Here is a 60113-nt window from a genome sequence, read left to right on the forward strand (position 1 = left end):
GGTGAGTTGGCAGGATCAGTTTTGCCATACACATTGGTATCGTATTAAATCAAATCGATACCACACTAAGATTACTCAAACAATATCGATACCCACGCTTAGACTAGGCTAGACCATGATTCAATTATGGAATCTAGATCTATCAAATTCAATGACAACTCGAAATGAAGTTTAAATAATATTGTAATATAACTCAGATACCTTTGCAAACATAATCTTAGTAAGGTTATCTAGACGATTGTATAGTCGAGATGCATAGTCTAGAGAGTCCAGAGCTCAGAGTCAGTTCAAATAAAACTATTTAACTAAAATGCTTCTCAATTTTTAAAGTATGTCCGTTGTGAACATTTTTGTAAATATTTTTTTTTGCAATATTTTATTTTTTTTTTATTATAGTTCTTCCCGGACAAGCATCATCCAGTTGAATCGAACCCGAATCCGAATCGAATGCCCAAGATAATAGTCGCCCATAAGAAGAATGTACTGAAGATGTTGCTGCTGTCATAAATGATTATCAGCATCAATACAACCCATAAATCGGTTGCTCATTGAGTCTTTTCGTAAAGATTCCAAGACCAAGACCAAGACATTTTCAATGTCTAGCCTTTCCTTTGTCACCTCAAGCCCCTTGGCCTCTGCGGCCAGCTCTTGCTCCTTGCAGCGGAATTCTGCCTTCTTCATTCTAAAGTACCTTATGCGCTCATCATAGTTATCGCCCTCGACGCCGCTCGTCGTCCTCCTCCCCCACCATGAACATCCGTTGGCGTTGTGGCTGTTGCCTGCGGCGCAGGCTCAGTAAGAGAAAAAAAGAGTGGTACATACCCATCCTATTAGGAAATACTATAGGCCAATTTGTACAATGAAGTTATGTATATGCATTAAATTATTCTTGAAAACTTTAGGATTTGTTAACGTCGAATAATCATGAATTTAAAATAAATTGTGAAGTAATGGGCACCTGATATTACTTATTGCTTAATTTGGGTATAACATTGCTCCAGAAGCTGTTACAAGTCTGTTCCTATCTTTTGTTAACTCTGTCTACCTTTTTTTATTTGTGTGGCACGGTGGCTTACTAGGTAATTATACTTCGTAATTATATATTGAATGCATAATCTTCTTAGCAGGTCTATCGGTTGATAGCCCATCCCGTCTGTTCCTATCTTAACTCTGTATTATAACTTTGTGCCGGCAGGAAATGTATGTAACAGGTCTGTCCGAGAGCTATAATTTGTTTGGACAGCATTTGTTATGTTTGCACCCAGATCAAGTTTGTTTCAAATTTTCGCCTTTCACACTTCCGCCCCCTCAAATCAAAAAATCTTCATAGCTCTATCTCTTATAGTCTCTGAGATCTAGGTGTTCATACGGACAGACGGACAGACACACGGACGGAGAGACGGACATGGCTAGATCGTCTCGTCTGTTGACGCTGATCAAGAATATATATACTTTATAGGGTAGGAGATATCTCGTTCTATCTGTTACATACATTTCCTGCCGGCACAAAGTTATAATACCCTTCTACCCTATGGGTAGCGGGTATAAAAATCGAATAACAAGCGTAATTTTAAAGCTAGAGTTACAAATTTTGGTATATACAATAATAACTATAGTGGTTATGATCCCTGAATTTGGTTGCGATCAGATAAAAATTGTGAAAGTTATTAAAGAAATACTTTTGTATGGGCAAAAACGCCCACTTACTAGGGGTGTTAGTTGCTTTGGCTGACAATGTGGTATATTGTGCCGTCTATGGTACATTTAGAATGCGATCCTATATCGATATACCAAATATATCATTTGGTATATTTTTAGTATTTTCGGTATATTTTGAAAATAATACCGCAATATTTTGCCTTTATTAAAAATGGGTAGCGGGTATCTCACAGTCGAGCACACTCGACTGTAACTTTCTTACTTGTTTATTTGTGTGGCACGGTGGCTTACTAGGTGACGAAAGACCCGCCCCACTTTCCCTGAGCTGTAGTCGACGATGTAGGCAGAGTACGCCTCCAGTTTGCTGCCCACTTAACGTGTTTGTCCCAATGTTTGTATCTTGATTTTCATTTCATTATATTTCCTTTAATTTTTAATTTAATAATTTGTTATTGAACATATTAGTGTATTTATTTCCCTCAAATTTTATCATCTGCAAATCTCTATATAGTTTTTTTTGCTGTACCAGCAGAATTTACAGATTATCCCACACATGCTGAATATACTTTTGTGGTATCGGGTAGAAGAGAGCTCAATCATATTCTGAGCACACGAGGGCAAAACGTAAATGCGTGCAAAGTAAATTTTGCATTTAATTAGGAGCGAGTGTAAAGCAATGCCAGAAACATAGAAACAAGCTGAGAAATAATAACAAAAAGGAAAGGGAAAAGAGATGGAGATGGAAAAAAATATTTTTGCCGCTTGAGGGAAATGGGAAAATCACTTAAAATTCATGACATGGCTGGTAACTCAAGTCGAAGTCGCGAGGCCTAACACTTAAGTGTAGGCACATTGTTGAAGGCCCAAAGCGAGTGCGAATACGAATGTGAATGCGAATGCGAGTGTGAGTGTGAGTGTTTTGATCATAAATTAGCACTACGCGCCACTCTCGACGAGGACTCTTGCAGGAAAACCTCGGCCTTTTATTTATGTGGAACCGGGCCTTAAGATTGCCACATAAGAGTGTCTTGGCTATGTGTGTTTGTGTGCGTAATAAACGAGTCTGGGTTGGCAACAACTTGTAAATGTATCTCTGTTGCTGTTCGCTTTCCACATCCACATCCACATTCACATCCACATCCGGCTCTTGCTTGGCTCGGTTCATTTTCATGCCTTTTCTTTGTGTGCGCTCGCTTTTACGGCCTGAGCGTTTCTTACAGCTTCGCTTTATGCTCCAATTATAAGCAGACAGCGCTCAAGCGTATCCTGTTCAAACAAGTACCGCAGTTCATGCAAGACCACAGCATTGGATTGGATTGGTTTGGCCTGGATTGGATTGAGGATGGCAAGGAATGGGATTGGATTGTATTGGAGTCTTGTCCAACTTCAACTCCGATGCTCTTGCTCTACCCGTTTTCTGTGTTCTGTTTGCGGTTTACTGTTACTTTGCTGATTTTGTTTGCTTATTTCCGCTAAATTAATGGCGTCCACTGCTGACACTTCCGCTACACTCACACACACACACACACACACAGACTTATTGTAGTTCTCATTGTGGCTCCATTGCTGGCAAGTGGCTGCGTTTAATGAAGTTGTGGTTAGTTGACGTCGCTGCTCTTCACCCGCTGCGCACTTCGCATACACCGGCCAGCTGTTATTACTCCTCATACCTCCCCTTTCATTTGTCCCGCTCTCTCCCCCACTACCATTTCAACCCGGTTGTTAATCAGCCTTCTGCCATTATCCTTTTACACGCGCCTCTGATTATGAACATCATTAGTTACTGCTCGCTGATTCTGTGCTGCCGCATCGAAGATTTATGACTGTGCAACAGTGCCTCCCATTTACCGCCACCACACACACACACACACAGTATCAAGCTGTAGTTACAGTTAATTTGACATGCATAATTGTGGGTGCGGCTAATACTTAGTGTGTCGTTATAGCCAACTTCTTGTGTCTTTCACTTTATTTACACAACTCTCAGTGGCCACACGTGGCGATAAGCACCTCCAACAGGTTGTAATGACACCCGAAATTAGCTCATAAACTGTGTAACCTCTTTAATCATGACTCACAACTTACGCTGTGTGTGACACTGATGAACAAAATGCGAATTAAATAACAGACCGCTTTCGCTTAGAATGCGTTTACTTGACAAGTAATTCCTTCAAATGCATTAATCACAAATCTTCTGTAAATTCAAAATAGAGATTTGTGCAAAATATTGCTTTGTTGTCAAACTTCCAAGTCATTGCTAGTAGATAATCACCAGTTGGCAACGGAAGTCGTAATAGATCAGGCCGCAGATAAAAGCCCTCAATTATTTGTTCGCCCTATAAAATAAATAAAGAAATACAAATAAAAAATAAGAATCATTTTATAAAAAAAAATAGGAACAATGAAGAAAAAATAAGAAAGATAGGAGGAAAGTAAGATAGAAAAAATGAAAACTAGCTAGAATAAATAAAGGAATGAAAGAAAGTAAGAATGAAAGAAAGAGCGAAATAAAAAAAGATCAAATCAAATAAATAAAAACAGAAATGAAGAAATGAAGAAAAAAAAAATAGAAAAAAATGGTGGAATGAGTGAAATACAATGTCTGCAAGATAAAAAGAATGAAATAATACAAAAAAGAAGGAATGAATGAGAGAGAAAGAAAGGAGGAACGAAGGCAGTAGAGAAATAAAGAAAGAATTAAAGAATTAAAAATTATAAAAAAATACAAAAAATGAAGAAAAAAAAAGAAAGAATGAAGGGAAAGAAGGAAATGAATAATGGATAGAAATAATGAATGAAGAAATGAGGAAAAAAGAAAGAAACAATGAAGAAGGAAATAAAGAATAAATGAAGGAATGAAAGAATGAAATAAATAATGGAAGAAAAGAAGAACGAAAGCAAAAAGGAAATGAAGAAATATGACAATAAATAAATATAGAAATTAAGAGATTAAAAATACATAAATGAAGAAATAAATAAAAAAAGAATCAAATATGTTAAACAAAAGAAAATAAATAAATGAATACAAAAAAAGAAATAGATAAATCAAATCAAATATTGGAAATTATGAAAAGAAAATATATCTCACCATATAGGGGCATGTGTGATTGATATTAGTAAACTCCTTAAATAGATTATAGACGAGGATAGCGAATGGATTGTACGACTTTTTCACAAATCGACAGGCATCCACGGCCGTCTTAATAAGCCAAGGCTTGTAGCCATTGGCCTTCTTGAACATTTGAACTTCAACCAAAATATTACTGCACGGATGTTGAACAGTTATGTTGAAATTGAAGACAGTCTTATTACGGCTGAGTGCATGCAATCGACATTTATTGATGACAACCCACGTTTTATTCCAGCTCTCACACACCGCGTTGGTAAACTTGAACTCTACAGCTTCCTGTTTGAAGAGAATGTATTTCATTTGTCAGCTATAAAGTTTATTAAACTTACATTCCAGCTCAGCATGTGAGCCATGCAAATAAGAAAAATTCCAAAGACAAACGCGAGTCTTCCTTTCATGCTGGTTAACTATACTAAAACTAAACTTTTAAATCAATGAATATTACAAATTAATATAAAAAATACTATTTAAATCACCTCCCAAAATGATTTGAGATCAACCACGCATAACATTCAGCTTAATTAAAAACGTGGAAATAATTATTTCAAACTTTTACTAAGCACATGTAAATGAAATTTAATTTCACTTTACGTCGATACGTGTTGCTGTCGTTATGAAATTTGAAGGCTCATTAGGTAACCACTCTGACAGACAGTCGGACAATCGAATGCGTAATCGTAATAACATGTCAATTATAAAGTTACAAACATACAAATTAATGTATGTTGATGAACAATGCAAATATTGAAGAATTAATCAAGCTTGAAACTTAAACAAACTTAAAGTTTGGTAAATTCAGTTAGGTAACACATGTATCTGAATTTTGGCTTAGATCGAGAGCTGGATAACAACTGGCAGCAATTTGTAGAGCAATAACTTTATATCGTTTTATGTGCTTGAGGCCTAATGCCAGCCAAGTTGCAAGTTGTTAGTGTTGTACCTCGAAAAAAAAACTTCAGTTGACCCCATTTGGACATTTGGCATCTCCCCCGCTTGCCACTCGCCTACTTCTGGCCATTTCGTGCAGTCAATTGAAGCCAACTGTGACTGGCTACGCAACGTGTCGCTTAATTGATAACGACGTCAACAAAATCGACGCAATTCGAACACAGCAACGGCAACAACGACAAGAACAATAATAAAGGGGACAACAACAGGGGCAAGAGCAGCAACCGGAAGGACAATCAAAAGAACGACAGCAGCATCCCGAGGAAGAGAAAGAGGATGACGAGGAGCAAAAACGTTGTTCGGCTGCAAAATCGAGCAAGTAAAAATTGTTTTCAAGTAGAGCAACCACTGGACATCAAAAACATGCACATGACCAAAACAATATGGCGACCGAAAAAGCCTACATATGCCTCTTGAAATCTCTCTCTTTCTCTCTTTCTCTCTTTCTCTCTTTCTCTCTCTCTCTCTCTCTTTCTCGCTCGGTGCTCGTTGAATGCTTTGGCGAAACCGGAAGTAGCAAGCACGAAAACTCACACGACCCTCTCGAGAGTCGAGGCGGTTATGTTTCCCATGAGAACGTTTCGATGTTTTTTTAACAGCAACAATTTTCCAAACAATTATTACAATTTGTATGCTTCGATTTTGCCCCCCCAAATGGCAGTTGTCCTTTTGTCTGAGTTTGTGTGTGTGTCTGTAAAATAGGACTTTAATTGGTCGTGGTAGTCAAAGGTTAACTGTGAACTTTCGATTGCCTCAATTTTCGTAACACTTGAGGGCAATTGGCTTAAATGGCCAGTTGAATTTATTTCATTCCAAAGAGCCAAGAACAACAATAAATATTCTATCAATCAATTTTACTGTTTAAGCAAACAATCCATGACTTCTGGGCAAGACAATATTTAACCGCCTTTAAGTTGTATTTGTTTTTCTTTAATAAATTTACATATTAGACATACAAACTATTTCAAGGAATGTGCATACTCAGTATAGATTTATTTACAGAAATTTAAAATTAATTATACAAAAATCATTCCGAAAAAAAACATACAAATTTTATCACACTTTTATCACATTTTTCTGCTTTCACGAAACTTTTTAACTCACATTTTTGGCATCACACTTTTGGCATATTTTTAATATGCAAATTCACATTATTCAGCCACCGTTTCTCTTTATATAGTGTATTTTTGCATAAGGCTTCTTTTCAATGGGATATAAATTCAGAATTTTAATTTGGTGGACTAAAAGTGTTGGCTGGCTTATCAATCTTTGCGTTATTGATGTCTGTCATATTATTCACATGCTCAACAACGAAATGTGAAAGGATTATTAATTTGTGCAGTCTTCAGCATTGTTCCATAAAATCAATAGTTAATATTTATTTAAATACATTCAATAATAATAAATAAAGAAGGTGAAGTACGATTATTAAAATAATGCTGCCTTTGACTGAAAGAGGACTTTAATTTTTCACGAATTAATAGTGGAAAGTGGAATGAATTCAATATTTCTCGAATTAATATTACAAAAAAAAATAAATAAATGGAAAGTGAATTGAAATTTTTCTCGAGTTAATATTAAAAACAAAACCAAAAAAAAAAAATGGAAAGTGCCAATTATAGTTTCTGTTTTCTTTTTTTTTTGTGCTGGGTATTTGGTTGTCGTTGCCTTTTGTCAGAATGATTTTTATACGCTTTTATATATGGCCGTTCGTATCTTGTTTGCTTTTATGCTTTTTGGCGTCAAAATTTTATGAATTCGGAAAAAGTATTGGATATGAAGTTGCGAAAAATCTACAGAGCCTTTCGCCTGTTCAATGTGTGTGGACGATAATAGCAGAAAAACGAGAACTTGTTGATGTATTTGAACGATATTTTACCACAGGCTCTGAAAATTTATGCTTTTAATTGGTTTGGTCAAGCGGAAATTTCCAAAAGAGCCCTTAATACTGATGTCTGTATTTGTGTGTGTGTGCCTGTGTGTGTGTGTGTGTGCATGTGCATTTTATGTATAATGTTCTGCTGCTCTTTGGTGGTGTATTGTAATATGCTTTTGATTTCTTTTTGCCGAGTCTGTTTTTATTTCTTCTTTATGCAATATTGTATTTTACTTGCGTTTTAATAATTGATCATCTCGTGCAGTTCTATTGATTGCGTTGTTCTAGTGGAAAAAACACATTGTGAACGAAACAAGAGAGAGAGCTTCTCCTCTGGCTTGTGAACGCAAACAATTTTTGGGGGAAAAGCCATTGAGTTTGCTGAAAAAGTTTTCATTGTATTGCTTTTTATTAATATTTGCATTAAAATTGCACAATAAAACGAATAAATTCTGTACAAAAATTGGTTGTTTGTTTTGACTGAAAATCAATTTGTTTTGCTGCTCAATTATATTTCATTTAAAAGTTATCAACTGTTATTGTGAAAAAATATAATAAATTATTCTGTGTTTTTTTGTTTTATGGCTTTCACCTTGCCAATTAAAAGAATATGAAGTGCATTGTATTTCTTTTGAAGAGTAGAGTATGCTCAATCGGAATTAACTGCATATCTTGTATGTCAGCATAATATTTAATATTGTACTCTTCAAAAGAATACCGGAAATCAGTGATCGGAAATAAAGTTGAAGATATGAAAATCCAATTAATAATTTTTATTATACTCTCATACAAAGCTACAAGCACACATTGCGTATACGCCATGGGTGTTAATGCCTTTTCATGAATCTTATTCTGCTCTTTTGGATTTTATTACAAAAGCGCGCTCCGTTCCCAATGACTATGAAAAGTGTTATTTCTAATGAATGTGTGAGTGTGAGGGAAACTCGGTTAGGAGGAGTGTCTGTGTGTGTGTGAACACAAAGCTGTAAAGCAACAATGACGAAGACAAAGGAGCAGCATGGAACCATAAAAGCGTGATGACAAAGGCATAAACAGTTAACAAAAATACATAATGTGGCAACACATTTCCACACACACACACTCACACACACATATAACTCTGGAGTTGGAATCGAAGTAGCAAACAATGCCAAAAATGTTGCCGCACCAATTACCAATTTTGCATTTTGCATGATGGAAGTAGAAAAGCCACAAAAAAGCTAGAGAAAAGATTGCACAATGAATTGGAAATGGGTTCTGGGCATAGTAAACATGTCTAGCCTCAAAATGCATTTGCAAAATGCACAGCCAGACTTTGACTGTGGTCAGACTTTATGCAAATTCCAAGTATGAAACAAAATGTAAAGCAATTTCAATGTTTCGAAAGAAAAGTGAAGAATTTGTCTATCGAAATCTGTTTTAATTATTATTTATTTTCCGTATTTTTACAATGTGTGCTTTTGGAATTGAATTTTGTTTTACACTTATTTTTTGGGATTGTTTTTACATACATATATTTAATTGAACATTGCCTTTGTCGATTTTTTCATTTGGGCAATTGTCGAATAGAATCATGTCAAGGCAGACAAATAAAAACTTTTAAACATATATATATATATATATATATATATATATATATATATATATATATTGCAACAAGAGCAATAAAAGTCCTGCTGTGCACAGTATCTCCTCCCTCTGCAGTTAAAAAAAAATTGGAAAAACAGCATATAAATAAATGCCGAATGCCGGGGTATTAAAGTTTTTATATGTGCATTTATAGTCTCTCTCGTATGTGTGTGGGTGCTTTTGAGTGTGTCTGTGTGTGTACGTGAAGGACTTCAAAAGAGCTTTAATGCGCATCGACTTGTTAGCGCCCACGCTTCAGTAATACTTTGACTCCTTTTCCTCCCTTCCTGCCAACTATCGTTGAATGTGCGTCAAAAGCGTTTGCTTCATGCTGTGTGGGTGTTCTTAAAAATAAATTGTAAATTTAATTTATCCTCCTGCTGAATAAAAAAAAACAACAACAATAATACACACGAGCACACTCCCTTGGGAAAAAGATCAATTGTCATTTGATTGAGCACAAACAAAGTTGCGACCAAGGGGCAAGATATTTGGAATGCCAAAGGAATTAGTCATTGGATCGAATAGTTAAATGGAATCTGTAATGCCTTCACTTTAGTTTGAGAAAACGCTTTAAACAGAAGTATTATGCCGTAACGCAAAAAGTAAGGGATCCTTCTGCTTTCCATCATTAAAATTCCAATCATGCTTCTTGTGCTTTCAAGTTTGCAGTTTCAGCTTCAGCATAAATATGGATTGAAAAAGTTGCCATGTTATTGTGCATATGTACGGAAAAAGGTAGATTGCAACCCGGTTGGGTTGGATTAGATGGATCCACCACATTTTAGTGGCCTCATGTGGACCATCTTGGGACCAAATGTGGTCAGGCACTGAAGGTCGTTAGCAGTATTTGTGGCCATATGTGTCTTATTAGAGGTGTTTCTGTGCGGAATACCAGCTGTGATGTTAGCCGATGTGAAGTGTTGCCCAAATATGTTGTGAATTTACCCCAAACACATCTGTTTCCCAAACTCATTCAATAAAGTGAGATTCTTCGCTTGAATTTAAACAAATTAGTGCAACGCTTTAAATAATTTTAATTAAACTTCGACGTACTTTTTATTGCACTGTTTCCATGACAGCTTTTGTTGCCAAGCTCCTCTAACCACTCCTTTCGGTGTTTGCAATTTGATGACTGCAATTTTCGAGCTGACGAGTTTCCACATTCGCGTGAAGCGAATAAAATTAGCGGAAAAGCTTTGACTGTGGTTATAATAATTGTCTGTTTATTGCATTTTGTGTGGGTGCAAATGGATTTCATCCATTTATTTAATATATTCAATCATTATGAATGGATTGACATGATTTGAGGTTTTTTCTTTTTATATAATGATATGGATTTTTTTACCCACTACTTATAGGATAGAATAGTATTATAACATTGTGGCGGCAGAAATGTATATAACAGACAGAAAGACGCATCCTCGACCTCATACAGTATATACATATACTTGTATTCCTGATCAGCGTCAACAGTCGAGACGATATAGCCACGACCGTCTGTCTGTCTGTTACTCACTTGTTATGTTTGTACGCATATCAAGTTTATTTAAAATCAAGTTTATTTAAAACTACACAGAGAGAAAAAATTTAGATTGAAAACATTTTGATTTAATATTTTTTCGATCTTAAAAAGAACAATCTTGAAATAACACTTTTAGATTGAAACAATCTTAAATCAAGTTTTTTGTGCATTTTAAGATTAAAAACATCTTATTTTAAGATAAAAATCTTGATTTAAGACCGTTTTATTTGGAAAGAAGATTGATATGAATTATAATCTAGAATTTCAAGATTTGCGATTTCTGAATGCGATGAGGTTAAGAAGAAATTCTTTAGTATGGAAAACACGCCTATTGCAATTGAGTGTTAACTGATTTGGGTGACAATCTACGGTATATTGACTTGGTATTCTTCAATAATAATACCGCACTATGTTGGTCTTAACTGTCGCTCTTTAACTTGTTTATTATTATTTTTTATATTGCACATTAGCGGGAATTATGTCATGGAAGAAATTGAGCACAATTTTAATGTTTATTAGATTCTAAAATAATAATAGAAACGTTCGGAGAGGCGATAAATAAAAAATATATATTCATTAAATGCATTAGCAGGATGTCAAACGAAGCGATGACAAGTTCATGTTGCAGAATGTGTGGCATGAAAATATAAAGCAGAGGCAGAGTCATTGTGGTTTGGCGATGAGCGCCAATGTGCAACGCTATCTGTATCGATGTCAGCAATTGCTGGTCGATTTTTTGGGGAGGTTTGGCGGCGTTGTTGAGCCTGCCACTTGCCAATAGACGGACTGATTGATGGCCTGGCAGCGACTCATATATCAAATCAACATGTAAATGCGTAGACAAGCCGAGCAGACTGGAAACTAGAGAGGAAACTAGAGAAAGAATGGGAATCTGGAGGGAGAGAGACTAGCAGACTAACAGACTGGCAGACGGTTTTGGCCACACGCAAGCAATTTAAAAAGCCATTTGTCTGCATAATGTGGAAAGATCTGAACCATGGGTGGCCACGGGGCGTAACCCAGTTGCTTTTTTTTCCACTCAGATTTCTGTGCAAGATAGTGGAAATATTCTCGCTGATTCCAAAATAAAACATGGCCTAGGACACGCCACATAACAAGAAGAAGGCAAACGATTCCGACTGTCCGACTAACCAGTTGGCCTTCAGGCTGCGTGTGAAATAACTTCATTTCCGCTTGGCCCGCCCTGGTCACAGGACGCAGGACTCAGGACGCTGGTCTCTGTTCACATGCGTGTAACTATGCTTGTATGTGGGCGTGTGGTCGGTTGTTCAACTGCGCGTTAAAAATTCAATTTACACAATTTTGAACGCAATTAAATTGGAGCCGTGGCTCCTCTATCGCCTCGCCTCAAGGCACCCGAATACACAACCCCTAGTAGTTCAAGGCGCACACATCGCGTTTCCTGCCCACTTTTTATGCGTTCACATTTCACATGAGCAGTGTGTGGAGCCAGAGAGAGGGGAGAGCGGGTGGTCACAACTTTTATGTTCATATTTTATGCATTAAGTACTCTATTAAATTTTGTTTTTTTTCGCCATTTCTGTTGCTGCTAGAGACACTAGCATTATAGCACTATGCATCTAACCAGCTTGTACCAGTTATGTTGGATGACCCTCTGAGATTCTGGTGAAGCTTGTTTATTGTGCGGTTTCCGCACAAATTTATAGGGTGCTTGACATGCGGCTTTTATCGCCAAAGCCGCGAATGTGGGATATTTATATGATTTTGATGATACACTGCCCAAATGCAGGATGAAATCAGCTGAACACTCCTCAAGACGACAACGAGAAACAGCATGTTAAATACTAACTTAACAAGAAATGTATAATAAGTGCGAAACTTAATTATGAAATAAATGCATAGTATATATAAATAAATATTAGCTTTGTTCATAAATTGTGCATATGTTTAAAGACAAATATTTAATTATCTTTATTTTTTAAAAAGAGTTAAGACTAAGAATTTGTTACTTAATCTCATCTTTATTGTTCCCATCATATTTAAAACTTGAATTTAAGTGGTTGATATTATCAGTATAATTCAATTTAAAAAAATAAATAAATATTTTTATTGTACATAATATATACATATATTCAAATTATTAACTTACATATTTTACAATAATTGTGCTATTTACATTTACACAAAATGATTTTTTCTTAATAGCATTTAATTCAATGTTTATTTGTTGTTACTACTTCCAATTAACATGAAAAAAACTCTGATTTCACATATCAATTTTACAAATCTAAGCTGAGCATTAAATGAAATAAGAATCAATATTAATAAAATATGATAATAAAATAGCATTTAAAAAAAAAAATACAAAATATACAAAAATAATTGGTTACGGTAATAGCGAAGTCTGCAAGTATTCTTATGCTACAAAAAAAGTATGAAAATTACCATTCTAATCAACATTATATATAGTAAATTTTGTATTTCGAATTTGACATTGAATATATTATAGTTCACAATTAAAATAATGAAACTTCATTTTCCTATGAAAACTGGATAATATAGTCTTTAGCAGACGATATTGATTTCAATATTTCCATTCACAAAATAAGCTTCTTGTAAACACTTTTATTTTTTTATAGGGTATATAAAGGCTATGCAGTGCTAGCTAGGACAATAGTTGTTCGTTGTTGGCATTGTTTGCTTTATGAGTACAATGCTTTTGATGACCTCACATGACACACAAAATGGCAAGGCAATGTAACGGAAATCGGCTTAAAATTTACTCGGAACTGGCAAGCTCACAAACACATACATACATTTGTATGTATGTATGTATGCACATACAGACGCTGTATATAGACGCAGTGTGATGCCGACAACGCGTGCGTGATTTATGGTCATGCAGCCTTTAGGGGGTGTGGGAATGCTGCAGGCAAACACTTTTTGAAGTCGCCCGAAATCAAAGAAGAGCCACAAGAAAGAGCCAGAGGAAGAGGCAGAGTCAGAGTCAGAGGCACTGCCATGGGGCATGTCGACTTATGCAACTAATGCAACTGAGCGTCGTCGTTGCCGTCGCGGACCAAGTGGAAAAAAGTTATTTACGGCAAACTTCCGGCTTGTGGTACAAGCGCAGAGAGCAGAGCAGAGGAAAATGGCAACGGGTTTTTGGTTTGAGTGTAGCTTTTCAGCCTACCTGCCGCAGTTTTTAAATCATTTTTCCTACATTTTTTTTATTGTGTTTTTCGGGGGTATTTGCGTTGCTCCGGAACAAGGTTTAAGGCAGGCTGGTGGCAGGCAGCAAATGTTGCATTGTGGCATGAACGACAATGGTGTCGCGTTATTTGCAAATTATGTTACTTTAGTCAACTCGAATAAATCTTGAGAAAAGTGCGCGCTCTCTCTTTCTCTATATATATTTCTCTTTCTCTCACACACTCACACAAATCAGAGGCAAATTAGTTGCTGCCTCGCAAACGCTTGGCTCCCCTGGCAGCTCTAGGAAAAACTTGTTGAGTTGCAAGTTTGCAGCGCTCTTGGGCTGGAGTATGCGAGTATATGACCAAAACTTGCCGCTAATGAGTAAATGTGGCAAAAGTTTAAATTAATTTTTGCCGAAATGTGTTTGCAAGCAAACCCAGCACGAGGAATTTTCAATTTCCTTTATGGCCCGCCCGGCCACAATCTCTTCTTCTCTCTAATTATATTTTCGACATTTGCTGACCCCGCCCACATTTTGGCTTTTACGATCCGGCCATCCATCTTGCCACAAAGAAAGCCATGTACGCATAAACCTTGCCACCTCATCTCAGTTTACAGGTCGAAGGTGACCGATGATGTTATTAAAAATAGCAGTAAATTCAATTCACCATCTCGTTGACAATCCTCTGAGGAATTTCATCTCTGAGGTCATCAGCATCATCAGACTCAAGACGAGTTTCTTTTGTCCAATGTTTTTTAAATGCCATAAAAATAAGGAATTGCTGTTGTGTATAAAATGAACAAAGTTGAATTTAGGCAATTGTGAGTTGATTTAAATCCTAAATTTACTTGCTAACAAAAATAAGGTTTAATTTCAAAATACAAACACAAAAGTAGAGTTTCTTTCTTATATTAATTTTAAAGTTATTTTGAATTAGTTTATTCTTAAGTTGAACTAAATATCAGAAAAAAATTGTGAGATACAATTAAAATATTTCATTTGGATTGATTGTTCGATAACAATTATAATTTGTGTTGTTTTGCATTGATTTAGCTTCAACTTAACAAGAGCATAACTATTCTATTTAGAATGCAAGCATAACAGATTGTTATAAGCAAATTATTCAAGCATTGAAGTCAATCTGTGAAACAAGTATTAATTTGGAAATAATAGTGTCTTGATTTGGAAATCCATTTTCACTTAACCAAATGCCTAAGTGCAACTCAATTAGTAAATTCGGCAGCACACTTAAAGGAGTTTAATTCAATGGAGTCGAAATTTGAACCAAGCAATGCTTCGAAATTGCACTTCAAATAATGATATGGCAGTAAGTTAATTCTCTTTGCTATATACTGAATATGGCAACTGAAATTTGGGGTGGCACACCTGATGGAATATTGATTGACTTGAAGCGACTGCTAGCTCAACACTAAGGATATTGATGGCAAACTGTTGATAAACTTATTTAAGCATAATTGAATATTAATTCGTACGCTTCGATAGCCATTACGTTATATTGAACAATTGGGTTTCCTTACATACCTTAAGCATTCTGCTTTATGTGGCAAAATGTCTCAAGCATGTGTGTTCGGAGTGAGCTGCCATTTTGTTTATGTTGCGCATTTCCCATTTCCGGGTGTGTATGTGTGTGTGTTTGTATGGAGGGGGGGAGGCGAGCTAAAGGAGCACTCGTAGTTCATGCTTCGCTGTGCCGTCTTAGCTGTCAATCACAACTGCTTGACAAATTGCTTTTGGACCCAACTGACGTGTTGACAGCAGTCCAACAGCCATTGGCGTCGCCTCACGACTCGATTCACGACTCGTTGCGCTGCTTGACACATTTTGGACGCGACATGTCTTAAGAATTGCATTTAGTAGCAGCTCGGCTTCGAAAAATGTTCCTTGATTTGATGGCCTTACCAGTGTTGCATAAGCTCATCCACTCCATCGTTGCTCTGCTCTGCATTCTCAATTCGTTTGCGTAGAAAAACTTTTACTCAAAACACTTGCGGGACACATTTTCACATTTTCAGTTTTCCAGTTGAGAAAGTGCGCGCAAACACTCGACCTGAAGTAAAGGAGAAGAGAAACGAACGAAATTGTTTGACTTGAAGTTTAATGTCACACAAAAGCCAGGTGAAAGTGCATTTGTGGGTTTCATATCAAAATAGTGCCAGCGACTAGAGACATAGTTAGAAAATTACTTTGACTCACTTCCATTGAGAACGGAAGCGGGGCAAGTGCTGCTCTATACATACATACATACATACATGCATATACATACATATATTCCCTTAGGATATTTCTCAGTTTTAACTAAACTGTGCGACGTTGGCATTCTCGAGCACCGCTGTTGCCCAACTTAAATGTGTCGCTCACTTTGCCTTTTGTTTCCCCACGAAAGGAGTTCAAGGACCAGTTACAGCTGCTGCTGCTGCTGCTGCTGCTTATGCTAGATATTCCATACTCGTTTATCCTACTTTTACGAAAGCCAGCAACCTCTTTGTGGGCCACGACATTTAATACAAATGCGGCAGTCCCCAAACACATTTGCAGAAAAGCGTATTTAAATTGTTAAGGAAACCAACGAACAGCTTCAAAATGTCTATAACTTTTACATTACTTTAAGCTGCACATTAGCAGAGTTAAATTGTATTCTTTTAAAATATGATTTATTTTTTAATAAACTTAGAAATTTAAAAAAATAAATATTTCCAATAATAACAGTTGAAATATTTTTATCACATTTAAAATTAATTCCTACTTAACCCATATTTAAAATTGATCTCTATTCGCTTTATGCTACAAATAAAAAGAGTTAAATGGTATTCTATTGAAATATGATTTAAATACGTTCCCATTATAATTATTCATATTTTAAATAAAATTTGGAATTATAAAAAAAAGAATGCATGCAATAATAATTTAAATATTATTATATAATATTTGTTGAATATTTTTTTATTCAATTCAAATTTTTCTCTAATCGCTTAAGTATTACTTGACATATTTTAAAAAGACGTCAAGAAAAAATCAAAGTGATTTCAAGCATAATTAATCACTTTAAAACTATCACTCGAGTATTATTGTTTTTGTTGCTTGATTAAGCAATTTTAATTTTTGCTTATTTATTAATTTCTTTTCTTAAATAAATCTTAAGAAGAAAATAAGCTGCTTAAATGTTTATTTACTATTTGTAAGCCATTTATAATTTTATAAGTTACAAAAAATATATCTGTACAATATATACTCGTAATAAAATTTTAACTTCACATTACTTAAGCATGGGGTATTGCATTTATTTTATTACTTATTTAAATGTATATTCAATTCATTTTTAGTCTTAATATGAATTTTAATTTTGAAAATTATTTTTATTTTTTTTAATTTTTTTTTTATTTTGTGAATATGGAAGTATAGCTTCATAACTTAAAAAAGCATGTGTAATAAATAATTGTCTTTAATTAGACTTTATTTATGTTCCTATTTATTGCATCGAGCTCTGTTCTACTTGTATTAATGTCCTGTTGTTTCAACTTAATCTTCTTGGTAAACTTCTGGCGCGAGCTCAACTGATAGACTGTTTATTGAAGCGCTCTAATATGATTATGTGTCTTGGGTAATGGCTTTATAAAAGTGCCCGGAAATGTGCTCGAGCAACGTGTCGTCCATGCTATGCATGCATATATACATCACAAGACGACATTATATCATTTTCATGCAAACTCGTACTTGCTTACCATACATACATATATAAATACATATATACATAGATACATAGATACATATGTAGTATGTGCTTGTGGATGGAACCGATGAGCCGTGAGGAAAGTCGGGTCACAAGCGGACCTGGGCGGACTCATCAGACTGACGCCAGGCCGTCTGGCGAGGAGTGTGACATAATGTGATAAATGATGATTTTATAATCGTTTGCATGACACACACGTATGCATGGCACAAGTATTTAAGGCTCTATCCAGGAGCAGTGGATGAAAGAGGAAGAGACGGTTTGGTTTTCGGCCATCCTCTGCGCCTGTCAGTCAGCTGTAATAACTAGCCTTGGGCTGAGCCACTTTGCATGTATATAGTAGTATAGTACATGCTTCGTAGATATTTTGGGCTTAGCCATGACCGGGCTGAGAACCCTTTTACTTGCTCACTTTCATTTACGCTTTTAATTTCAAAATTGTCCAGCTTTCCTCTCCTGCTTTCCTAGGCTCCAATCTATAGAATTGTATTTCCTGTGCCCTGTGTATCTCTGTGTGTGTGTGTTTATGGAAATGATAAATTATCGTTTGTCTACTTTTTGATGCAATATGATGTCCTTGTTGTCTCCGGCTGCTGCTCTCTCGATTCAGGATCAGGATACTGGGTTCTGGGTTCTCCCATCTCTGTGTCTGTGTCTGTGACTGTCATTGGCCTCAGCCTCAGCCTCTGCTTGCCCCAATTTTTTGATTAATTGAATTTCACTTTAAGACAAATAGAAGTTTTCATTTTGTCCTGGCAGGCAGACACAACAGTTTGTTATGACACTTTTGTGTGGATGTATTTATATACAAAATTCGAAATTGAATTATTACCAGGCAAATGCGAGTTTAATTTCATTTTGATATTGTAAATAGGCAATGACTCTCAGATTATTTCAACTAAACTATTATGTACCAGACTTGAAACTAATAGTTAACAAGGGTCGAATTGATGAGCAAACTAATTGAAAATCTCATTTATTGACAATCAACACTTGGTGATTAGTGAGAGAAAGAAACGCTTAACAAACTGTACGTAATTTAATTAATTCAAGTATTCACATGTTATTTATTTTGCTTTTACTGTGACTAAAATGAGATTTTAATCCTAGTTATAAATTAGTATTGCAATTTATTGTGTTGTATTATTTTGGGTTTTGGTTATGAGGTGTGGAATCATTCTTCATCCCTGCGTATTGATGAAGCCCTAGTCAACGATGAGCAAGAAGTTCGAATGAACAGATCTAGTTTAAGACATTGTCATCTTCTGCTTCATTTGAACTAAGCGAGTGAGAATCTGCGATACCGTATTTAAACTAAGTGCGATTCAATTATGCAAATGCTTTAACCAAAATCGCATCAAGCGAACTGATGTTTATGGGTGTAAAAGTAAACAAAATTAGGCAGGAAGATAAAGAATATCAAAGGCAATAGAAACAAATTAAAGGATAATAATAAATTTAATAAATTATGCGGACTCTGAGTCATCAATCGACTTTATTTATTTTCGTTTTACATCATTTTAAGCAACTCGCACTACACAGATCATATTTCCATACACGGTGATCAAATTAATCGTCTTTGCGATTTGCTTTAAATATTTCCTCTTATTTTTGTTTTTTAATTTTCTATGTGGAATAATCAGTTGATTTCCGTCGATAGTGGGCTTTGTTCGATAAATATACCAAAATACTAACTAAAATACGGCCACATTTTCAGATCATGATCAATGATGCAGCTCCATTAGTCGTCTTTCTCTCACACACGGCCCCTTATAGAATGATGATGGAAGACAAAATGATTGAGCTTGGACTTAAAGGCGGTGTAGAGTCGCGTCGATATTTCATTACTTTTAATTAAAACCTAAAATGTATAAATACATAAACATAAATAAGAACCCCACTTTATTAGTACTTCAAAATCCGGATTTGGAATAATATAATGTGAAATATCTCAATATATTTAAGTAAATGTTTCAGTTGATGGTTTTGTAATCAATTCAACGAACGAATAATAAAATCCGTGCATAAATGTAAATAGATATAAGTAAAGTATTTATCAAATACTTTGAATTTTAATAATATCGAACAAAATGTAATCGCTGCTAAGTTTTATAGACAAACGCATCAGGCTGAGATTGACAGTAGCTGTAAAAATATGTAATGAGTTTCGAAACTGTTTCACATCGTAGTAAAAGCCATCATAACAGCAAATTGAAATCAAGTCTTGAAGCTAACTGCACATAATGTCAATCAATGTCCACGAAAATAGCATCAGCAACAGCTTCGGCATCAGCATCAATATCAACATCGTCTTCGTCTTCGACATTAACATTTCCATTGCAGGCGTCGCGAACCGTCGTCAACGTCGATGCATTAAAGTGCATTTTAAAATAGTGTAATAAATATTTACTTAGAGGAGGATGTGGTGCTATTTCTCTCCCTCCATCCCTCCTTGCTCCTTACTGCTCTGCCATTTGATTGCCAAGAGCCCATATCGTAATTGCAGATAAACTTTATGCCATTAACCTTAGCGTGCTGTCTAGTTGCCTGTCTACGGGCAAACTGCAAAGTGCTTTTGAAACATTTCATGATAAGCATTTGCAAACGTGTCCACAACCGCATCTTACTCTTCTTCCTCCCCCTCTCATAGTGTGTGTGTGTGTATGTGTGCTGCATCGAGCTGTACTTTTTGTGTCCTGCCCCAACAACAACCCTTCATTTGTGGCACATGTGGGTAGAAGTTGGTGTTGAGTGAAGCAAATAATATGCAGAATATTGCACAACGTTCGTCTCTCGTTTCCCTCGCCACGACTCTTTGCACTCTGGATGAGGCATCTTCGTTTGCGATTTCCCTCATTAAATTTCTGCACAAGCATCAGTAAAATGCATTAAACTCCGAGAATGTCGTAAAAATTAATATGAACGTTATCTGTGGGGGAGAATCCAACCAGCTCTCGATACATTCAAAGAACGAAGAGGAGACTATAAATTCTCGTATCAAAAATGGTTTTTCCTTACCAAGCAGAGTCAGTTTATTCAAAAGGGAGGAGTTAGCTATTCATTTCTGGACAGAGGGAAATGCTAGTTGCTTTGCCACAACTCTATCTTACTGTAATGAATCCTATTTGTATTCAGTATCTTAATCGTATCTAAGGGGGAACACGTCATGTAGAAATGTGAGAGTGTTGGTCTTTAGGTAAATTGTTTAGTTTTATTTAACCAACAATTATTGCACAACCAACAATAGTCAATAATACAAATGTTAACGAACCAAATAAATCAAATTACGATAAAAACAAGTAAAAATGCTCTAGTTGGGTTCAGCTACAAAATACTCTATTCTTCAGGTGTTTAAATGAATTACAACCGAATAAAGTTGGTGAAGTTTACAATTACAATTTTAATTGGTGTTCAAATTTAAATAAAAATAAATTAATCTGTTCACTAAATAGAGGATCCGTTGTAGCGAATTAAAGTGAATAGTTTCACACAGATTCGGTGAAATAACATTGTTTAAAAGATCATCATCAATATAAATACTTTCGAGAGTCAAATCTGTATCATAAATTTCAATACGCCTTATTTCCCAATCAGAATAGGGTATAAAAATCAACGAACAGCCGAAGAAAAAAGTGGAATAAAAACTCGTAATAAATTCCTAAACAAATAAAACATAAATGACAATCACTTACACATTCTCCACCTATCATCTGGCTATTATACAAATTGGACAACAATGCGTGAAAACCCATTGATTGCAATAAATAATTATACTACCTAAATAAAGCATTGAAAAACATGTAGAAACAAAGCAGTGTATGAATCCACCAGGCCATAAATAAATATAACAATAAATAATCATATTGACCACAATAAATATAAATATAAAGCCAAATTCAATGAAATCACAACACAAATGCCACGCCCACTGACCTGGCTAAAAAGGGGCCGAAAGACCTCAAACTAACAATTGTGAGGGGGAAAAAATAATGGAGAAAGTCAACAATTGTCATTGTCGGACTTGTGGACTGGCAATAAATTATATTATTAGTATATTGTACATGGAAAAACCTGTGGAAAACTATTTGTAATATAATCGACTATCGCTCTATCTCTTTCTATTTTACTATCTCTATCTCACTTTGTCTTGTGGTCCTGTGCGTGCGTATTTGTTACAACTATTGTCAACATAAATAAAATTAAATGTGCGTTGCTGGTGAAAGTGGCGTTGTCAAGGAGGAAAAACCAGACACACAAACACACACACACACACACACTCTCACACCTCAGACACACTCACATGCAAGGCAGCTGTCAGTGGCTGTCAAAGTGACCATTTCATTTAATACAAAAGCAGAGTCCGCTCGTTTTTGCTCTCGACAAGTGGAAATTAAACACAATCTTCACACGCAAGTCTCCATTTAGATCTGACTGCCTCCTCCTCCTCCTCTTCCACCTCCTTCACTTTTTTTGACCTCAGTGGATTTGCCTGATCATTGAGACAAACACACAAGCTGAGGGAACGAATTCGAATTCGTAACTGGTCCTCTGAGAATCTCGCCAAATCGCCATAAGGCAGCTCCACTTGCCCATATCCATTTATGTGTCTGGCATTATTCGCATTGGGCTTTGCTTATTTTGTATATTTGCTTTGTCACCTTCATTTAATTCGTAGTTTGCGGTTTTCCCTTTTGTGCAGCCCTTTCAAAGAATACACATAATCGTTACCAAGATTTTTACACTCTAACAAAAAAAGGTGTCAGAACAACTAGCATAACATTGTAGTGTAGTGTTCTGTTGTTTCGTACAATCAACTATTTTTTACTCTTTCCTAATTATATTAAATTATGTAGCAATTAATTAAATATGCTCTTTGAATGGCTGACATTTTTTTTACCATTTCTATTTTATATGCAAAAAAGTAAGGTAATATTAATTTTGATTAAATTAAATTTAATGTATTGAATTTGTTTATTAATGCATATTTAATAATGTAACAATTTAAACTTGTTTCGATACCTTAGCCACCAATAATTTGTGTTTATAATTTATTCCAGTTAACTTTTAAAACAGTTCAGCTATAAGAAGATGAACTATTTTTAACTTTTGAAAAATGTTTACAAATATGTACAACAGATTATTACAACTTTATTGACAATCTGGTATATTTTGTACTCCATGATATACTTTTAACGCAGTTCAATATCGATATACCAAATATATGTTGTGGTATATTTTTAGTATATTTGTAGAAAATGTTTTTTAATAATGTTCTATTATTATACATTATTATAATGCTCTCGTGACTTGTTTAGTATTACTTTTAATATATTAAAAAAAAAGCTTTTGCTGTATTGCCTGTTAACTAAGCTACACTTTCTCGCAGTGTATTCAATCAGATTGAATTGCTGTGTCTGCTTTGTCTCTGCAAACACACACTGGCACACAAACTCACACACACACGCGCGCATACACTAATAGACGCACTAAGAGACGAGGACATAGAAAGAGAAATACAAATACAAATGGCCTTGACATTTCTTATGCTTATCGCTGTCACTGCAGGCGTTGAAATTGTAATTTGTGTAATCTCAGGTGGCCAACGACGAACACTCCGAGTGTGAGGCGGACAAAGCGACAACTCCACTCTGAGTGTGTGTGTGTGTTAGGGTTGTGGCATGACTCTATTCGAAAAGGGGAGAAGGGGTGTGTAAGTGCAATGGGATGTGGGAGAAGCACTTAATCCGCGTGGCAGCTGCTGCTGCGTCTGCGTCTGTCGCGTGTTTTTCCCTAATTAACAGCAAAAATAATGCTAATCCGATGAGGAAGGCGGATTGCATGAAACAAGTCCACTTGATGTGTATATTGTATTAAAATTAATTAATTTATTTATTTCATAATATATAAATTACATTTAGAGTGCCTCCTTATTTCAAAGTACGAATCAACTTTGTTCCACTAATTCCTTTCTGCTGTACTCTTCCGGGTGCATATGTGTGCGGGTGGGTGTGTGTGTGTGAGTGTCGGTGTTGGTGTGTGTTGGTGCTAATTGCCAGATGTTTACATGTGGCGTGTGTTGCTGAAGCCACCATGACCCGCCTGGGAGGCGCCCTTGTTGAAGCCCATCTGCAGGTTCAGCTCACCCTCGTGAGCACGCAGCTGCTCCTCGGTGAACGTGCGCTCGTTCTTGTCCGACATCTTGGGGCCCAGAGAGGGGCCGGTGAACTCGGGGTGCTTTTGTGTCTGTGGAAGGCGAAACGAACTCGAATGTATTTCACAACTCTCAAGTGGTCAGTGAAGAGGTGCACTTACAATGCGGCCCAAGGCGTACAGCGACAGGGTGACTTGTGGAATATTGCGACGCTCGAAGAGATCGGCGGTCTGGAAGATCTCCTCCTCGGGGACACCGTACTTCTTGACGGCAGCCTGGAAGCGCTGAATGTTCTCCATCAGCTGGAAGTTTGTGCCGCGCTCTTGGATCTTCTTCACCGAGCCGGGAGCCAGCTTGTTGGCCAGCTTGCACAGCCAGATGCCGTCCTTAAGGATATCCTCATACTGACCGCTGGGCACCTTCTCGCCGATCACGGCAAAGATCCAGTTAAGGACTTCCTGTTCTTGTTCCTTGTTGCGTGGCTGCAAGGAGAATGAAACATTAAAATACTGAAACACGATATCATCAACTAAGTGCTAAACAAATCAATTTGCTGTAATTGTAGACAATTTGGTAAACATTTCGATTGCCCGGTCTAGTCTCTCTATTGTCTAAAAATAAACAGAGAAATCTCACAGTTTGCCCGCCTACAGCCGAAAGTCAACAGCTTGGAGGCTTAATTTGTGTTTTTCACTCGATGAATGTGCTCAAAGTCACAAGCAAATAGCTAGACTCGAGGACTTCAAGCCTCCCTCCTCGCCACCCAGGTCACATTACGGTTTCCCCTGAAGTAAATTGCGTTAAAGCTCAGTAAGCTAACCCACTTCAAATGCCGGGGAAAAATGCGTTGTACGTCAGGGGCGAAGGGAGGGGAGAAGCAGAGGAAAAAGAACAAATGAAAGTACATTAATTTTCCAATTAATTAATTTCGATTTTAATAGCTGGGTCCGTGAGAAGCTCAACTACGATAGAGCCGCGGTCAGACGTCCGCCGTCCGATGTCCGATGTCCGACAGGCGTCGCAATTTATGTGACAGTTGACAGTGAAAGCCGCTAACTGTTTAATTGAAATTTACTTTTTGCAGTCTGCGCTGTGTTCTTGACTCGAGCTTAATTTGCGCCCATTAAAAGGAAATAAATCAAGGCAGCTAGAAAAATTCATTGTTTGCATACAACACATGAAACACGAAACACGAAATTAAAGCACTTCAATATGCTGTTCAATTCCCAGAAGAAAATCTAATTAAGCAAACTCGTATTGCTAATTAAATTCAATGCAGCTAATGCATTAGTTACATACATATATTTCAAAATCTAGTGCTAATGAGGCGTATACGCAACGTTATTGTGCATACATTGTGAATAATGACTACCGGTCAGTGTTTTTGCATATAAGAATTATAATTGAAATCTCATGAGCGCAACATTCATTAATATTTTGCCTAGTTAAGCTAATTTATTGCGCTTTGTGGTCTTTTTCCACATCCATAGTATATTTGATTTGTGGCCATGTGAAATAAATTTGAATACATTTTTGGAAAAACCGCATTCGCATGGTACAACATTTTAAATATGTATTAACGAAAAAAATATATATGGTATTTGAATATTACAAAGTGAGATTTATATTTTCCTTTCACTTTTTCCCATTTGATTTTCTTGTTTTCTCGCAATTATGACAATTTATGCAGCTGACAGTTGTATTGCCATCCATTATATATTTATATTTATTATTTTTATATATTTATTTATGTATGCTATGCAGTAGGGTCGACTTTTCATCTCCAGCAAACGGCACGCTTAAATGGCAGCCAATGAAGCGAAGGCATTTTAATGAATTGCGCGTCAATTTGCATTTGCAATGGATTCGATTTTAATTTTATGTATTTCCCTGAATAAGAGTGCCAATAACTGCATTTACAATTTACCATTTACCATTTACCATTTGTGAATGCAATCTGCCCTTTGGTTGTCGTTTTGCTTTTATTTTTAATTGAATAAACCAATAAAAACAACAGTTGTTTTCGCTGCTCGCACAACTGTTTTCGTTAACGTCCAGCGATAGATCCAGCTATCATCCACAGCGAACATTGTTTATTGCCGATATCTCTGCCCTTTGGGCTTATTTGATTAATTGCTTTCCCACCTGATATACGCCGCCTCTACTATGTATATATGCATTTCGAATGTTCTTCGTTTGTTTTTATTGAACTTTAAAATACAATTTACAACTATCTAGCCGACAACTTGGTAGGAGTTAATCACCCAGAGATGACGCGACAATCGACTACTTCAGAGAACCGCAAGCAGTTGATATTATTTATTCGATTCAATTAAAATCTTTAATATATTAAATACGTATTTTTATGTGCTATCTGTTCTGTGTCTTTTCTTCTTGCTTATTAAATATATATATATTAATATTTATTTATTTTGGATATTCTTGGATTATTTTAATGGAACTAATCGACAACTTGAACACAAGCAGATGAAATTATAAAAGTTAAAAAAGAATGATATTAGTAAAAAAGGAGTCTAACTCTTTAATGTGCTACAGGGTTTGAAAGTTAAGTACCATTTAATTAAATTATTTTTAACATTCCCTTTCTATATTTACTTCGGATGTTCTTTTTTTATTGCATTTTAATACAGAATTTACATCTGGATAAGAATTAATAGTCTAGGGATGAGTCGACTACTACAGAGAGTAACAAGGTGTTCATATAATTAATTTTATATAATTAAAAAGTTTTAAATTTCTAAGATTTGCAACCGTTTATTACTTTATATATTCTGGATTGAAATGAAATATAATTCGAGTAAATGTGTTCATAAATATTTCTCTTAATATTCTTGGTTCTTTCGAAATCGAAATTGAAAATACAATTTACAACTATTAAGTATTAAATTTAATAAGAGTTAATCTTTTAGGAATGATGTGATAATTGAATACTTCTAAGTACCTAAACCAGTTGAATTTATTTCTTCTATTGAGTTCGAATCTTTTCCTGCAATGATTGCATTTTAAATACTAAATATATATGTTTTCATTTTCTACATTCACTTTCTATATTTCCTTGTAAATTATATACTTATAAATTTATTAGTTTTGAATATTCTTTAATTAGTTCAATAGATGTAATCGCTAAGTTCAAAACACCATAAGCAGCTTATATAATTTATTCAATACATATATTCCCATTTAATACTTTTTTTTATTATTTACACTCCCTTGCAGTATTGCTTATCTCTTTACTTTTGTATTTTATTAATTTTTTATATGCATTTGGCATGGCCTGTGCATTGGCCTTCCTGGTCGACAACATCATAATTTCGTTTGGCTACACGGACAGCCATGACCTTCAAATAACCCTCAATTTGTGTGTTCGCTGGCGCCCCGCATTATTTAGCTTACAGTTTTCATCTTTTTTTTGTTCAGCTGTTTTTTTTTTCAGCTGTTCGCCTTTTCCGGCCGAGCGCATAAATAAAAATATTCATTTGAACATAAAGATAAACGTTCATTTTTGCGCGCTTTTTTCTTGACTTTATTTTGCTTTTTGTCGAGGGCCAAGAAAAAAGTGTTGGGCGTTTGTTTTGTTCCTGCAGCTTTTGTTGTTGTCGCTGTTGCTGTTGTTATTATTTCAATTTGTCATTTGGACTGCTGCCAATTGGCGGTCGTCGGCCAGCATTATTAACCAGCAAATGAAATGAAAATGTGCAAGCGGCGCCCACACGACTAAGAACACCGCCCATTCAACAGGAGCAATTTAAAGATGGGTACAGTATAGCAAGGAGAATGCCGAAGTTTGACCATAAGTTTTTCGTTTTTATGTTTATTATAACACATTTTGCGCTTTAATGTCTCTACTGACGTGAATGCAACAATGCATAAAAGTCGACACATTTAATTGAATTTTTATACCCGCTACCCATGGGGTAGAAGGGAAATATAATTTCGTGCCTGCAGGAACGAACAGAAATAGTGGGGAGAATACTAAAAATGAACAAATATGTTCAAAATAATAATAGTAATAGATATAGTAAAAACAATTTTAAGAAATACTTTTGTATGGCAAGAAACTCCTACTGAAAATCTAGTATTTTGAATGTAGTGCAATAATCTGTATATATATACCGAAAATATACCACAAAAATACCAAAATATACCAAAGGATTTATTTGGTATATCGGCAAAGTATGTACACTATAGTATATTTTGAATGTAGTACAGTATAGATATACTAAATATATTACTCGGCGTGTTTTGGTATTTTTGCGGTATATTTTTGGTATATTTGTAGATTATGCTTCACCCGATTGTAGTTCTCTTTATTGCCCTAAGTCTCAAATCTCTTAACTTGAATGTTATGAAATAAATAAAATTAGTTTATTCACTTCTATCTTGAAATAATGTTTAAAGACATTTCGCATTTGTTTACGAAGGCAACATAAAATTGTTATGTTTTTGTTTGTGCCATTTTATGGGTTTTGTATCGTTGCCAAAAAATTGGCAGCTGCCAGTGAATAATTTTGCAGCAACGTATCTGATAGATTAACTATCAACAATAGTTGATGTACAGACTATAAACAAACGAAACTTTACAGGTTAAATATTCAGGAATATGTATGTCTCTTGGTAAAATTATAATTTAGTGCCAAAGTAAATAAATGCAAATTAAAAAATGTTCGGTTAATTGAAACGGAATTCGAACATATTTTTTAAACACCATGTCTACATTTGTTTGCAATATAAGTGAAGAGTGAACAAAGCTATGTATGTATATTTATGCGATTCTAGGTCAACTTTTATTGGCCTTTATTATTTTTACCAATAAATTGTCATACAAATGAATTATTTGTTTAATTATTTAATGCTGTCACCATTGGACAATTGCACATTGAAATATTTGCATGAACAGTTTGTAGGTGCAATTTTGTCACTCCAGAATTGGGGTTAACATAAAACATAGTAAAACACAAAGAGAAGTATGAAATGGAGCACGAAAATGGCGAAAAGTGCTCGACAATTTATGCATGAAAATAATGAATATATATAAATGTTGTATTCAGAAATATTTAAATGTATCCGTGATGAGTGATATCCAGAGAGGGACCGTGGCTCACATCGATCCACTCTGACAGCTTGAAATTTATGGCATGTGAATGGTAAGTGTAACAGACCTGAGGACTGGGGGGATTTGGTGCCAGAGCCCAGGGCCAAAGTGTCAACAAAGTGATTTTTATTTTAATTTACAAAAGCGAAAAAAAAAACACAGAGGCACAAATACGATATACAAGAATGAAATATGGCACGCCAGCTGTCCAGAGTGGGCGTGGAGACTCGTTCAACTGTGCCAGAAATATTATATGTACTCGCATACAATATACACACACACACACACACACTTGGCCAGCATTTGTGTGTGCGGCCACGGGGCGTATGATGGTTATGTGTCTCTATACACATATGAAATTATGCAGGACGCCGCCCTTCCGTTTTTATACTGATAATTGACTATTTAAATATTTAATTAATTAAGCATTTTTAATTAAATCACAAAACATTGAACTTTGTAATTAAATGTTTTGAGCCATAATTGCTTATTGAATTGAAACATCAATTTACTTAATCATATCAGCTAGTATGATGTAAAATTAACTCAATATAATTTATAGAACTTTTGATACCCTACAATACTTAATACTAAAACAAATTAATGTGATCAGTTAACATCTTCTGATTTCATTCGTATATTCAGAAAACCAGTGTAAGAAACACTTATGATTCAAGATAGGGTAAGTCTTAGTTCATCATTTGGTTTTACTGCACAATTATTAACAATAAATTTCTTATGATGTTGCATTATTATTGGTTGTGGTTGTTCGTGAGTTCGTGACTGTAAAAGTGCTTTTATTAAACACTTTTCAATTTATTTTCAATTTATTGTGAAAGCAAATCTCAAATTTTTTTTAATTTTTCGGTCATTATATCATTTAAAATTGAATGAGTATAAAAATTATGTAAATTAATCAATAATCGCAAATCAAATCTATTTTAATAAATTATAGCACAAATTTCTTTTGTTTAACATAATTACACTGATCTGTATCAATCCATTTATAACCTGAAATACTGCCAACATTTTTATTCAAAGTATAATTCTTTGTTTGAATATTTGATTTTCTTTAAAAAATTGATCAATTTTGTCCTGATTTTTGTTATTTTTTGCCTTTAAGTCGAAAATCAAAATTTAAGCACTTAAATATTTTCCATAATTACACTCTAAAATATTTCACTTTTTAAACAATTTCATTGAATTTAATGTTTGAAATTATTTCCATAATTTACAGATGCTGATGAAGGATTATGATAATTCCGTTAAAAAAACACTTACAGCCATTTTTATGATTGGAATCTAAAATGCAAAAGAATCTGCTGAGCTGTGCGCGTCTTTAGCGAACAAAATATAATTTTCAACTGACGCAAATTGCTGAAACAGTTTTCCATTTATCCTAAGAGCCCAAAGATAATTTACGAAAATGCTCGAAAATGTTTTAGGTTAGACTAATGCCGCAGCCAGCGTCAGCGTCAGCGCCGACGTCAACGTCAACGTCAGCGGTAACGCCGACGGCGACAGCGACGCCAACGTTAAATGCGAACAAACGCAGACTCGCCAGTTTTTGTGAATGCTAAAATCGCCAGAAATAAAACCAATGTAGGCAGACAGGCAAACAATTTTTAGATATGAACAGCGGAAGCTATATGCACATGACGTCACGGTGACATTAACAACACCAAGAATTCTAAAAAGAACTAAAATCGAATTGAGGGTAAAAAAAAAACGAAACGAAATTAAAGTGTATCTCTCTTTCTCTTCTATCTGGCATAAGTGTGCCTTGTTCAAGTGCCAGAACACGCAAAATATTTGCTTCCCTTTCGCTTTTCAACAATTTGTCAGTGCCTCGAGCACAAATTTCTATTTGATAGATACATTTCAGTGATTGCAAAGATATTTTGTGTGGGGGTTCGCAATTAGATGCCAAGTTCACTTGCATATCTAACGTGCTATAATAAATTGAATTTGCCCATAAAATGTGCAATGATTTAATATAGAAGAGAGACACAAAACCAAAAAAACAGGCAGACAAATATTAAATGCATTCGACATTAAATTATTTGCATCAGCTAGTTTTATAAATTAATTTATAGTTTCAATATTAACCTAACACTTTTGATTGTAATTCGTTTAATTATTATTTATGATAGTTGTTGAAAATTGCAGTATGCATTACATATTGGAAATTGTATAGAAAGAGCCACAATGATATGTATTCAATTTATAAATATCTGTTATTTATATATCAGAACTTATATTAACATTAAAGTAAATAGAGTGAATTCCTCTGAAGCTAGTTAGTGCTGTGATCTAACAGTGAGTGACAGCAATAAAGAAAACGTATAAAATCAAAGTACTAACGTATTTCAATATTTATTTTACTTGTCTAGTTATTTAACATCTATAAAATAAAAGTGTATTGAAAAATTGACATCATCAAGAAATTATTTGTTTTCTTTGGACTTGATTAATGTGCATATTTTCAACACTTGCAGCTAATTTTGTAAATGACGTTGACGTTGACTTTGAATTGATTCTTTTTCTCGGTTTTTTCCCACAATGTCATTTGCCAAAAAAATTCGCTAATTTGTTTTCAGCTTATGGTGAATTTATTTCAAATACTTGTGCTCATATCTGTTCACGCTTCATTTCAAGCAAATTGACGCGCCACATGAAGGTCACACAGAATGAAATTGTAATTTCAATTAAAAGTTTTATGACATTCAAAAATGCCAACTTTCCGCAAACAATTTCGCTAAAAGCACAAACACGACCTCCACCTCCAATGGCACATCGAAGAGTACAAAAGCGCGAAGCAAGGTACTGAAAAGTTTGTCATTCCTTTTGTTTATTTGAAACTAATTAAATTATCTAGCAAAACATTTTGATCAAGTTCAAGTTGAAGTGCTCGCTGCCACTGAAAATATTTCTCAAATATCTTCGCAAAATAAATGTAAACAAAAGCATCTGGAGGCGCGTTCATTTCTTTTCACACCTGAGGCTCATAAATTTTAGCACCTCTGACGTTTGTTTTCATTCGCTGCTTTCGGTTGGGGGTCAATGCTATGGCCTCTTTAATAGTCGGAAGTTAACAAAAAAGAAACAGAATTTTAATAGGAAAGTAAACAATCTACTTTAGTAAAAAAATAAAGATGAGTATTTCGAAAATATGCCATATTTTTGATTAAAAATCTACATAATATTTTAACAAACTCAATGAAAATTCAGAAAAAATAACATTGAGAAATTTGTATTTATTTGAGATGAAAAAATAACACAAATTTATGGACAAATGAACTTTACAATGAACTGTGATAAATTTAACATATTGCTTTTTCCACAGTTTCCAAATTTTCAATGAAAATACAAAAAGGATTTTGGGAAAAATAACAAAAAAATAAACACACCTACACACACATGTATACTATATGTTTTCATAGAACTTTTTCGGCAAACAGCTGCCAAGGCTGCAATCAAAATTAATTGAGCGACTCAGAGCTCAGTGCCAGCTCATATAAATGTATATAGAATATATATGTACATATGTGTGTGGGGCATGTTTTTGTGTATGTCAAAGTGAAGGCGTTGGCGTGGGCGTGGGCGTCCACACATCGACCTAGAAAAAACATCGCACTCTGACAAGTGGCGGCGGAGCATCTGCATGTTTATTTGGTAAGAGTCGAGTAGAGCATCAGCATCATTTGTGTAAAAAGCATCAGATTTATGAGAGCATAATAGGCAACACATCTAATTGTATACCCTTTCAAATTTATAAAACATTTTCATTTAATACACATTCTTTTCTTTTGTCGTAAATCTTCTTAGACGCTTTGCGAAATTGAAATGGAAATATTTTGATAAAAACACTTTGAGATCGCATTCTGCAATGAAATTCATTGTGCTCGTCGTCAATAGTGTATTAAAATACGTCCGCAGCTGCTTTTGTTTTGGTGCGTACGAACAACTGTTGCTCGTAAATAAGAACAATTTGGAATTAAAGCAACAACAGACGGAAACAAACTAAGCTACTTTTATTGTTGTCCGTCATCCCCCTCTCTTCCTTCCTTTTAAACTCCTTGATGTTTGTTGATAATTATGTTCAAGGCAAACCGCACTTGAATCGAGGTCAATATGTATTTGATTCGTTTAAGTTTTTAATACCTTTTAAATTAGCCAATTATATTCTATTTATATTTCTATTTCTATTCTTTTGCTCAGCAATTTTTTTTTGGAAATTTAATTATTTACAGTCACTTTAAGAACTTTAATATTATCATCACATAGATACGAAATGCATCTTTTAAGTCCTATCAAAATTTGTGTGCCTTATAAACAGCTTTTCAATGAAAATCGCAGACGCACAAGTAGAGCAGAATGCTAACTTCATTCAGGCTAATATTTAGCTGCTAAATTCAAGTTTCCATTGAAAGCAGCCCTTTAGCGCTTTTACTGCTCGTATCTGCTGACTTATGCAGCGCGGTTTTTCCTTTTTCACTTTGGACTGCCCCAAAATAATTCCCCACCAACTTGGTTGGACTGCGAATATTTATCTCTGTCCGGCGCCAACAACTGTAAGACAAACAATTTTCAATTTAAATAATTTTTTTTTTCGAGCGCGTATCTTGCGCTCGTTTTTCAGTTTTTAGTTTTTGCTTTCGCTTGTTGTTAGTTCCAGTGAAATAGTTGAATAAATATTATAAAGAGAAAACAAAAAGATATCACGAATAAAGAATATGAAAGCTGCAAACAATTGCGATAGAAACTCATATAAATACATAAATATATATGAATACACTCGCTTTCGCATTCGTGCTTCTTCAGGCAATATGCGAGTACGTTTGTATTTGTATCTGAATCTGCATCTGTATCTGTAAATGTATCTGCTGCTGTTGTGCTGTGGCAAGAATTATATTTCACCCCGGGCTGTTTACTAATAAGTCGCACCATTTGCATTGTAGATTCGGGCCCCATTTTCCCATGCAACTGCAGCATGTAAACAATTCTCTTTTATCATGTTTTCTATTAGTAAACATTTTTTTGTATTTATTTTCCAAATTTACCACCCATTTCCGTTGCCCGTTCCTGCCCACGCAGCATTTTGCTCTCGTTTTTGTTTCTTTCTTATTCTTTATACTTTATTCTCTGGCACAAATCTCATGACAGCTCCCATATGTTGAGCATCGGCTTCAGGTTCAATAAATACTATGCCAATGCCTTTTATACCTATATCTATATGCATAAACAAATACATATATCTATATTAATGTTATGTTGGGCGCATTCATTTTTTTGTTTCGTCTGTGTTTAGCCAATTTTTATTGTGATTTTATATTATATATTTGTTTATAATTTATAATTGAACATAATTAGTATTTGTGATTAAATTATCTATAAATATTATATAATTACAAGAAAGTTGCAACAGCGAAATATTTAAATGGAAATTACGTTTTTTAAATCAGCATTTCAATAATAATAAATATGAAAGCTACAGATAAATGTGCTCAGCTGCGAAATACTCTCTACCCTGTGACAAACACGTTAAGTGGGCAGGAACTGGAGGCGTACTCTGCCTACAGGGAGGAGTCGTACTCTGCTCAGGGAAAGTGGGGCGGGTCTTTTGCCACCTAGTAAGCCAACGTGCCACACAAATAAAAAAAGATAGAAACAGACGGGATCGGCTATCAACCGATAGACCTGCCAAGAAGATTATGCATTCAATATATAATTACGAAGAAAGAAGATGGTTATGTTCTTCTTCTTTACCCACCCAACCTGTAAAGAATAATTTAATGCCTATACATAACTTCATTGTATGCATTATTTGACTTTAGTATTTCCTAATAGGATGGGTTATGTATCTAACACCTTATAGCTGTCATACATCATTTATAAACGAAATTTTGGCTACGCCGTACTAACACATACTCTTTATACGTTGTTTTCGCTTACTGCATCGATATCAACAGGCCTGCGACGATAACAGCTTTTATATGATTCTATATACATAGCATACCCATTTGAAATTTAAGGACTTATGCTTCAACTAAATGTAACTTAAAATACTAAATAGAAAGCTCAAATTGAAATTGAAATAAAAATTGCCTATTACTAATAATTTTGGTTTGAATTTATGTTACATTATAATGACATTACTCAAGTATTTAAATTTAAAATTGAAAAATTATATTAATGAAAAATCAAAAATGCAAAAAAAAAGTAAGAAAACAACAATCGAGTGTGGTAAAATCAGGGAGCAACTTTATTATCTGATTGTAATGAACTTTTCAGAATATTATATTATATGTGATTGTGATTATGATTAATTTATATTTTTAGTACTTTTTCGTAAAGGACTTAATTGAACCATCGGATGCTGAAACAACGAAGTAGAACCAAGACCAAGACGATTTTTCGAGTTTCTCGTTGTCTGCAGACAACGAGAAACGATCTTAGTCTTGGTCTTGGCTCTATTTCTATTTTTTCCAGGGAACGCTTATCCGACGGCTCAATGGGAGTCCTTTACGACTATGAGCAACCGATTTATGGGTTCTATTGATGCTGATAGTCATTTATGACAGCAGCAACATCTTCAGTATCTTCTTATGGGCGACTATTATCTTGGGCATTCGATTCGGATTCGATTCAACTGGATGATGCTTGTCCGGGAAGAACTATAAATAAAAACAAAAATACAGCAAAAAGTATTTACAAAAATGTTCACAACCGACATATTGAGAAATTGAGGAGCATTTTGCGTTAAATAGTTTTATTTGAACTGACTCTAGCTCTGGAATATCTAGACTAACTATACAATCGTCTAGATAACCTTACTAAGATTATGTTTGCAAAGGTATCTGAGTTATTTTACAATATTATTTAAACTTCATTTCGAGTTGTCATTGAATTTGATAGATCTTGCTTCTATAATTGTATCATTTAATAGCACTAGTCTAATCGTGTCGCATCGATATTGTTTGAGGAATCATAGTGTGGTATCATATGATTTAATACGATACCAATGTGAATCGCAAAACTATGCTGCCAACTCACCCCAAATATTCGATTACTTAGGTTTGCATATACTAACATGGGCGTGGCGAGTGCATGAAACAAACGAATACATGCATAACATCGCAAATGCTGTTAAATTACAGCAGTATCATCGCAAGTATTGATACTGCCAAAAATTTAAATTCAAATTGCAAATTTACTGAAAATGCTCATCCCTACAACCCATGACGCTGATCAAAAATATATAGAAAAAATACTAAAGGACACGATGGCAGTATATAAATAAAGTTACAACATTTAAACAATAGAGAAAACTATGGACTGTGAAATAATTACTAAAATATACCTATTTATTTGGTATATAAACATACTATTACATGCAAAATATACCAATCAAAGAAGTTAAGATTTAGCATGTTACGTAAATTAAACCTATCTACGTAGCAGGTAGCGATATATAAATATGTGTACATTAAATTATTCATAATTTCAATTGGCATATAAAAAAGTTGAAACAGCGACAAATTTAAACAGAAATATTTTTTAAAATTCAGCTGTGCCAATAATAAATATACAAACACATGGATATCGATATGAATGTGCAGCTTGCATTGGAGATTCAATTCAATTAAGCTTATTGGGGAAGCAACCGTTGCGTATGATTAATTAACTTAGACGCCTGCTGCGTGTTGCGCATACGCCATGTGCGAATGGCATGTGCAAGCGGCAGATTGTCTGCGTGGCAAGTCGACTTCTCTTCATGCCACACTCGAGTGTGCTTCAACATTTTGGCTGCATTTTAGCCATATGCCAGGCAACTCGCCTGGCAACAACTATCAAAACTGTCTGCAGCAGTAGCAACTTTAAACTTGCTGGCAACAATAATGTGTGTGTGAGTGTGTGTTTGTTGGCTGTTCAAACTTTAAGAGAAACTCCTGCCATTCTGCAGGCAGCAAAGTTTCTTTCTGTGCGGTTGTTGAGCCAACAACGATGGCAGCAACAATGACTGCTTAGAAGCAGTTTTCAAGTCAAGCTGCCATTTTAATTGATATTGCTCTCCCGTTGTTGTTGTTGTTGTTGCTGTTATTAACACACACACGCACACACACACATATATATACATTGTCACCAGAAGCAGCGGGAATGAGCTGAAGGTACTCAGTGTATGCGTGTTTTTGATTGCTGACTTGTTTATTATAAAATGTTTATGGTTTTTCTTTGCCTTCTTATTTGGCTTGTAACAAAATAAAGTTCAAAATTAATTTTGCAAGTTCTGACCACTTTTGTGTGAGGGCGTATCGCAATTTCGCCTGCATTACTTTATCGTCCTCTCCTCCTTGAAATTTAGTTGAACCTACACATCACAAGTTGATTTGTTGACTGTTGATTTTCTTGTCGTTGACTTTGTTGGATTTGGTTTTGTTTTGCATTGCGTTGAGCATGTGTTTTGCTTTTCATTCAACTTGATTGCCTTCAGACGCTTTGTGTTCATTTTAATTAAAACATTTCTTTTCATTTGTCTTCTTTCTTTTTCGCTTTGCATATTTAGTAATTGGAAACTTTATGCCCTCAACATCGTCATGACACACAATAAATTATCGGCAGTTTGGTTTTATATTTGTCCCTTAATTAGAATGCTGCGTGGCTAACGCAAGTCCCCACGCACTGCCTGAGTGTTTTTATACGTGCCTCCGACTTAAGCAGTCTGTGGGGAAGACATCCCATCATCCCATCGAATGCCTTCACAACTCTCTTGAACTTCTTCCCCTTCCCCCTTTTGTCGACTAGTCGCTTGTCAATTTCAGCGTCATGTGCGCGAAACTCATAAACAACATCGCAAACTATTAAATTGGCTAATTAAGCGCCACATGTATGGCACTTTCACACATTATGCAAACACGCATCGCATCACATTCGAAGCGCGATCCTGACTCTTCCTCTGCCTCTGCCTCTGTCGCTGTCTCTGGTCCATGCATATTTAATGCTACCTGCTCGACGGCATTTTAATGGCTCACTGAGAGAATCGAGCGTGTAATGTTTGTGGATAGTAAGTAATTCATATATATGCGAATATTTATTCTGAAAAGATAAATAATAGTACCCGGTATATATTATAATACTTAAAAGGAAATATAAATTATAAAAACTGGTCGCTTTACAATGAAATATAAATATTTTATATATTATAAAAATGTATTCGTCTGTAACAAAATATTATAGATAAATATATGTGATATGAAATTTTCCAAACTCAGAATACAGATTTATATAATATTTAATCTTTATTTAAATAATTTCTAATAAAATTCAAAAATAATAAAAATTTCATAATTTAATATTATAATTTTTTCATATATATATTACATGTAGGAAAATAAAAATAATATTTATTTTATTTGGTTTTCATTTCATAAGTTTGAATTTATAATACGTAGTTTGTAGTTTAATATTTATTAAATTAAATGTTTTTAACGATGGTGAAGGCATGGTGTTCACATTTAATTTTAACATTGTTCTTACACCTCTATGAGCGGCTCTACTTAAACAAACTTTCTTCATGTAGGGTAATTTTCGAATCTACATAAAGATACTAACTATACAAAAACTCTTGTAGGCAGATGAAAACAGATGGACTAGCTGATGTCATAGTTTGATGCTTATTGATAACCATGCAGACCTTGCACATTTATAATATTCATAATCCTAAATACTTATAATATATCTTATTTATATTTCTTTGAAATAATAATACATTATTACATATTTAATCTATGTATGTATGTAAAAGGGCAATATTTGATAAATTCTCTCATTAATTTATTTTAAAAGAGTATATAAAAATAGTCTTCATATTTAGAATATTTTAAATTAATTGTTTTTATGATATGAAAAGTTCGAAAACTTAATGTATGTACTTCTTTTCATTTATTTTTTCTAAAATAGAGTATTGAAATAGTATACAGATGTTAAATATTTCCTTACAAATTTTTTATGTACTTCGTCTTATTTATTTAATTATTTTAGTATATGAAAAAGGCTGCATATGTTCAAGACTTCCTTTAAAAAATTCAAATTATTCAATTGGGTAAATAATTAGCTACAAATTGGTATGTCATTTCCTTATATTATATATCCCTTATATTGATTTAAGTTTTTGGGTACATTTGTAATCTAAAAAGAAATAGATATACAATTTTACACACAGCTCTTGCAATTGTGCGATAAAATTTTATTCTTTTGAAAAAACAAACAAAAGTGAATAGTCGAGTACTAGTTTTGATTTAAATCATGGTCATCGTATAGTCGAATATGATTGTGGGTAATTATATCGTTCAAAACGGAGATGCAAATCCGGGAATTAATGAAAAAGTGCACCCAAAAAAAGCAATCTGCAATCTGAAGGTAAAATCATCATCAGCGCTGTCCGTTTGGCTATCATCATGGGCCACAGTCAGCTTGGCCGCTTTGTCCCCAAAAGGCAGACAGCACAAAAATTGTGGCATACAAGGCAATTAGCTGTGTGCTGTCCTCAGGACACGGGACACGGAGCATGGAGAACAGGATACGGGACAAGGACACGGGCTCTGCGTTGTCGCCCAGTGGCAAAGTGCACAACAATCGAAATGGTGGCTGGCGACAGCATGCCGGCAAAATTCGAAAAGTTGCCAGAAGGCATTACCGTGCCTCCAATGGAAGTGGCACGCATTCACGGCCCCGCCTGAAGGGGAGGAGTGAGGAGGCGTGTATTTTTCCGCCCATCTCCGGTTTTTTGGCGTAAAGAGGTAAAAGCCATTGGAGGCCAGAGATGGGCCAAAACCTGGAATTGCTTTGCAACTTCGCCCAAGTCAATGCAACCCCATTTTTACTTTTTTTTTTTTGGGTGTTTGCTTCGTTGTGCACAATTGTTGCACAATCCTTGACCTATGCCACAGTTCAGCGTTTCGCGTAGTACTTCAGCACCAACCCCGCGATCAGTTGCCTGTTGCCTCTGGCTGCATCAGGTAAAGCACATCACTGCCACGGCCCGAGGCGCCACGTTTGTATTAGACGAACTGACGGGTTGGCAAAGTAAACCAGCGAGAGCCAATTATGAACTCAACGAACGAAGGGACGCAGAAGACAAGCAAATGTGCAACTGAAACTGTTGATTGGATGCCATTCGAGGAGATGAAGAACCGGCTTATAAACAGTGCTGAGTGGAACCCAATTTGGTCATCAATGCAACTAATCTATGAGAGTTGGATGAAGTCAAAGTAGATACGAAGTGGCAGTTGAATTGGTTCAGCTGATTTCTGGGCAACCAGAAAAGTCCCTTGCAATCTGATCCGAACCTGACCGAAGGCGACCTCAGTCTTAGACTAACGAAGCCAATCGACAGACCTGGCAAACTTGGTTTAACAGCCAGCTGGGTCAACAGACAGAGAGAGAGAGAGAGAGAGAGAGAGAGAAACAGAACAAACTGCAGTTTGTTAGAGATTGGCAGGTCGGCTGTTGGGGTTACATTGTTTGATGCCCACTCATTCGCACAGCTTCGAGTTGATTTTGATTAATTTGTTTGCTTTCACTAAGCAATTTGGCCAGGACACCAGCAGCAGTTGCAGCTGTAGCAGCAGAGTACTCGTAGAAGGACCAAAGATGGCACACAGATAACACTGATAGAGTTATGGTCAGGTGACGGCAATGGACCAGAAATTCTGTGTGCTTAACACATTTGCCCAACTGCAATGCGTATGTTTGCATGCTGCATGCTGCGTGGCGACGAGTCGAGAGTTGAGTTGAGTCGAGAGTTGGGTTGAGTTGAGCTGAGCTGAGTTCAGGATTGTTTGCTTCAGATTGGCTACGGGTTTGCTGCTGTGGCTCTTGCCTCTGTCAATGGCTCTGTGGATGTGGCCATGGGGACGGCTTCAGCGGTCGGAATACGGATGTGCGCACATTTGTTAGCTGCCAGGGGATTATACAACAAGCGCACGAGTATTTACCGCTGCCTCTGCCCCTGCCCCTGTGACACTCCTTTGCCTTCCCAACACTTGTTTCGCTGCGTGTGCTGTTTGTTTTTGCTGGCAACTTTGCTAAGAACGTTGCACATAGATTCGGGGTTTCGAGACCCAAAGTGAGGGCTGCAAATTGCAACGCGTTGCGTAGCGTGTCCTTCCAAACTGTGCTAAAGCTGTGTACTGCTCCTCCCCCCATCCTCTTCCCCATTCGCCCTGCCAGAGCTGGCTGCGTGGCAACGTTAGACGCTTGTTAAACAATTGCCAACAAATTTCACAAACGAAACCACCGAAATGCCACTCGTTCCGCTGCTGAGGCTTGTTCTCCTCGTGTAATCTGTCAAACTGACAAAATTGAGCATACTAACAAACTAATTTAATATTTTGCTAAACGACACGCCCCCAAAAATCCCCCTCTGCAGCCTTCCTTCGCCATCCAAAGACCCGTTTTGAGGATTCATAACTGAAGCCCGACAAATATTTATCGGTAAAGTTAATTACAACAAAACTGTCAGGGACAACAAAAAAGTTGGCGCTCGACTTTCAAACAACAACGTTAAAAAAGTTCTAAGCTAAAATTATTTTCATTAATAGGTTTTTTGACGAATCGTACTCTACGTTAAACATAAAGGACAATAACTTGAATTATTAAATTTTAAATTTCAAAGTAAATGCCAACAAAATACATTTTAGCTTTGTAATATTAATCATTCAATTGTATTAAGTAATAAATAAACTAAATGTATGTTGACTGTTGGAATATCCCCATTCAAACAATCCAAAATACCATTTCATATACACTGCTGGTCTTAGGTTAGACGCACTCACTCTTATTTTAAATAAAATGCTATATTTATAATAATGCTTATTCTAATTGTCAAAAAACCTTTTCTTATCAGAGTTCGAATCTTGTTCGGAAAATATTTGCTCACAGCTAGTTGATTTGCGAAAAAATAACTGTACATTCGAAGATTCCAGAAAGTTCTATGGCAATCACACGTGTTTTGTATTGATAACTTTAAAGTAAGTTCTATACAAATCAGCTGGCTATACTAGAACTTAAAAATATACAAATAAAAAGTGGAATTCCTTGTTTTTGTCTTTTTTGGGAATACGAAGTTTAACATTGACTTAACAACATATAAAATTCCCAATTAACCATTTTGATTAACCTAAAATTGACTTTAAAATTATCTTATTTCTTATTTAGCCTGACTAAATATGAACCCGTCTCCGTATAAACTATTTTATCATTGAAAATATTGTAAAATGGGAAAAGTGTTCCATTACTATTCCATCTAAGCAATTTATTGATTCCTATATACGACAATATGTAGGGGTGAGCATTTTCAGTTAATTTGTAATTTGAAATTAAATTGTATGGTGGTATCAATATTTGCGATGCGACTGTTGTGCAAGCTAACAACTGCGCGCGATAACATCTGCATTCGATAATAGATGCACTCGCCAACAGATGTTAGTATTTAATCTAGTAACCGAATATTTGAGGTGAGTTGGCAGGATCAGTTTTGCCATTCACATTGATATCGTATTAAATCATATCGATACCACACTAAGATTACTCAAGCAATATCGATACCCACGCTTAAACTAGCCTAGACCATCTCTTTTTAATTGAAAAGCTTAAGTGAAAAGTTGAGCGCAGTGAAAAAGTAAAAAAAATCGGTCGACATCCGTCGTATTATTATATATAATCAATATTCGTGTTGCTCGGGCGTGCGCCCCATGTAAAATTAATTTTTCGACTATTCTTTGGCTTTCTCGTTGGTTCTACAAGGTACGTAGCGAGATAACCAAAATTCTTAATATTAATGAGTACCCTTTTTGGTATAGGACTTTGTGTGTTAAATCACGTGGCGACGGCCACAGTCTAGCGCACACCAACGGGTCTGCAACTGATAATGATCTCCGCCGCTTCTCATTGTCGTTGAGACAGCCGATCTCGAATCTGATGTTGTGCTGACAGTGCGATTGCCACTCGATGCCACTGCCGCTTCTCGTTGCTGTTTCTGTCTCTTCCGATAGTCCTACTGCACTCGCTGCCGCTCTTTTTGCTGACGTCTTTTTATAGCCGAGACAGCATCAATAGCCAAGAACCCTAAAATCGGTTGCTCCTTGAGTCTTTTCGTAAAGAGTCAGGAAAAGACACTTATTTGCAGACAACGAGAAACGGTCAACAGTTGTTTGCGAGCTTTGATTTTGATTCATTCTGAATAAAAATTGAGCTTAATAATTAGAAAGGTAATGTTAATGTTATGATGAAACAAATGTGTGAATTATACAAATTAAATTGAAGATTGATTTCAGAGCTATTCTTCGATCTGTAATCTGTTAGATCAGATGCTTACCAAGCTTGATGCGACGCTCCCTGAAGTGTTCCGCAAACGCTTTCAGCTATAATCATTGTTGGTGTCGGGATGCAGGCCAGCGGCTGCTAAAGCCGCCTGATGACGAGATGACGTACCGCTGAATGCCCATGGTGCCCTGCATCTAGAGTATGTTTTCGTTTCTTCCAAATTTATGCAAATATGCTGATTGCTAGAAACAACAGTATCGGCCATAGGGACGACAAATGTTATGATGAAATTTTCAAAACCGACTGAATAATTGAGCATTTAAGATTTTTAGTTTTATTTAATTTTACTTCGAGCTCTAGAACTCTAGACTATACAATCATCTAGATAACCTTACTGACTTTATGTAAAGTAATTGTAACAACAAATGTAGCAATTAATGTTGAAATAATATGTTGCAAACTGTAAATAATTAAAACTAAAATTAAAATAAACAAATTGAATGTTGAAATTCAGGGGAATATATTCATATCGGTTTTGTGGGAAATATATTCATATTGGTTTGTCAAAAAAGAACTAAAAGATAATGTGACCGCAGTCAATTCAACTTCCTCAGATATGCACATGAAAAGTAATTGTAGCCACTCAGAAAAATTAAAATTGACTTAAATATCTCATTCTTACTTAGAATACTTACTTAAATAGAATATAATTACATATGAACCCGTCTCCGTATAAACTATTTTATTATTGAAAATATTGCAAAATGGGAAAAGAGTTCCATTACTATTCCATTTAAGCAATTTATTGATTTCTATATACTATAATATGATATATATTATTTTTAATATACTTATAGCCAGAAGAAGCAACAAGCACATCAGCACAAGGCATGTATATTTAATATTATAGAGTATATATTATTCCATGTCGCCATGTCGTCAGATGTTGTTGTGAGTTTCTGTTTTACATATTACACAAACTGCCACTCAATTAATTTGCCAGCCATCAATTGGTGGCAACACCTTTTCTATGTTGAATTAAAAAGAAACTTTGACAGGAATGGAAACTTTTTGGTTTCCGCTTAATTTGACTTCGATTCGCAAAACACACATTTTTTTCCTATTCAGCTTGTTAAAGTTAATTAAACACATTTTACGAGCGATGGCGAATTAAATATAATAAATAAGGAATGCAACAAAATAACAAGATTAATTTAAATAAATTATTACAAAAAAAAATCTTGTTGCTCAGTTGATAATTAATTAAAAAATTTCCGAAATAGTTTTTTTTATACTTTTACTGCTTAAAATATTTCAAAATACAGTTCATTTGATAGTTTTCCTTTAAAATCTCAAATCTATAATTAAATTTAGTACGAAAAGGATGCTTACATTTTAAAAGTATGCTGCAGGAATTAATTTTTAATTATTTAATATCATTAAGCTAAAATCTCTCTTGAAAATGTTCACAGTTAATATAAGAAAACTTTAAGTTGTCCAGCTCTTACCTTTTCATTGAATGAATTTGTAAGATATATAGATTTAGCATTGTATCCTTAATCTATTGTTAATCATGTATACTTATTCTCTTAAAAATTCGTTGAATATTTGGCGTCCTTCTTCTTGGATACAACTGAGTGCAATTAAGGCTTTTGTCCATTGTTGAGTCTGAATTTGAGGTCTCTGACGTCCAATTCCACAGTGAATTTCGCGCTAATCAGCCACATAACATTCCTCGTACTCAGCAGCGCACCTGTTTTCACATTTGATCTGGGACAAAGCTCGGCAAACACTCTGCGAACCGCATAATCAGGCCCCGGACACGCAGTTCCTGAATGAGAATGTGGGTCGAGCAACGTGCTGCATTATTTCAGAGGCAGGGACAGAGACAGAGAGACAACAACAAGTCGAGCGCTTAAATCAATGCAATCAATAAAAGTGTGCCACACCTCAGACCTCACACTGAGTCAGAGCCAGAGTTGATCGCCCAACGGGACCAAAATTGTGAAGCACTCGACTCCCCCGCCATGCCATCGCCTTGCCTCGATTGGCACATCTGCAGTGGAATGCCAATCATGGATGGCGTATACAATTTTCACATACTGCAGCTCATTTGGGGGTCCTGGCGTCAGCCTGCGGCGAGCATGGCAAACTAACTCCGCAACTGACGGCGCGGCGTCGTCTGCTCTCTATTATAAATGTAGCTAAGACCCTGAATTTGTGTTTGCCAAGAAATACGGGAGTGTCCGTGAGTGTGTGTGTGTGTGTGAGTGTGTGTGAGAATGTCTGTTAATACACACATGAGACAAATTTCAGGTAAACACACTTCAGTTGCCTGGCGGCAGCGACAGTCGACAGTCGACGGAACTGTCGAAAAAGCCATTACCTTGGCATCGGAGGCGTGCCAAGGACACGTGAAGGATTCAGATTCATTTATAGCGCCGTCGGAGTCTGTGATGCGGGCAAGAAGAGAAGGATGCGCCATTAGTAGCTTCGCTTATAAGGATCGTCAACCGGTTGGTTGCTTGCTTCGTTGCTGCCCTATTCAGAATATATTCAGAACCGACCTGCCTCAGGTTTTGTTGCAACGACTTCTAAATTAAGATAAATGCGCAGTGGCCTAGGAACTGCCTTCTGCAACACAGTATTTGTGTATGTGTGGGTGTGTGGGTGAGAGTTTGTGGTATTGAAAGTGGCACGTGGGAAAAATGAAAATGCTGGCGTGAAATATTTGATGCCAATTTTTCTTGCCACCATAATGCCCTCCTTGCCACACAGCCCCTCCATCATCTAGGCATCCAAATGTATATAAATGTTGTCTATTTGCAGCATAATTTGTTCTGCGGTTAAACTGCCTTCGCATCCAACCTTAAAGCGCCAGCAGAGGCTGCTCTGCTCCTGCGATTCCAGGTTAAAGTCAATGACAGCAAACGGCATCCATTTAATTTGCATTTTGCAATGGCGCCGTGGCAAAATGCGTTCCTAAGGATTATTTAAATATTTGTTGATTTGCATAGGAAAATGGCGTGCAGACAGCAAATGCACCAGATGCCAATAACTTTTGCAGCCCTCACAGCCCAGCAAAGTGAACTCTGATCGCACAGTGGTCAACATGTAGCAAAACCTAATGCAAAATATATTTAAGTTTGTAATTATTTTTTTATTTTATTCGCAATTTAATAATCGACTGAAATGTAATTTGTGATTTTAATGAAAGTGCACAAAACAGTAATTTAGAAATATTATCTTCATTTTAATTCAACACGATAACATGAAAATATTAATATATTTTATTCATTTGATTTAATGTATTCATAAATTAGTAATTGACTTTATGTCTTTCTCAAAGTGCATTTATGCCATTTTTGAAATTTAAATAAAATATCATTATCAGTTAGCGATGGTAAAGCTGTGTGAACCCAAAAAGTATTTATTTCTTTTACTTATATTATTTTAAGGATTAATATGTGCTCTTCATTTTGTATTAGTTATAGTACAAATGATTAAATAAGACAATATTTTAAGTACTGTTTCAACCAGTTAATGAAGTTATGCTCAATATATACACGAAAATTTACCTAAGTTGGTGTATTATAATTATAACTTATTATTGTGTATTTTCATTTATAGTAAATTATAAGTATTAGGTATTGAAATAACATCCAAATGAAATGATTTATTACAATTTAATTGCGCCAGAATATGCATTAATTCCAATTTAATATGTATTATAACATGGTATGAATGATTTATAATTTTATTTGAACTAGTGAAACACAATAATATGCCTGTAACTGATTAAAATGAGCATTGACAAATTTAATTTATTTTTTATACCCGCTACCCATAGGGTAGAAGGGTTTTACATGTTATACATTAATATATACCGGTGTTAATCTTTACCGAAAACTTAATGACTAATATTAAATACATGTCGGTAATTCAATTTATCATTATACAATTTTGTCATTAAAAACTAATCATATGTATTAGTCATATTAAAAGACAAACAAATGAAATTATGAATCACAATTTAAATGTGTTAATCTTTACCGAAAACTTAATGACTAATATTAAAAATGTGCATTAATTCATTAAAAACTAATCATATGTATTTAATACGAACACAATCCAATACATTATGAATAATTTATCATTTTATATTAAATACTCTAATACAAAACTGGTTAAGGAAATGTTTGGGATATGCCTGTACATAATTTTTTAATAATGCGTTGGAAACATTGCAATTTCTCACATTTAATAAATTAGAAAATATTGCCTTTTCATTATTTGAACACAATATTAAAGCCGTGGTGATAAATTACAATTTTACTATGAGAAAATGTGCATTTATACCATAATACATTCATCTATTGAATGATTTATCTTTCAGAGTTTTGACCACGACTGAATCAATAAGTTTATTTAATTGATCTTCAAGTCGAGCAAAGTTCTTTGACCCTTGCTCTCGATGGTGCTGCATCTAATATCGTATTATAAAGTTGGCCAACCTTGGTGACATTGCACCTTTTGTGTGTCTCGCTTCCCTTAGCCTGGGTCAAGCTGAACTCAAAGTGTGGACAACGTGATGTGGTCGTGAAACGCTGCCAACCAACAGCCAGCGTCCAAACGTTTTTGCATTGACTTTCGTCGACTCTTGGAAAATTGGCACGTATGCCAGACCTGTAGACTGTGACTGGGTTTAGTTGAGTGTGGGGACAACATGGATATTGCTTCGATGGCCGACTGATTGCTTGGTTGCTGCGAAAGCTTGACGGAATGCAATTTGCAAATACTTTGCATATTTTGCAGTAATTGCAAATGGTCTTCTTCTCAGATTTAGCTATCAGAGTTGGGTAAGGAAAACATTGGGCATTGAATTGTGTTTTAATTTGGACTTTGAAGCGCATTGTAATGCTCGAAAAACTAAATCTCATTCCCATAACAATCAACTATCAACAATCAACGTCATTCCCATGAGTTGTGTTTTCAAACATTTCAAACGAAATCCGGAATTTTCGCCGTCATATGCAAATTGGATGAGTGTGAATGCGAAACTACATAGAGACAATCCATGGTGAAATTTCTGAAAGTTAGACTTCTTTGTGGGTAGGTAAAAAAGTATACGAATATATGAATATTATTATTATTATTATTTGTATTTTTTATGTTCAATTTATATTCAAAAAAGTATGAAAAATAATGTTTTTAGCATAAACATAGCTAAAACTTTATTCTTAACCCATTTATACACAACTGGGCCATAGAAAGATATGCAGAAAGTTCCAAGCTACGTTTATTTTGATTTACGATAATTTCGAATGTTCTTATAGCAATGCTAAAAAGTGGAATCCCTCATGAAAAAATCCACAGCACTTTTAATCGTAAACATGTTGAAAATCTATATAGCTTAAGGCAACTGTTGACCTGAAAGGGTTAAAAACACTCATTTTAGCTGAATTAAAAATAATTTCCAAAATAAAAGTGTTTCATTGGAATCTTTTCTAAGCTACTATGAACCACTGCTCATTTTAACCACCACCACCAACAACTTTATATCATTATACTGGCCAATCTAAGTTAGAGTTTAAATTTGTTTAAACGTATGATTGAATTTAATGTTTCAACATAAAACATTACATCATTTATTTTCTCACTTTTTGTTTGCTATATAAATTATCTAAAAAATAACTAACTGGAAAACACTATTTATAAATATTTTAAACTATGTATTCAGTACTTCGAATAGCCTCCATTTCAGTTAATAGCTATTAGTATTGGGTTTGTCGGCGTCACAACAACTACTTTATGAGCAGCCCTCGTAGGTGCAAAATGGCCACTTATACATGCAGTTACCTTCACACAAAAACCCGACAGCCACACACACACACACACACACTCACTCGCACATTCATTCGTGTAGAGGTAGCAAATTTTTGGCATGCCAAACGACTTGCATCGACCGATTTTGACAGCTGTCATTGCGCTAGACGTCTGTTTGGCAAGCTGGGGGCGTGGCAGCATCCCCCCAAAGCAGTTAACTTTGTTGCGCTGTCTCGAGACGCACAGACAATCCATTTAAGTTTCTTCATCTTTTTCTCTCCCCCTCTTTCTCTCGCTCTGTCTTGCTATTCATTTCTTAGAACCCTCGACATGTGCGTTCTTAGGATGAGAAAAAGGGGGAATGTTGAAAGCGTGTATTGTAATCGTAAGTGGCTTTTGAAGCAATTGTACGTCTAATATAAGTATATCGCTATCTCCATGGAATTTTCCAGCTTAATCGCTTGGTTGAAAGGATGAAGTAGTTTATCTCTTATTCATTGCACAATCAAAGTACCACACTAGCTCTAATAACGAAAATTTTCTGGAATAATAATTTACATTCTCGACTTATTAGTAAAACTAAAGATTGATAAATTCAAATTATTCACATTCACATTTACTTTGGCTTTCTTATTTTTGATTTTATATATAAGAAATTTTAAATTAAAATTTACTTTATAAATTTTCAAAAAATATGCAAGTATTTAAAACTAATTTTAAAACTTGACTAATAGATTTTCTATTTAAAATAATTCAATAAAAAGTTAATCTTCGTTTTCCACACTTCTCTTTGATTGTTTCTTTGTTATCATAAATTAATTAATATATTTTTTCAATGCAGTTTTTATTGTAGTTCACGTTTTCCATCAATTGCCCTAGTTATCAGTTTAATGACATGTTCTGAAGTCAAAATCAGACATTTACATTTGTAAAGCACAAATCCCTTTCCTCATACAGTTCAGTTTGCAATTGGAACATTATGGTCGGCAATAGCGCGGATAACGCGGAGGGAAAATGCTCGACTAAAGACCGCATAATGCACAGAAATATTCACAAACGAAGCGAATCGAGAACTCGCAAATTCCTCAGACTTCAGACTTCAGCAGGTTCATCGCCACACCTGCGATTCTCAGTGGAGTTCGTGAACTCATTTCATTTGCTCGGTGCGAATATTTTTCGCTGATTTCACGCGTTTGCATCGAAAAAAGTTTTCCACCCCTCACATATTCGCAGCAGACTCATTCTTCAGGCTCGTAGGCGAAGTTGGCCCAAAAAACACTTTTTGAACGCAATCATTATCGGCTTTTTTACGTTGTGCTATTCACATGCTCAAATAGTTTTTCCAACTTCGATTTCACTGCGGACGTAATTATTCTTATTGGGGTTTGATTCTAGGAGTGCGTTTTCCACATTTTTGCCTGCATACATTAGTTGCAGCAAAGGGTAATTATTCAGCAACGACCTAAATGACCAATCAGCAGCAAATCGGCAATTAGACGTCTATAAATTTTATATAGTACTTATCCGAAATCAAAGTGTTTGTTTGACTCCGCTTGAAAGTAGAAACAATCTACCCAAATAATGTTGCTCATTTTATGTTCACTGAAAAATATAAACTATCATTTTTCATGCAAATTCTGTTAGCTAAACATTCGTTTGTTTATGATAATGAGCAACAAATAATTTGAAGGAGGCGATAGATATTCAATATTAGCTGATGCATAAATGCAACAATTGCATTTCAATTGGTATATATTGCAAATCAATTAGCTAAAATATACAATTTCTATGGAATAAGAATTCTACTTTTTGGATATACCCCCCATTAATAGCAGTTCTTATTGTTTCACGCTGATCAAGAATGAAGGGTAATTATAAAGCTAGAGATTATTGGTACTCATCATAATAACTACAGTATTTATGATTAGTGAGAAATCAGATACAATTGTAGAAGTTATTTAAGAAATATTTTGGTATGGGAAAAAAGTCTACTGCAGTCAGTATATTTTGTACTATATGGTATATTTTGAATGTATCACTTTATCTATACACCAACAGGTCACATCACCTTTGGCATATTTTTGTATTTGTTTTTTATTTTCAGTATATTTTAGTATACTATGCTTTTATTGAAAATGGGAAGCGAGTATCCCACAGTCGAGCAAACTCAGCAGTAGCTTTCTTATTTGTTTTCATTTGCAGCAGCAGGAATCTTCTCGTTGCATGAAAATTCCATCAGCACTTAATGCAAATGATACTTAATTATTCATTAGCTGCAGCAATATATTTGGCAAGCACTCACACTGGTGCAGACCCCATCACACACACACACACACATATATATATAACTTCATCTTTACTGTTGGGGAAGCTGTTGACAAGGTTCTAAGCCCGTTTGCACATTGACATTCAATGGATATCCTTTTCACAAGTGCAATTACAATTACAATTAGAATATATGGGCAAAGCCACGCCCTCTGCCTTGCCCAACGCCGTCGCCCTCGCCCATGGCCAGAGCCACGCCCACACAGAACGCGGACTGAATTGCAATTGCGCCTGGAGCTTTGTGCCGCAATCGCAATGCGCTAATTGCAAATTTATTAACTGCAATAAATGTCAGCGGAGCTTGAAGTTGCATCGAAATGATGCACATGCCACAAACTGCTGAACGGAAATTCAATCGGATTGCGTCATTGATTATCCGATTAAGCGGTTCGGTTAGATTCAATCCATTTGACAGCATCCACAAATGGCCAAACGCACAAAACTCTAAACATGTATTCAACATGAATTCCTCTTAAATAGGAAAATTGCGAAATTTTTCCTATTCAACAAAAATGCATAATATTAAAGACTAAATGTCAACGGTTAACTAGATGCAATAAAATACTATTTCTCGACCCAGGGTAAACTATTGATTCTGATTATTGACAATTTCGCATCCAATTTCAAATGAAATTAACTAAAATTGCTATTGTTCTGGCTATAGCTTTCGATAAAAGCAAATAGAATTCAATAATGAAACAAGCAAAGACTACGATTTTTGTTGATGATATACATATAGCAAGGATATATTAGTGCTGATTTGAGTCAATGCAACTAGACAAATGTTTAATACAAACTCTCTGATTTCTGGATGTGCATCGGGACATACTATTAGTAGAAACTTACCATATATAGACAACTGAATTAGATTAGATCAGATTCTTTAGGTGAAGAAATCTTAAATCAAGGCAAACAAGTTTTTTTAAACCCGTTACCTAAATTATATCTAAGTGTCGAAATAAAGCGGTACTGTAAATTGTTTGTTAGAATCTTGCTTACAATTTTAGAATTTAAATTGCTTATATCGTTGCTCAGCCGAGCTGTGATTTGTGTTAAATTCAGAAAATTTCGTTAAAGAGTTTTTGTTGATTTACATTAAATCTTATCTGCAGTTTAGCTAATTTTATTTCCTTTTCCTGCAATACTTATACATTTTAGTTAAATGGCTTGTCTGCAATTTGTTGCCTTGAGCTTTATGTGTTTGCCATAATTTCTAACAAATTCCAAAAGAAAAGCCAGCAACTAAATGAGGAGCGCCGCAAATAGAAAATGAGAATAAGGCCAAAGTAGCATAAGCAACAAATACAGCTGTTTTCTTTATTATTATTTGGCTTAAACATGCAAGGGCATTTATTTTGTTGCCGGCCACAATATCCTTGTGGTGGTGGTTGAACCCAAAGTTGTAGTTCTGGTTGTAGTTGTAACTGTAGCAGAACAGAGCTTGCTCAACATATTTATACCTAATTGCTGAAACTTTGTAACAATTTATAGCTGCAATGCAGTGGTTAAAGTTGAAGCCAAACTACCAATAACGATTTCGATACACGTCCCAGTTAAAGTCTCCACTCTCGCTCTCTCTCTCTCCTTGCTGGGTATGAACATGTTTCACTTGAGTTTAGCAAATGGCAGAGTACATATTGGACAAATAGTAGGTAAGCTGCTATACAGGTGAAAGCATCCATGGTGTGCATAGTTCTTAAGCGGATTGCCAGTCGTTCACACACACGGCGATCCGCATTTATGATCTCCATTGCCGGCTAAAATGAAACCAAAGTCAGGAGGACTCTGGGCGTAAAACACTTCAAACATATTTCATGCTCAAGTGCACACGGACTGGACTGTAAACAAAGCAACGTGGCAAATGGCACTAAACCAAGCGCATTAAACTGTCGTTCCCTCTCCTTCCCCTCTCTCTCTCTGTGTCTCTGGCTCCTCGATGGCCAAGCAATAATTGCTGGCCAACTGCTTGCTGTAATCATCAACCAAACCCAAGCCCACAGCCAAAACAAGAGCCCGAGCACGAGCACGAGTCAGAGCCACAAACTGAAGCAGAACCACAACCAAAAACCGGAACCATAGTCGAAGTCATAGTTGCTCTTGCCTTTGGCTCTTGCTCTCGTCCTGATACCAAGTACTGCAAATGCCAGTTCACAGCCAAAACAACGAACCCAAAAAGCGGCTAACAAAAACACAAACCGTGTAACAAGTGATTATGCTGCTTTCGAAGATGCTGATCGACTTGATAATGCCCAGTTAATGTGTACAACTCCGTAAATCATAAATACAAAATATGGAAAAATTTTGATAATAAGTCAGTTTTATGTATGCCCAGATAAATATGGCTTATCTACAAGAAGCCTCTTGCTATAGCTCTTGCTATAAGCAAGTCTACTTAGTCGAACTTCTTTACTGGCGGTTCACAAATTCGGTTGCACTGTTCAATGACCTCCACCTAAGGAAAAACGACATTTAACCGCATTCGACACATTCACTGGAAATGTCTCCGTGCAATTCTCCCTAGGAATTGAAAATGATTTGTGCTTGCACAAACTGTGCGAACTTCCACTACAAATTGACTATTTACATTTAGAGGACTCTGGCACACTCACACACCTGAACATTTTCCTGTGGTTTGCTTTCGTTGCTAATTCCACTGCCCACTTTTTTGGTCTCCTTGAGCTTTGGATCCCCCCATTTGGCGTTTATCTAATCCCAATAAATCAAAAAGTACGTTTCAGCAGAATATTAATAATCCAGCCATGCCTTGATTTATGCATTTTTTTTATAACATTTAATTTAATATTTTGGCTTTAAGGCTCAGGAGATTTATATACATATTTTTAGTGTGTGTGAACTTCGCAGCTATCGTAAATGACAATTTGACCACAATTTATAATAATTCAATAATTTGTGCATCAAATTATTTTATGCAAACTTATATTTGTATAACTTAAAGTGAAGGTAATGGAGGCAATATATGGGATAACATATTTATTTTTCTTATTTTATTAAAAAGAATTTTACAATTTGCTATCAAATATTAAATATTATAAAATTTTTAGATTAAAGTAATACAAGTATTTAATTTAATTTTATATATCACATACATACATATAGTGACATCTAATTTGGCTAAAGCATGTTATCAAAAGATATGACAGATATGTTTACTCTTTTTTTTATATAACACTTTTTAAAACGTTTCAGCGCTGCCGACTGTAAAAATACTATGATCATAATTACTGCAGCAATGAACCCAAATTACACAGATTATATTTTCAAGATATAATAATGCCAAAGTATTTAAATTTAATGATTCAAATTAGGTTTTAAGTGTTTCCTGTGATTTATGTTAGTTAAATGCTTTTAAGAAGCCTTATTCATTTATATACTAAATTGTATATGTATATTCAACTGAAAACAGAGAGTACGAATGATAGAGAGGATTTAATGTGCGCGTACTCGTATATCGCTAATTCGCTAGGCCATTGCTCACTTTAATGGCTCTGACTGCTGAAATAAAGTTTCGCCACGTGATTTAGGAACATCCGCGAGGGAGCCGCATCAATAACTAATTTTTCATAATTAATGTGCTGGTTGCCAGTCTGCTCTCGCTCTCAGCGAACTTATCTGACACTCAGTCATATTTACACTTAGGTACACATGTATATTCCCCTGTTTGCTGCCAACTTGTATTGGAGTTGGTCCTCGGGTGATTCAGTCAGTATGCTTAGCATTAATCCCGCCACACGTTTTATGTTCATTAGAGTAACATGAGGCATCAGAAGAAGCGGAGTAGGAATGCCAAGCGAATGCCATAAAATGTTTCATTGTTTTTCATTATGCTTGCTGTTCTCCTCTATGCCCGGGCAAGGCAAATGAACAGCTTGTGATGATGCCTGACTTGAATGCTCAGTGCTTTCGAATTCATCCGGTTACCTGGCAGCAAACACATAAACACACTCCATACTAAATCATAATCACACATCCGTTTATCTAAATAATGCCGCTTAATCGTTGCGGAGCAGCGAAAGTGAAACACAAGTTGAGTTACCATTAAAATGATTTCATGTCGAAAAGGTCTTAAAAAAATATTAAATGTATGTTGACGAAATTTTAGTTCAGTTTATCGACAATTCATAAAACATCCTCAACTTTTTTGTAGAGGTAAAAAATGAAAACCGCTTGTAAGCCGCTTAGTTGTTTGTTGGATTAGTTTGGAAAGTGTAGAAAACACGAGTCATACATTTGGCCAAAGGACGACGACGATAAATCCCATTTTCGGGCAAATTTATTAGATCAAAATGAAAGCTTATTAAATTTACTTTGATCCCATTTGTGTGTGCTCAATTTATGAAAGTATTTTGCATTAATTAAGCCAATTTGCATAGTTGCCACAGAATGTTCTAAGCCAACTGCGGCTAGCTCTAAATCTAAACACAAACCTGTGTGACGGACATGATGACAAAAGGGAGTCCTGTAGTCCCTGTTTGTTGTCTCTGGCAACCAGCTAAATTTATGAAATGTTTCAATAAACAGAGTTCGCCTTATTTACCCTCACTTTAAGCAAGACAAATATTTAAACCCAAAAAATTTAATTGAAATTCTCGCTCATGTTTTCAATGTTCATTTTGACTGCGCCATCGATGTATTTCCCTTTTTGAGGTGACAATTTAAGCACGCTCGATGCCATCACATAATGACGTTGATTGTGGTTCTTTACGTCCCACGCTCTCAGATCCTTTTCTTTCCTTCCCTTCGCTCCTCTCTCCCAGTGTTACCCATCCATCAATCGCAGGCATGCTGCTCGCCCTCGTCTCGCTGCTCGCCTTGGCATAACACAAAAACAATGGGACATCATGTTGAGCACTCTTCCTGCTGCTCATCGTCGATTCCATAGTTGTCCCCCAATGCCCTTTGCTCTCTGACATTTTGAGTTTATGGCATATTTGCATTATAACTCTTATGCAAGTGCGTCTCGTTGAGTGCGAGACATGCTTCTCCTCCTGCTTTCGCTTCTGCTTCTGTTTCTGGTTGTGCTGCCTCAATCCTTTTAACTGGCCACAAATCCTTTGCATCCCATGCGCTCTTCATGCATGTCTCTTGCTCTCTGCTCTGCATCGGGCTTTTGTCCTTTGCATGCTGCTCTTGAACAATGACGTTGAGGTTACCATAAATGCATAAGACCCGCTTCTCGGTGCTTGTCCTGCAATTTGGACTCGAACTCGAACTCGACTCGACTTGAGACTTGTGCCTGCTGACACAGCTGTTAACATGGCAAATAACAATTCTTGCTTGCATAAAAATTATGTACAGCTTAACAAACTAAAACTATTTGATATTTGTTATTTGCTTTTCGAGATGGGGTGCCAGCCATTTGTGGCCTCTTTTAATTGCACAGTTTTGCTGACCTGCTGGCACATTGTTAACCCATTGTTGACGACCTGCTGGCACATTGTTAACCCATTCTTGCCGACCTGCTGGCACATTGTTAATCCATTGTTGCTATTAGCACCAGTGCACTTGAACGGGTTTAGTTTGCCTAAAGTGCCAGTCATTAAAAGATTTAGCTGCGAATATAATTTCATGAAAAATATTTTGGCCTTCAGTGACTATAACCAATTGGTAGACTGCAAAAGAATGCTACACGATATAAAACTAAGAATGAATGTTGAAAATATAACATTTTTGGACAACAAACTTTTGTGTAATAATCTTTCGGAATCCTAGAGACGTGTAGGATTGCTAGAATTTACCTAAGTAGTAGGGTTTATCAACAGAATGTTTCTTATACCCGCACCCATAGGCTAGAAGGATAGGCTAGAAGGATATTATAACTTTGTACCTTATTTATATATATTTCAGTATTTTTGTGGTAAATTTATTTTGGTATTATCTTATTAATTATTTATGATTTGATTTGGTTAGAAAAAACCGTTAATTATTTTAAGAAAAACCATTGAAAATGTATTTGTAATACGTTTATAGAAAAGTGTTTGATAGTTAGAATTATCCCTAAATACACTTCTTTCCAAAATTAAACGATTCCACTTAAATTTTTGTTCCGTCGCTCGAAGCAGAATGGGAAAACAAAAATGGTCAAAACAAAGTATGAAATAAAGTATAATAAAAGCACAAAGAGTAATTCACAAAAAGTCTCTGTTTGCACCTCTCGCTTTCTAGTAGCCGAAGAACAAAATGATTTTTAATGAAAAATTGTATTTTTTTCTTAGTGAGAGAAAACATTTTTCACAATGTTACAAATATGATTTAAACAAAAAAACTTCTCTACCATTTTGAGACTTCAATTATATACATATGTATATATTATATTTAAAAAAGAAAAGAAAATTATTTTAGTATATTAGGTCGCAATTTGTCATTGCGCAAAAAAATGTTTTAAAAAATACTTAAAATAAATATTTTAGTTAATTTAATATTATTAAAGAGTGAGTCATGTTCTACAATCCTTATTAACAGTATTTATTTTTGTGAGCTCAATTATATTTAACAAATAAATGAAAGTGTTTTCTGATAATTTATTCATGTCAAAATATGAAAAAGATAATGCAATTTTATTCTCAATTAACTTCAAGAAAAATGAGCAAAATTTACAAGATTTCATAAAATACGAGCTAAATATGAATATATTTTTAATAAATAAATTTATCATTCAAATCAAATATTTCCTAAATTAATTTTATATGCCTTTTTGTGTTTTCATTTTCAATATTTGTGAATACCCATAAAATAGTAACAAATCAAATTTTTGATTTCATTCTCTTTTTCTTTGCTGTTGAGTGACTTTAGAGCACTTTAACCCTTAATTACATTCTTAGCAATAGAAAGAATATGAAAATAGCTTTGATAATTTAACCTGCCAGTCTGCCAATTTACTTATGAATTTGGGACAATTGCCGTTTACGACATAGACTATGGACTGCCAACTACTAAAAGCCAGTTACTTTGGACCCGGCCACAACTGACGTTTGCCACGCGCTGCCAATTTGCTTAGCTCGTCTTTTGTAGGCAGCCAAATCAGGGCTTGGCTTGGCTTGGCAATTGGTGACGCGTGTCCCGGGCTTGTTGACATGGCATTGACCACGTACTCCGACAACGACTGCGTATCCACATGACCCATAACCTGCTGGTGCCCGCTCTTTGTCAGCAACGTCAGAGGCAGCGCCAGCGTCAGCGTCTGATAACATAATTTAGGAGACACTGTAGCGACGTGGGTGCTCGTTGATTTTCGCATTTCATAAGCCGACGGCCGAATCATTATGCATGCCTTGGCTGCTGTTGCTGTCGCTGCTTCTCGTTTTGCGGGTCGAGGCTACGAGTTGGGGTCAAAAAATTACATTCATTAATATGGCCTTTGGGAAGGGCATGAACTGAGAGCTGGTTGGCTGCTTTGTCCGGGACGGGAATGGGAACGGGAACGGGACCGGGGACTGGGCCATGCTCAATGGGACACTTGAATTAATTTATCTTATCGCTAGCTGCATTTAGGGGCCTCATGCGTTGTTGACGTTCAAGTTCCACTTATCAACATCAAGAGCGCAACAGCAACAGCGATGCCCAGGCAGCAAGAGCTGTACAATGGCATCGTCCTGGCTATCAACATCAACATCATCTCATCAGCATCAGCATCAGGATCAGAAGCAACAGCAACATCATGCCCATCACGAGCTTCATTTAAGCGCATTCATTTTTATGCCATGCGCTTTTCACGCGACCCGCTTTTCTACCCCATTAGAGGCTTAAGTGGGCGGCAGGCAACGGCTCCAACTTCCCTTCTAGCCGGACTGCCTGGCGAAAAATGTTGCATACTTAGGCGGGCTAAAATTCAATTTACTGTTGTTTGGGCCTTTAACTTTTTGTTGTGTGTCTTTGCCCAGAATGCCTCATATTCCAAGCCAAGTCAATTATTTTCTTGTTTAGTAAATTGCCAGACATTCAGGTTTACTGCACTCACTGAGACTCTCTTTTGCTCTTCCCTTTAACTATGTATGTTTTTTCTTCTGAGTTTCTATATTCTTGCAGTCGAAATATGACTTCAAATTGCCAGAGCTCCATCAACATCATAGTCATCATCATAATCATCGTTGTCGTTTTGTTAAAGTTTCTCGGACTTCTCATATTATTTTGGGGTTAACAGGCACGTTTGTTAGCCAAGACTTAAATTGCTTTTGAGGTTATTTGTCAGCCATACGACGTGCAACATGTTATATTTTCAGGTTGCAGTTTCGAGTAGTTGTGGTCAGTAACTCAATAACTTCGCAAACAGTGAAAGTCTTCACAGGACGCTTAAATTCTAGTTACCATATTTGAATTTCTATTCTGCGAGTTTTCAAAGTACTAAAAACTCAAAATGTAATAAATATTAACGATACTCGATAATTAATGATGGAATTGTCTTGCTTCTTATTATAGTAAATTATAATTTAAATTTCATTTAATTTTGTTTTGAAAGTGAAATTTGTCATTGCCATGATATAAACTTAATTAAAAACGTACAATTTTATAAATTGAAAATATATTTTATAAGCTGTTGAATGCTTTTGGAAGAATTCCAGACTTAAATAAAAACAAGTAAGAAAGCTGCAATCGAGTGTGCTCGACTGTGACATACCCGCTACCTAATATAAATAAAAGTGTATTATTCTAAAAATATAAT

At 35.4% G+C, this 60113-nt stretch overlaps 1 protein-coding gene and 1 long non-coding RNA gene across 2 annotated transcripts; one reads left to right on the plus strand and one right to left on the minus strand.

Annotated features, from left to right (window-relative positions):
* Nucleotides 1-23561: 23561 nt before the first annotated feature.
* Nucleotides 23562-30369, minus strand: LOC133837584 (muscle-specific protein 20). The gene is made up of 3 exons (XM_062268385.1): nucleotides 30242-30369; nucleotides 24009-24329; nucleotides 23562-23939 (listed from the first exon to the last, which is right to left on the minus strand). The coding sequence occupies exons 1-3, from the start codon at nucleotides 30245-30247 to the stop codon at nucleotides 23757-23759; spliced, it is 510 nt and encodes a 169-aa protein (XP_062124369.1). The 5' UTR covers nucleotides 30248-30369; the 3' UTR covers nucleotides 23562-23756.
* A 12156-nt stretch (nucleotides 30370-42525) lies between these two features.
* Nucleotides 42526-43186, plus strand: LOC133837757 (uncharacterized). Its single transcript, XR_009893860.1, has 2 exons — nucleotides 42526-42766; nucleotides 42823-43186. It is a non-coding gene; the product is annotated as an uncharacterized LOC133837757 (long non-coding RNA).
* Nucleotides 43187-60113: the final 16927 nt, after the last annotated feature.

Source organism: Drosophila sulfurigaster, chromosome 2R (assembly GCF_023558435.1).
Source record: "Drosophila sulfurigaster albostrigata strain 15112-1811.04 chromosome 2R, ASM2355843v2, whole genome shotgun sequence".
Taxonomy (NCBI): domain Eukaryota; kingdom Metazoa; phylum Arthropoda; class Insecta; order Diptera; family Drosophilidae; genus Drosophila; species Drosophila sulfurigaster.

What these genes read in the sequence shown, in the direction of transcription:
- LOC133837584 (XM_062268385.1), bottom strand. An exon ending in TGTACGCCTTGGGCCGCATT is followed by an intron (nt 23,940 to 24,008) that starts GTAAGTGCACCT and finishes CGCCTTCCACAG; the next exon opens with ACACAAAAGCACCCCGAGTT.